Below are 72,089 nucleotides of genomic sequence, written 5' to 3'. Positions count from 1 at the left end.
ACTTTCACTCATTTACAACACCCAAAATATGCAAAAAATGTAATTTGAGTAAAAGTGAATATTCTCACCCATGGGCCAAATGATATTTTTAAATCGCTCTAAATTATCAGAATTAAGTCACAATAAGCTAATTTTCGTGTCACGACACTAATAAACATACTTACATTTATGTACAAACTGCAAAACATGGGAAAAAATATGTATATTCAGTGAAAGTAAATATTCTCGTCCATGGGCCAATATGTTTTTCACCCATGGGCAAGATTTTAAAAAATCGCTGTCAGTTAGCGGAGTCAAGTCAAATCGAGCTGAAATGTGAGTCATGATACTTATTAACATTTTTTCATTCATTTACAACCTCCAAAACATTTATTCTGGACGAAATTAAACACTCCCGCCCATGGGCCTGCCCATGGGCCTGTCTATGGGTCGCTGTTCACCCATGGGCGTGCCCATGGGCGAGCGAGTTTAAATTTTCAGTTTTCGAAAAATTTTTTTTTCAATTTTTCATCCTTAGCACATATTCATAATAGCTGCATGTTTATTTTTGCCAAATCTCTTGTGAGAGAGTGGCCACAGTGCGGAGAGTTTCTGGACTATTGTGAGTCCAGAATTAAATTGTGACGTGTTATATATATTTACCCATTGTCAGTATTTGTTGTATCAAAACCATGAACTGCCATTGGTGGTAACTACAGAGCCATAAGATAATATTCACTTGTCAAAGCATGTCCCATTTAAATTAATCTCAAATACTTTTGTCCAGACTGGACGTGACATCCAATCTTGGATTTGACCGGAGGTGGACAGCCAATCAGAGGCGTCACGTGTCACGCATGACATCGGAAACCTCCACGTGCATCTTGTGTCCAGATGTCCGCGTGATGTCCACGACTGTCATTCACACGGACATCTGACCGCTAGGGGTCAGTCTCATCTTGCAGCTTTAATTAACATACACGCGCTCACCATAGGTGTCTGATTCTATAACTGACAGAGGTAAATGAGATTAAAATGGACTGATGATAATTAGTTCAAGTAAGGGAAATTATTAGCCGAAATACAGTAAATGGTGGAAATACAATATCCTTAGATTATTCCGAGACTTAGTGCAGTATTAAATATTTGAACCAAAACTATAGCATCGTGTAAAATGCAAGTAAAATTAACACAAAAAAATCATGTACATATATACACAAAGTATTGGAACATTATTTTCACATTATTACAGCAAACCAGTTTGATTTGAAGTTCCGTTTACAAGAGATCAAATAATATTGTTCAGCTTGAGATGTTTGTTAATTAGACCGGAGTCGCAGGGGGGAATACATGTTTCATAAATCCTGTCATACTACTTTCATTCGCTTCATACTTTTACCGTTTAGCCCCTTTAAAGGCACACCCGCAACTTTCTACTCGGTCACATCCGTTAGCATGCAGTCGACTCTTTGACCAGATTTGTCTTTTAAAAAAGTCCCCAGAATAATAAATAATGCGATGTTATTTATAAAAATACATCACTAAAATGTAAAATAAATTCAGTTCAACATGGAGCTTGAACAGTGCATGGATGCAGTTTAGGTTTGCTATGCTAGACGTGAGTTACACCCTTCTTTTGTACATTTTTCTCCTTTCGGTACTGGAAAAAACAGACCAACCAGACACTGTTAAGACTAACGGTTAGTCTGTGAATATATGTAATTCTGATTGTAACAAATATACCCATTTAAACTGAAAAGGAGCCCCGGGGAGTCCAGAGATTATTGAACCTGGGGAGATCTACACTTGTTTCAATCAGGGTGATTGCAGAGAGGACTAAGTTCAGAAGATGGCAAGGGACTGAAACAAACTGGACACTGGAGTACAAAGTAATATCCTAGACAATAACAATAATAACCAAGCCTGCTATACTGACCAACTTCCTACGGCCATTTGGTCGCCTCTAAGCATCGGTTCCTGGGAACCTAATATTCTAACACAGAAACCTGTGTCCCAGAACCACCGAGCCTCAACTACCAGTCTTCAAAACCGGCAGATTTCTCGACCGTTATCCTCCGATTACTCGTAAATAATATATGTTTAGTTTTGAGAAACATGTTTGACAAAATTAATTGAACTGTTTACAGAACAGATGAAACATGAGCGGGTGTGACCAGTTGTTGATACGCAGTTCCATGTGCTAACTTTGAGAACATCTATCCATCTCTTGTTCTCTGTAGGCATTCCAAAGATCGTGTTTCCATATAATACACCATTATTAATGTCATGGCCAGGTAGAGTGTCATGCTTCAAACGCATGACATTTGATGTGTGATATTCGATATATGTCACATTACTGTAGTAGTCTATATTGCTGACGTATTGGCGCCGCGAGCATACAATGGATGCTAATTGCGACAACTAAAATCAAGTCCTTCTTTCATATTTAGAAATCTTGCACCTGATGTCTCACTGAAACCAGATTCCTGTGGAACAAGTCTTTACAAATCCTGCATACTGCCCCGTCTAATTGGACACCCTATTGCGATCTGTCAGACAGCCATGTAGAGGTGTAGCGCCACCAGCTCTCACTTCCGGTACCAAGGGACTCCTGGGAAGGAACGTTTTAGCCTCTTCCTGGATCAGTCTCTCCCGGATTGCAGAACTTCCGGTGAAAGTGGCGGCCACTGCAATACAGCTGTCACGCGACGGCTTAGACGGTGCAGCCCGGTGCACGCTAATATAAGCAGATTGGACTAAATGAAGTCACTTTGATCAGGAAGACTTTCTTTTTATAATGACAAATTAAGAAAATTACTCTTTTGACTTTCAGGTTAATATGCTTTGATGAGATTGGGAGTGGAAACAAAGTCCATTAGACACGCATTGCTTTACAGTGATAAACGAGGGTTAGGTCGTTTACGATGTAGGTAACGGAGTTCAACTGTTTTACCAACATATACCGGTATACAGTCTCTGACCGCCAGCTTTCGATTGTTTAATAAAAAGCTGTCTTTACGTGTAAATGCCCTTTCTGGACGTCAAAGCTTGTCTTAACATCGTTCTGGAAAATACGATCATTATACCGTTTTCTGACACATATATCGCTGTGTGGAACAAAAGCAAACGGCACAAAGGGCCCACGTTTGAAGGGAAAATAAATATTTTATATTTTAGCAGGCATGAAGAGGTTTTTCTATTTCATCTGGAAACGTGTGTAAAAGTGTTGTTGATTGAGTGAACACAAAGCGATGTTTTCGGCACCACACCTTTCAACCCTGCATCAGTAGCTCCAGAACTTGTGTGATCATTTGTATTTTAAAAAGGCGGATTTGTTCGCGCGCGCACGTGTGTGTGCGATGGAGCAAGTGCTTTTTCGTTTGAAAGATAAAATGTTATATTCTGTTTGTTGCTGTTACAGTGTTTGTCTTGGATGGATCAGAAATGGCATTGTGTGTCTACTACATCTTCTGGTCGTGTCCGCCGGCAAGTCTAACTGCTGCAGATGATTGATCTCAATAGAAGCGCGATCGTCAGGCCCATCATACCTTCTCGAAGCTGTAAATCTAATTACTGACAACTGAAAATAACCACTACTTCTAATACCACCTTCAAACCCAGGTTGTTAACACGTCCCAGAGTAAACATTACTAGAAGTATCATGTTTTGATAAAGATATTTGGAGTAATGGCTGGCTAAGACTTTCTTTAGCCTGAAAGCGAGACCAGTAGTAATTGCAGCCTTTTATCACTTTCAGGTGAAACCAGGGGATCAATCTCGACTTTATCTTGTCTCACCTTAATCTATCTCACATTTTCTCTCAATTATCCGCCCCTGAAATAGCAGCGATCCGCTCAGATTGATGAAACTAGCCGGCTTACTGCTTCTTTGCGTCACTAGAGTGCCCGAGAAATCAACCAGCCGCCATTTTGGATACCGGTGATGTATCGTCCGCGATATTTAGTACTTGATTGCGTCTTGTTAGATATCACTTGATGGATATATCATGATGGTGATGAATGCGGGTGGTATGTGGTACATCTGACGCGAATGGTTTCACTAGTGTATCCGCGCCTATTGTGTCGCTTGTCCAACTGCCACACTCATGGTCTCTTAGATAATTAACTTGGTATCAATTCCCGTTTTCTGTATAGATAGATCTTTTGGGATCACATCAACTTAGAAGTCTTGAGAATGTAAACTCTTTAGTGTAGCGGAATCGTTGACGTGAGGCGAGGACGTGCGTGCGCGGGTGCGCATGCGTCGTGGTAGTCTGTGTCACAGTTTCTGGTGGGTGGTGATATATTCTTCCGAAGTTGCCTGCCTTATGTGCTACGGGATCAGTCGTCATACTTACGCATACTCGTCCCTATATGGTTGGAATACAGTCGATATGACGTGAGGCCCAACACAGTTCAAGTTACGAATCTCCGCTTTCTCTGATCGTCATACTTGGTTGGTACCGTTTAGGCAAATCTCATCGCACTCCCTCTCAGTTCTATATGGAAACAATACCGTCTCTCCATTCTTCTTCTTCTTCATAAAAGACTTGTATACACTTGAAAATAGGATTTGACCAAAATCATATATATGTTATGAATAATTATGCAATTCCATTTAGAAAACGGTTAGTTGTAACATCTTAATATTTACTGAGAAAGTATAATCGAAATGTAACGTGTGTTTTATTACATAATTATGTCCCTCGGCTAAAACGAACAAAAATTTCTTTCCGTACCATTTTTAAAAAACCAGAAATGTGTTCATTCTTCAGTTTGCTTCATTTCGGCGATTAAGAAGGTATTCCATCTAAATGAATGAGTTTTTCTACGCTTCTTTTGTGGATCGGTAGCTGTGTGTTGTGGTCAAATGGGCAGAAACTCAAGAGTCACTTTCTCGCCGCTTTTAGCACTATTCCAGCAATATCACGTTGGGGGAGAACAGAAATGGGCTTCACACATTGTACTTATGTGGGGAATCGAACCCGAGTCTTCAGCGTGACGAGCCAACACTTTAACCACTAGCTGTTCCACCGCCCACAGAAACTAAAGCAACACAGAACTGGAGTTGTTCGGAGCGAGCATGCAGCCATAAGTACAACACCACAGAATGTGTTTTTATATCAAGTGTCTTGCAGCAGGATGTTCCAGTGGAGACAGAGCTGCATCAGTATACGTCATCCAGCACTCATCTCCCCCACCCTCACAGTCAACCCTCAGTCCCTCTCCCCACCCCTTCTACATTTCAGTAATACAACTACTTCAGCCTTTTCGAGGCAGTTTCTCACAGTTGTTCAACACTCAGTCACAAACCCTCCAAATCTCAGTTCAGCGCGGCTGATTCTACTTGACAGCAAGAGGCTTCTTCAACCATCCCTTTTATAAGAAAAACAGTCGAATCCATTTATCACAATCTAAGAAAAGGAAAATATTTTGTTAAGAACGGGAGCTGGCGGTTAAGCATGGTCCAGCGGCCTTGGACAACGGTCAGCCTGGGGTGATACAATTTTGTAGACATCTCATGGTGTTAATAAATTGTCATTGTCCGCAAATGGTGGACACATGTGAGCGTGATCGTTTGTTTGTGCATGTTAAGTACCTTCATTACAGCTTCGTATAGATGAGGTTAGCACTCAGAGGGGAGTCGGCCTTTCCTCAATGGAACACAGATCACGCCCCATGTTGCACAACAATACCAGATTCATGAGCCCGACGTGATGATACTGTGTTACATAATGCAGCTGAAGTCCCATCATCGCGTCTGATTTACACATGGAAGCGTGAAGTTCATCTCCAACGTCAGACGTGACGTATAGGTGGCGCTGATTACGATGAAGATGGCGTGAAGTGCCGTTGAAGCGACAGCTTAATTGCAGGCAATTTTCATATTGTTTTAATGACTGATCGGGGACGTGGAGACGGTAAACACGTCGAGAACTATTTTGACAGGGGCGTGCTCACAACATATTTTGCTCCACTTGAAACGCTACTTCTCAACGTCGAGTTATTCGACGAGTAATGATCCGTCTAACTCTCACTGACGCAGGGTAGATTCTAGTTTGATAGTGTTCCCTGATCGCATTTCGTCCGACATTTATAAGTTAATGTGTGCACGGCAATTTGTTTTCCCTGGTATATTCCACCAGTAATGTCAATGTGTTGAGATTCAACACAGACATTTCAATGGCGTAATTGATATGCAATCAGTCTTTCAGTCCCACAATTCTTGCGTTTAATCAGGCACCATAAATCTATGGCTTTTTGGTTTAATGCTGCGGTTTCACAGCAGTATCGCTATTTGAAATTCCATATCCTCATGAAATCTGCGTTTACAAACGTCAAAAAGTCGTCACATAAAGTAATGTTTAGATCCAACAAAAACAACTTTGATAAAAACGCTTCAAATGCGGTTTTGAAAAGTGGATATAAAAGAACACAATTCTTTAACCCAACACAATACCAGGCCTTGAAGCGCTAACACAGCACAATGGTCAACACTACAGTGGACCAGCTTCCATGGCGGGATTCGTTCCCCAAACACCCCATCTGCTGTGTTTGGCAACGAGGCAGAACGCTCCCCTCCGAGTTTTCCACTGACCCCTAGCAGATACCCCCTCACTCCCCCCAGCCTCCGTTGTTACCCGGTCCCCAGTCGGACGATCAAAGCTGTTAACCGACATTGAGGCCAATTATAGGTGGAGCGCCATCATCATAAATGTCAGAAGAGACTATTTGTTTGCCTACCGTGTCGGTTAAATACTATTGTAGATTTTACTCCATTGAATTTGGATGTTTGCCTGTATGTCTGATTAATGAATTGATGGAATAAAACATGTAGTTTACAGACTATTTATGGCTTATCTAGTTTGTACAGTAAATGGACAATGAATACATTAAAAATAATAGTATAATCATGTCTAAGGATGGTCGGACCGGGCTATTATTGCTGACAAACAAACCAGTAAACACGTAAGGGATCACTGGGCGAACAGTCGGTGCGTTCTCAGATACAACACAGTGAATCTTTGGAAAGAGATTTACATGGACAAACTATGTATAGTCATGTCCACAAGCCTGAGAATTCTGTTATCTTTTAAATGTACTATGAAATGCATCTTTTGAATTAACCAAAAATGAAAAGCCTCATTTCGAATTTCATAAATATAGTGATTATAACAATAATTATACATTATTTTGTAAGTCGGCTACAACACGTGATTTGTTGGAGGGGAGGAGATTGAGGAGGAGGGCTAACAGTGGAGGGGGTGAGCCGCCTTCACGACGATCTTGAGGTCACTGTTCATGCTATTCATTTTATAGTGATTCGTGTTTGCCTTTGCTAGAATTAACTTCAGTATATAAGGCAGTCCTTGTCGATCAGTCAATCGTAAATAACTCGAATTTCTCCGTTAAGTCAAACGAATGCAAACAGACTCGCGATAAAATTTATCCTTGTGGCATTTATGAACTGGGTACCTGAGATGAACCATGAACGTCTAGTGCATTTAACATATACAGCAGCGCTGAGGAGACATATAGTTGCACTCTATATCCGTAGCGGAAACACTGAGACCAGCTGAACAAGATTGGATCTACTGAGATCAAGTCAGTGGAAACACTGAGGACAAATAACTTTAGTGGAAACATTGAGGACAACGCATTTTAGTGGAAACACTGAGGACAACTTACATAGGTGGAAACACTGAGGACAACTTGCATTAGTGGAAACACTGAGGACAACTTACATTAGTGGAAACACTGAGGACAACTTACATTAGTGGAAACACTGAGGACGGCTTACATTTTTGGTGGAAACATTGAGGACAACTTACATCAGTGGAAACACTCAGGACAACTTACATCAGTGGAAACACTGAGGACAACTTACATCAGTGGAAACACTGAGGACAACTCACATCAGTGGAAACACTGAGGACAACTTGCATTAGTGGAAACACTGAGGACAACTTACATTAGTGGAAACACTGAGGACGGCTTACATTTTTGGTGGAAACATTGAGGACAACTTACATTAGTGGAAACACTGAGGACAACTTACATTAGTGGAAACACTGAGGACAACTTACATTAGTGGAAACACTGAGGACAACTTACATTAGTGGAAACACTGAGGACGGCTTACATGTTTGGTGGAAACATTGAGGATAGCTTGCATTAGTGGAAACACTGAGGATAGCTTGCATTAGTGGAAACACTGAGGACAACTTACATTAGTGGAAACACTGAGGACAACTTGCATTAGTGGAAACACAGAGGACAACTTACATTAGTGGAAACACTGAGGACGGCTTACATTTTTGGTGGAAACATTGAGGACAACTTACATTAGTGGAAACACTGAGGACAACTTACATTAGTGGAAACACTGAGGACAACTTACATTAGTGGAAACACTGAGGACAACTTACATTAGTGGAAACACTGAGGACAACTTACATTAGTGGAAACACTGAGGACAACTTGCATTAGTGGAAACACTGAGGACGGCTTACATTTTTGGTGGAAACATTGAGGATAGCTTGTATTAGTGGGAACACTGAGGACAGCTTACATAAGTTGAAACATTGAGACTAACTTCGCCAAAACAACTTTCATTAGTGGAAACACAGAGTGGAACGAATGAGAACAACGAGACTTTATCTGTGACAAGTAGCCGCGGAAATACTGCAATATTCCTGACGTTGCTTCAAACGTCATTCACTCACTCACTTGTCACGCGGGTTTGGTAATATACAAAGCAAGCAGCAAAGATAACACGTTTTTCTGTTTCACTGCCGTGGCAGAATTATTTGTCTTCAATTTCTCTCGGAGGTTACGCCAGTTAGTTCATTCATTTTCATCTATTTATCGTGTTGTTAATACAGATAAAAGAATGAAGATTTTTATGGATATTAACTCCGAAACGCTGTGTTCTCATAATAAAGAAGTTGATATCCATAAAAATCTTCATTCTTATGTATTTCACTTCTAAATGCCCTTCAAAGACTTAATCACCAAGTCTTACGAACTCTGAAATCAGATAAAAACCATCAACCATTTTATGTGGATGCAATATATACTGGTATTAACGGCAAATTCCTCTCCAAGACTTTCATCACAAGTCAAGACGTACGTTGTTTACATCAAATAAAAGGTCACGAACACCTGGCAGTACCAAAGTCTGTGGGCGATTATGGTAATTTCGGAACCAAATCACGACCTCTATTTTAGCATAGCTTACTTGTGGATATGGAAACGGATTTAGGGCATGTATTCATGTACTATGGATATAATAAGGTTTGCTGTTTCATGTCCTCTGTTGTGCGTTACATACTGTCTTACCCCTTTTAGCATTCGCATTATAATGGAACGTATAACGAGTAATTACAAACACTGAAATCGTTTCCTCCCTCGTCTTGTCACCTGCAGAGAAAATTACAGCTTTGTTTCATGTCAATTTCGGCCTACTCAAGATGGCGCCCGGTGGCTAAACCGGAAGTCAGGTAACGACACGATGTTCCCCACCAAGATAAATAATAAAAGCTAATTATTGTCTATTGTTCTTGCCAGGGTCTTAATTCGCATGGGCCCATCCAGGGCCGGGAAATTCTCTCATTAGAGACACTATCCAAGTGAATAATTAATAACACAATAACACACACATGATGGACTGTTCGATCTCTGATCGACTAGAGGTCACCGTGGAGGCAGTGGTCGATCGGAGGTCAGTTCGGTGTCATTCACGTCATTGTTATGCATATGAGTACACAGGTGTTATCTCTGGTTGGGGAGAAGACAACCATAAACTCATCTGATGAGAACTTCATCATATGCTGGAGGAAAATACAGTTGTGTTACCGTAAGAAGAATACATGTACCCGCCTCAGCGTTGTGGGTGTGACAAGAGACTATATATGGTCTCTTGTTTGACACAGTCACCAGTAGTAATATTAATAGGTTACAGAAATATATCTGTATTAATGGGTTACAGAAATATATCTGAGACCAACTAAAACAAAAGATCACCGGGTGCTGCGGTACCAAAGAAGCTTAGCGATAAGACTATCTTGAGTCTGTGTTAAGATATGGGAGTAGTCTAACAATTATTCTCTGAACTGAACATATTTTACAGAAAAAAACATAGTAAAAAGATATACTACAATGAAAAGGGTCCCCTAGACTATCTTGATTTACAGAATCTAGACTGCCACATTTTCTAGACTTGTGTGGGTTTCCTTGGATATATTTGCTTCAGGGTCTGCATGAGAGACTTGTGTGTGAGATACGATCGCCTTAACGCTAAGATCGCTTAGTACAACGGCTCTCAGTCCAGTATCCCCCACTAATAATACCCGTCAGGACACAAGGAAATATTTTTCCAATTTCTGATAAGAACATCCTCAGCTATTTCATACAAAATGACCCTGCAATTCCTACTTAAACCAGATTTAAAGACGACCATCGGTGTTTAGAACCAATTTTAATCAACAGTCCCTAAGGTTTTCAAGTGACAAAGGAGTAAATATATTCCAAACCATTAAGCCGACCCAGAGTGAAACTCTTTCGTGTGTAATCCTCAGTTCTAAAGTATATCACTTAATCCCCCAAAACCCATCTCCTAGAATCCCAGTTATTGCCCTAACGGGAGTAATGCCCCGGTTTATGCTAAAATCGGACGTATATATGACGATGACATAAGCGTTGGGAGCCGTGTATTCACTAAGACTGTTGAAAGTTGAAGTATGGGAGCACCTCAGCGCTAATACCGCCCCTTTGTACACCCTGGCTTTTAAGGAAAATTTTTTCCAAATTCAGTTATCGTTCCTCAACTTCTGACTCATTTCTGGACATATGTTTTGAAACATTTCAAATTTAACATATCGTTTCAGACCTGGGTTTATTTGATCAGCAAACTGGCTATTGTGTCGCTTGATTGTCTCATTCTGTTATTTACAGATAGCTGTCACAATGATTTATAGGTAATAGATCAATATGTAGACAAATGAATCAGAGACAGTGTCTGTACATCGATATTGACAGAAATTAGATATTACAGCTTCAATACATGAAGGTGATCATTGACTACTAAACAACAATATATTTAAATGAACTTCATTCCTAACTTGTTAAACAAATTACCAGTACATAAATATATGAGTAGCTATCTGTTAACAAGATCTATTTACAGGACACTAAAGTATAGGCAGATAAAAATGTTGTACAGATAGCTTGTAGATGTGCAGGGACAGTGTTTAGTCATACGTACATTTTCAGTGAGGGTTATTAGGCTGCCATCTTAGAAACGTGTTAATGAATATGCAAGGCGTTATGCACAGGGTATTGCCTTTTTTTAAAAAAAAAATGATAACACAAGCAAGTAAGGACAAACTTCAGAAGCAGTACGTCCACTGAAATGCCTACTAGTTAGGTTTAGCGGGTAAAAATAGTGAAAGGAAAGCCAATTATTTCAAGGCATCGGTCCAGTATACTACTACAACGAACAGAGTAGAAATATTCTTGAAGCATGTCCGCACGGTTAAGGGGTTTTACGTAGATTATCTGCGGACATGGTTAAATCTATTGACTACTGACTTAGGAGGGACCTGTAAACTCACGACTTTGAATTATCAACTGAGATGCATCTTCTATTCTCCCTGTTTGAAGCGACTGTTTGTGATGACTAACACTGTTAATCTCGGGTAGATTCTGCGTTCACCCCGAAACTCCACGTGTGTGGGTGTTTGTTTAGGATACTGCAATCCCTAAAATCCTTTTTTTTTTCTCCTCGTCGGATCCATCCATATCATTTTATACACAACTTCAAACCATTACAGCCAGTGGAATGTGTTTCGGTATGGAATCAGCGTACGAAATTCTATCAACCAAGAATCAAGACTTCAAAAAAGAAAACTATTGGAAGCCATCGAAATCCGCCGCCACAAACCTTTGATCAACAGACCAAGGATACTACATATCATCAGCCTATGAAGAATTAATCAAACAATAGACTCAATGAAAGCATCCAATCAACTTGTTATTACAACTTAATACCCTTGTTTACTGCCTTCAATACCAGTTTCATTTGTTGTTCCTAGTTTCCCAGTGTATTAGTTGTTACTCGATTAATATTGTTGTTAATGTTAATCTGCTATTTGTCAAACCATACTATGCATATATACCTTTCATCATCTCGTTGTATTCACTTTTAGGCTGATAACAATGTAGGAACCTGCATTGAAACGTCGCTCCATGCAATGAATAAGACGTTCTCATCCATGAAGTTGTATGTTTCATTTTTAAGTATTGCATACACTGTACGGAATCGAATCTGGTTTAACGTCCTTGAGAGGCATTTTAGAAGTTATAAAAATGAAAAATTTCATCACTTGCTTGAAAACGTTGTTAGAATCCACACCGAAACTTCGCACTCACTGCAATACACATGTTGACTATACTTTGGAGACCATACACAGGCTGATGCAGATACAGGTTGTATATCATCCCTGACTATACATAGAACCTGGTGTCCTGAATCTGGTTTAGTTTGTCAACAGTCCTGGATTAACAACACTCTTCTTTCCGACCAACCCTTTCTGTTGTGCCCAAGCTCACTTGAAGCAAATTTAGATTTCCCCTGGTTCTCAATCTCTGAGCTCACTGGGACTCTTGGTCAATTTAAAAGAAGTTATTTGGTGCAATAAAAGTATAATATCTCTTATCTAATTACATCCTTTCAGAAGCAAAGCATGATTAGTCTTGAGACTGGCAATTCATGGAAACGGATGTTCTGTATTTGACTACCTACAGACGTGTCTTTTAGGGCATGTAAGCACAAACAATAAGCATGACACGACGTTAAATCATTTCAAATTTCTTATCGTGATGTTTTGAAGTCGGCATTAATGGGCAATAAATATAATACAGTAAACGTTCATAATGAACACGCTGATGACAAATTTGTACATTTTGGCGAAATGCATGTAACAAACAACGCTTAAAACATAGTAAAATTAGTTTGTCGCTTTGAGTTTTAACTATATATAAGGAATATTTGCGCGGAGAATACACGTTCCATATGATATTAAAAAGCGTCTTTCTATTTTAAATCTGTACATATTTATGGCAGCACTGAATTACACTTGAAAATGTACAGCTGATCTGTCGACAGGTCGAGCTATATACCGCTGTCTGTGTGTACTTCCTGGGAACCTAACGGAAGATCTGCCGTAAACCGATACTCTAACCATTAAAACTATGTCGTAACATCAAACACGTTTAGGGATATGGGACATAATGAATGCAATACCATCCTTGATATGTTCCGACTCATGGAGAATTATTACTTGTAAACTGCGAGAATAACTGTAAAATAGAACGATTTTCAGCACTCGCTTGATTTTTTATTCACTTAGTGATAACTCTGGATAAAGAACGCACGTAATTAACTCGCCATTTTCATGATTTATGACATGTCAAGTGCAGCTAATTACATAAAAAATGTTAATTAGCAAAAAATATTGGTTGCGCGTGAAAATGAGGAGAATAAACATCCGGTGAAAATTTGACTTTCTTTGCTCGAAGGGATCAGGGTTGGACACTCGCTACAGCCATCACAGGAAATCGGGAATTGCCCCGGTACGGTGTAGAAGGGTTAGAGTCTTAGGCATGTATATTTCAAATGCGTTCTGTCAATCAACTATGAAATTGATGCCAAAAGGCAAAGCTAAGACGAGCGAATTTAGCTTTGAAGTGAAACGCCCCATTACTCCGATGATTACTGGTGCTTCCTGATTGTACACATACGTCCCTGTAATGAAATAGACTTAATTACGACTCTCTTGGTATCTAGACTGAAAATAGATGACTAAATATCTCTGGCTTCGTTACACTACTGCGTGAGACACTGATGTCGAGATTATTAGGCTTGTAAGTGTTGGAGAACTCTGTTGTGTTGTGTGTAAGATGAGAATACATTCACCTGGTTCAATACTTCAGAGTTTCACAAAGGTTGGGTGAAAGTATTATCTATATACAGATACCACTCTGTTCCGGAAATCGGAATTATTCTTCACTCCCATATCCACAACTGACTGTTCACTCAAGTGTCTGAAGTGCCCCCACAGATGAAATGCGCCCTCTCCCCCCTCCCTCCCCCCTACCTCCCCACAGATATCTCTGTCTTCGTTTTATCTTCATCACCCTATTCTTGTAAATGCCGGCTAAATGTGTCGGGTGGTCTCTCCAACGGTTAATGCATGTCATCAAGTCCCACATGCGAAGATTGATGTTCACGATATCAGTCACTGGATTGTTTTGTCCAGTATCGAATCCGGATTCATTTCAGACTGAATGCGATATGGAAACTAAATACTGTTTTTTACTGCTTTCTCAGATGAAACATGGTACGAACTACTCATGAGAGAGCTAAACAAAGAAAACAAAACAAACCCCTGCAACAAAACGGAAACAATTCTGATCTGCTTAATATTTGTAACAGTAACAGGCATCAAGAAAAATACCGGACATAATTATTCATCGATTAAAAATGAAGTAAAGATTTGTGAGAATTAAACCTATATATGCAGTGTTGAGATGTTGGGGTCCAAGGGCTGCATACACCGGCCTGATGCATGAAGCAAACGCTTAACTGCAAGTTCCCTCCTCCAAAACGTCACTGTAAACAGTATATTAGGACCAATTTGTGTGAATTAAATAGTCAAAGTTTTGACTGTTACCGAAACAGGATTCGAGAAGCGCATTCAAAGTTGCATATTCTCCATGTGAACGCAATTGGCATGAGAGCGTGACATGAGTAATGAAAGAATGAGTCTCAAGCCAAATGCTTGAGAGTCTGCAAGTATAGTTCTATCATATTATTAGTAATAATTAGATAAATAGAAAGTGTACTGCAACACCGTTCAAAGCGGCACTCAGCTGTAAAGTATGTGTATCAATGCACTTATTTCCTTACAAACGTTGCTAATATTCGTTTGTGTTGACTGTCCTCTGCAGCTGCTTTCAGTTGCGATAATGAACCGCAAGCTTGTTTCACGGAGAGCTTTTGTATTGCACATTCTGCTTCATGCACTAATATTCTAATATTCAGCAGCGGTGATTGTCTGTCTAATGAATGTTGTCACCGATTGAACTGTGTCATCACTGCTGTCGTTATCATGAGGTCATCGTCGATGGACTAGCTCATCTTCGGATATAGCAACAGCCATCAACTTTTGTAAGCTCTAACTTCGGCAACTGGCTGATTGTCGTCGTAGGAGTCAGTCTCTGTGGAGACATCGATGCTGGGTTCCTTGATGTAATCTGAATGTCCTCGGATTCGGCTGATCTCGGCCACCGTAAATCACTTAATGTCAAACCTCCATGTTTAAAACTCCATGATCAACCTGACCTTGAACTTGTCGTCGGCGCCATGGATTTCTCGGGGTAGTTTTCAGCATGCGCTCTGACAGATTCTCCAGTGGTACGCCTTCGCGTCTGGTTTGTGTGAACCACGTAGAACGTGCTGCGCCCGAAACCGTGTCAGTTGCCCTATGTCAAGTCCCTTGAGTACTCCTCCAATCTTCTGGATCTCAACTGCAAAGAAATTTCTTTTCCCCAACAATCCACCCACACAAGGTCCCGCCAGGCATCCTATCTGCCAACACTCGCTTGCAATCCGCCTTCTTTGACCTGCTTTACTAACTCCATCTTGTCTTGATTGTATACGCATGTCGCTTTTATTGAATCACAGAGGCTGCCATGATTGATATGGTAAAAACTAACCAACCAAGAGTTGTTTAAAACCTTTTGTTATCAAGCTGTTCAAACAATGAAGCTTCAATGCTTAGGTCGATCACGATCACTCAAGTTTAGATTCGACACCGACAGTCATTGTTTTTGCTGTAAACTGCATTAGACGCGGTCAATTCGAAGTTCGAAGACATTCCACGAGCCCAGTTACCAATCACGACAAGATGGGATGGTAATTAAATCGTTCAATGCAGTTTAATTGTCTGGTGGCTACAACTTTGTTTTGTGTGACTAAAATACTTACCTTTTTTATATTCCCGAACGACTACACAGACCCGTAGCTGTGTTCCACGAACGTAACTGAGGTTTTTGGTTATTTTTTAATACTGAAATTAGAAATAAAATGTCACTGTTTCCGCACTTTTTACAGAATTATTGCGCTTTTTTATGGAATTCCTTGAGGAAAGGTTAGTAACAAAGGCGTACAGAGTGATACATCCCGAGTAGCGGTATATCGAGGATTCCCCATACACATACAAATTTTCTGGAATCGTGTAGATATAAAAGCAATTGTATACTACTTTGAATTAAATCGAACCACACATTAACAATGCGATTAAATTGTTTTTCCAAGCTTCTAATGTCATAATTTCAAAGCAGCAATGATTAAGGAAGATTTACCTTTCCACAAATCGTCACTTTTGATGTGATTTAGTAACTGTTTCGAGCATAGGTGGTACTTTTGTTTGAAATTTCCGATTGTCCAGCAGAGTATATACCTTATTGATGGTAGAATTGTGTCTTTTCTGTTAGAAATCATCTGTTGTGCTGTGATATAACTGCCGGAACACCTACTCACTCACTCACTCACTCACTCACTCCATAAACTCATGTAGGACATTGGTATAAGACATAACATAACATAGGTTGGTCACGCTTACATACACGCTCCATCACTTGGTGGCGTTGTCAACGTCATTCCGTCAGGCGACTGTTATGCACCAGACTGTACATCAGAGGTGAATACCTCTTGGAGGGCTAATACATCTTCACACAGATCTGTCTTCATTGTAATGTGCCACTTGTCACTTTAAAATTTGTCACCGACACCGTTCTGCGAGACGCCACGGGAACAAGGGACATTCACGGAGACACATTTGTCATTCTTTCGTCACACTTCCCTTCTTGACTTCAGTCTCTGAATCGGATTCTAGATACTATCGTCAAATTTAAAATCTCCATTATTTTTCAATAATTTCTAAGTTTACACAGACCAAGCTGATGATATCAGTGACATTCGAAAGTAATTTCGATTTTGAAAACTCGAGTCACGTAACCGCACGGACGTGTTAAGTCGTAAGTCATCAGTGATGACGTCACATGTACGTGTGGGAGGTATCCTGATGCAGGCAGCGATGCAACAGTGTGAACAAATTCACGTGGGCTGCTCGTATAATTATAACATGTATAGAGCGTAAAAGTAGTATAAACTGTACTCAGCTAAGATCACTACACTGCAACGGACAAGTATCCATCCATCCGTTCATCCGTCCATCATCCACCCATCCATCTACCCACGCGCACGCACGCACGTACTCTCTCACACACAGAGGCGAACTAGGGCTGGGAAGGTTAGCCCGGACACCCGAAACGGGTGAATAATGAGTTAGACCCAGGTACCCGTCTCTATATCCGGACCCGTTATGATCATGTGAATGATATATAATTTAAAATATAATAGATTAAACTATGTAATATGTTATTCTTTCACGATTAAAAGGTTATTTTGTCTTTGAAGATCTGGATATTATATACAGTCACCAGTTTTGAATATATTACATGAATCAGAATAAGATATTTAAAAAATCGAACATTTTTATCCTCTGGAGTGAAGGATATATTGCCATTTCGTACAAATTTGATATCAGGAATTAGCATGTGGAGTATCCGGGTAGGGCAATAGGGGTGGGGTACCAGTGTAGAAAATTTGGATCCGTACCAGGCCTATTACGAAACACTTACATAAATTTATACATACATTTGTACATATACGCACAGACACAAATATAACCACGCATGTACGCACGCACGCCAGTCTTGTGCAGACTTAACAATAGTAATGGTAGAGGATGTATGGACTGTCCCCATTCTGTTGGAACACAACAGTAAATGGTGTATATAGACTGTTATAACTGTATTGGGGGCCAACAGTAAAGGGCGTAAAACGATTTAGGGTACAGAGGTAAATCACGTGTTAACATTGCCGAGCTTATTGGAGGTACAACTGTAAAGGGTGTAGTAACGTTCCCCAGCTTATTGGAGGTACAGATCAAAAGGGTGTAGTAACGTTCCCCAGCTTATTAGAGGTACAAATCTAAAGGGTGTAGTAGCGTTCCCCAGCTTATTGGAGGTACAACTGTAAAGGGTGTAGTAACGTTCCCCAGCTTATTGGAGGTACAGATCTAAAGGGTGTAGTAACGTTCCCCAGCTTATTAGAGGTGCAAATCTAAAGGGTGTAGTAACGTTCCCCAGCTTATTAGAGGTGCAAATCTAAAGGGTGTAGTAACGTTCCCCAGCTTATTAGTGGTACAAATCTGAAGGGTGTAGTAACGTTCCCCAGCTTATTGGAGGTGTAACTATTCTCAGTCCGGGAATGTAAACGACAGTTGCATGTATAGGACATCCTCTGAAAGCCTGACGCTGATGTCGCACGCCTGCGCGGAGATGTTGTTCCGTCCTGTAAGTGACCCTCCCTTCCAGTCTCCTACAGCACGCTGGTAAAGTAATCATAAGACGCCATGCATATCCTGAACCGTGAAATCAGCTGTCTCCCTCCCCTCCCCTCCCATACCCCCTCACCCCACTGCCGCTCCCCGTTCGCGCCACTCACCAACACATGTACAGTTAGTGCACGCCTCTACAGGATGTGGTAGTGAAATAATCCACTTTTTCACTTGTTCTACGCCATTTCGGCTTACGTCAAGGCAACTCTCAGTAAAACAAGCCATTTAAATTCGTTCCATTACTTCTGATGATGAATAACTTTTATTTACAGTCCTTTTCAATTTTTTCACAGATCCTGCATATTCTCAAGACTCCCTCACACGGTGCCCCGCCAGTTCTGCACGAGGAATGTGTCATCAGAATACGTTAAGTCACAGCTGCGGAACTAATAACTCCAGAATCAAAGACATCGTACTCCAACCTCATCTAAAACCTTGCTTATTTCTTATCAATAACCTAGCGTGTTCTACTTAGCCCCCCGCTGGTGGACTACTTGGAGACGATCGTCTTTACACCATAACACAACTGGCTTCTCGCATACAGAATACAGCACTTGTGGCGGTGGAAGATGTGCAGCATCACCGCTCCACATCTCCCTGCATGGTTTCTGTAACGTGTATTCGCCTTTACATTACATATTCTTCACTGGCAATGGGCGGAGTAGACCCCTGTCTGTGTATTCAGTCGTTAAATTTGATGAGCTGAAGTTATTTTGTCATTATAGCAGGTTTCAAGCAATGCAACAAAACGTAAAGAAGACTTCTAATGTACACATGTTCGGAATCAGACCTACATGTTTTAGAGATTAGCAAAGGTTTCTTCATGTAGAACCTATGTTTGTATTAAGAGCTGACTGAATCGGATACCAGGGACAGTCCTGAAACATGACAGGACACACGAAATCGGTTTGATTCATGCCATTATATTCGGCTAGTGTGACACAGCCGGAATATAATGTAGCGTTAATAAGCGTTTACCCTAAAAACATCACCAGTCGGTGTTGTCCCAGAGCCTCCAGTGAGCCTAAAAAGGCAAGGCTGTGTAGGAAATTGTTTGCATGGATCTCTATTACCGATGATGATACAATGCTTTCGCCAAAAACATCAACATGTCTTCCCTTACTACCACTCATACGATCTGCATGAAACAGTAAGTATGTTGCCTGACACAGCAAACCAGTATAGTAAAGCCATGCTGCGGCCAATACACAGACCAGACAATCAAGTGATCAGTGAACCCGAACATACAATATTAACAACCCTTTTTCATTTATTCTTTTAATGATATAAATGATAGGAATACTCATATTTAGCCGAACACCTGGTCTATTCCAGTCTAGTAGGCACTGACGTCAACTGGTGCTCCATTAGTGTGCGTCCATATTATACATACTGTCCTTTTGCCATCACTTGGATGACGGATGATAGACGGGTCACAGGATAACCTTCATTCTAATCTCAGTCTCCCCGACCGTGCACAGGGTCACATGAACACCCACTGTCTATTGAGAGAAAGTTTGAGGAAAGAAAGGACGTCTTTTCCATGCATCACACGGAGGGTTTAATCTCACTCTTTGTTCTTGAACAACAGAAACGTATACAGTGTATGTAAGGGGAGCGTTGCTGGGTATTAGGTGATGGAGAGCCTGAGGCAGCAGATGCAATGGGACATTTCAGTCTCCCGGTCCTGATCCAGGAGATGAAGACGATAGCAGCGTCCATGTATTGTATGCGGTAGTTCATGATTTGTGAATGTCGCCTAGCACCATAGTGGCCAAGTTTGTCTCCAGTTGGCCACAAAACCTAACAATAAGTCATGCCATATGCACATGTTACCAACAGATCTCAAAAGAATTCTAAACTTGCCCTTGGTATATACGGGTGCTGATGTTGTTGATCCATAATGCCACATATAACTTAAGGAAGGACTAGATTCACTGTGTCAGATGACGTCTTCAGCCAGGGACCACGTGTCACAAGGAAACGCCTAAATTCAAACCATCAACTAGTCTTGATTATCTGCACAAACTCCACGGGATTTTAAGATAGAAATAGTGTCACTGATAATAATTAAGAGGTCCCTGAACATCAGTGATAACACCAAGTGTTCGAGAAAAGGTTAAACATGTCCTGCAGCTTTTAGCAATATTCCAGCAATATCACGGTGGAGATTCCGGAAAATGGCTTCGCACATTGTACCCATGTCGATCGAACGCTCTAACCATTGGGCTACCCCACCGGCCCTGATTACATATCAGGCTGGGGCGTATATTGCTATTTGATTCCGAGCCATTAGCCACAATCTACTTCAGAAAAACGCATCAACACATCAGTTCGGAAGACTTTCTTTTCCCGCAGATATTTATCGTTCAACTAATGACCCTATTCACCTCCAACATATTGTTAACCTGTTACCTGTTTTCCGCGTATAGCTAAAATTCCCGGTGCTACTCGCGTGTAACGACATGGGGGCCATGTTACATACATCGCGCTTCTAATCTTCTAATCTAGCCTCGTTAGCAACACGCACCATCTTTGTTTCACAACCGACGAGTCAGTAAGTGTGGTATATAAATGCTGAAATACGCCCTGCGTTACAGCGAGAACAGGGAGCGTCAATACCAACAGAATTAGAACCTTGAGATTTGTTTCAGCCGAGATTATCCCCTTGATTATGAAAATATTCATATATTCATATTTTGTATATTAACAAGACCTGTCTGGTATTGACAAAGGCAGTAATTAGTCAGTCTCTACATGTACAAGGGTCACCGAGTGTAGTGTGGGCATAGTCAATACATACACACGACAGTCAATACCTACCTGTCTCTCCTGTATATTTATACATATTTACGTATGTAACGGTATATTCGGCATTGTCTAACAGGTTATTCGGTTCGGTCAACTGTGTCATTTGAAGCTGACTTGTTTTCAATAGACGTTCTTCAACAACGAGTTACGTCATAATTATAGGTAAAACGAACTCGCCGACGTGGACATCCTTGACAACCTCTCACAAAAGAAATTAGAAAAGCCAATATTGTAGAAGTCAAGGCTGGTATTTGCACATGTGTTGTTTCAAGCTGTAATGGGATGTAGTTGTTATGTGAGGACACCGTATCTGCAAGTATCAAAATCATTCATATGCTGCAAATGACATGCACATCCCTCTGTTTGGCTGTTGTTTAACGTCAGACTCAGTAGTATTCCAACTATATGGAAACACTGCGGACTGTAAATAATCAAGTCTACACCACAGAATCCTGTGATCAATATCATGAACATCGATCTATGCAGTTTGAGATACGATGGTGCGTGTCAACCAAATCAGCGAGCCTGACCACCCAATACAGTCATGAACTGCTGAGGACCAATTCTAACCTGGATCTTCATGGGTCAAATGGCAATTACAAATGAAATAGTTTCCGATATCCCATGCTTTTAAATATTCAAGCTACAAATATATCCAGAATGTAAGTCTCAATGTCAGTTTCATCTCAATCATGTTATAAGCTTATTAAAAAAATTCAGTCAACGATATCGTGTACCTTTGCTCGTAATATCAAACATTTGTTTGTGTTTGTGTTGCCATGACACGATTATTTACAGACATTGGGCACATACAGCAATGTTGCAGAGTATACCATTTAACAGCAAACCACGTACATATTACACAATTTTCCCTGCAACCCCATGAAGAATATACAGGTCTGGAACGTGCCAGCTAATTAACGCTGTCGGGGGAATTGATCTCAGCACCTTTACAGGGCCAGCTGTACTATGCCCACTGTGCCACCTGGAACATGTCGCCAGTATTGTAAACGCACCTGCTGCGTTCTTTATTGATAAAGTCCGTCTGTATATCAGCCTGTCTACTTAACCTATTATCGATCCTCATGTGACAAGCCCATCACACACACAAGTCCAATGACATATATATAATGATCTTGGTCCCACCTCATACAATATTCATCCTCACATATCAAGCATGATGGGTTTTTGCACCGACATAAGTGTCAAAGTCAGGGTTCCGGTGCTAATCTTTGTTAGAAAGTGGACGAGAGGCAACTTGCAAGCCAATCTGGTTTACGTTATTTCCCGAAATGACGACTTTGCGTTGTGCAAAGCTTTTATGCATCACATCTCTTGCAGCAATATACGCATGCTCAACGTAGGCGTCCCCAGAAAAACGTTCTTACATCGCAGTCAACTTTTATCTGATGAAGTCGAAGGGACGACATTTAACGCCAGTTAATTCTGCTTCAGTTACTAACGAATTCAAGGGACACAAGGAAACGGAGAAAAGGGATGTTAATTGTCTCGACACGACAACACGTGTCAGCAACTGGTACGCATGTCAGATGTACATAGATTCACAGACTGACGTAAATGAAATCGCTAGGCGTCTAGTATTGAATTCACCAGTCTTTGTTGCAGTCTATCACAAGTCCTGAGTGGAAGTTTACGAAACAGACTGCTCGCTCTACGAGGGCTCTGCACAAAGTAACGGATCCGGAGAGACGATATTCCACCAGTTTGGAGACTGACTTCTTTCCACCGTCGGAAGGTTGAATTCAATGAAACCTGTAAATTAAATTTCAATCCAATTTTAAAATGAGTGTCGTTTCAATTGCTTTAGTTCCTGCGACTTCATACGAGTTTGATTACGTGCCCGTCGATGGGTTGTTTGATAGCCATGATCTCCAATTGGGCCATGCTTGTTATGCGTGTATAACGGAATTGGTATGTTAATTTCGTTTAGAAATTGATTGTGGCGTTCTCGAACTATGGTATACATACACCCACGTACTCTAAACGTTTAAGAGAACGTAACTCGAGTGTTAAAGATGTAACAAATGATAAATGTGTGATAGCAATAGTCTAGTATCTAGTCTCTGAAAGGAAACTATTTATAAAAAAATGTAAAAAAAATTACTGTCTTTTAAAAGAAGCCTGCAGATTACTTTAAATTACCAACTGCTATGGTCTAATGTAATATATGCTATATTTGGAACTACACATTCTTAGGAAAGTTGCGGTGGCTGAGCGGGTGACTTTGTATGCTGGGGATTAGATGCCTGACTCTCAGTGTGTGTGTTCGAATCCCGCCCCCCCACTCAGTTCAACAAAAGCACTAGAATCTGTACTTTACTTTGAAAGTGTAATCCCAAATATAACATACGTTACATTGAATCACTTTCTCAATGACATTGTGTATTCCTGCCATGGTCTCTACTCCGGCTACATTACAGATTAGATAATACTGAATAGATTTGCTTCAATGTCTGCATGACGAACTGTGTAATGGCGAAATGATGTCCAAATAGAAACTTAAAGAAAAACACACGATGTGACAATGAAGACTGCTACAAACACAATGTAAGTGATAGGCCGGTTTCTGTTATTTAAGCCGGGTGGAGTTAAGCGCTCAATTCCCGAAAGACTATTAAGTCAGTTTTAGTTTTGATACACGCAATTAAAAACAAATACATTTTGACAGTACAAAGAGACATTGTCATGTTACACACGATCAAGTCGTTTCGAAAAAGGTAATCGCTGTAATTGTCTTGGGTAAATATTAGCAATGTAAACTAACAGCGGGAGTTTAACGCTTGCACGGGAACCACCTGGCTTGCGAGTGAGCGTCCAAATACTTCCATTGAATTATGTCGTAACAGCTCTTAATTCAATATCGTGGAACATAGATACAGAACTTACCAAACCACAGCTTCACAGCTTATCGTAACAATCTCCATCTGGACGTTATTTAATCAACAGTAGTGGGTGCAGTATTACGTTTGATTGGGCAACATTCCCTTAAGCCATATGTCGACACTTTGGAACAACTGTGACCCTAGGTCAAACATGAGGTGTCATAACTATGTGCAAAAGTATATTAGGTGCGTTAACGTGAGACAAATTCTACCTGAGGCGGATGTTACTAGTTATCTTCATCATTGGCGAGTGTATTTTGAGATCCTCTGAGAACAAGACTCTTGACCGCGCGGCTCTTTGAAGCTCTGATGCACTGCGTGTAACGCTTCCTCGCTGCAGGCGATCTCGCCTTGAGTGATGTAATATGTAACTGATAGAGCTATTTTGGTCAGTTCCAGGGGCCTGAAGGTCCGATGTTGACTTTGTTACGAACATCGAGGTATTAGCGTTAATCAGGCTGCTGTAACTGTAGATACATGTAGCAGATGCGCATACTTAGATGTAGTATCGCTCGTCCACCGTTGATGCTGTAATACGGTTGCTGAAAATGTGAAACACTGCATCCATGCTTTTGATCCTTGGATTAAGTTTAGAGCTCCGCACACAGACGTATCGCACTTCAAACGTCATCACCGTACCTGCAAGCTAGCCTAGCTTCCTGGTGTTGCCATTATCTAATTAAGATGCTGCCTGATTGAGGGTCTTACTAAACACATGTCTGTATGCACGTGTTGGAATCCCCCTTAAGGTTCACGTTGTATATAGATCGTAAGAACAACGCTTATTTGTTCTCTTTGTGTGTTTTTTTTTTAAGTTGGTAAATTGGTCCGTTAACACGCATCTGTGTAATTGAAGTGTTTTGGTGTTTAACACCACAATCTGCTATATTCCAACTTTAGGACAGCGGCCAGTGGAAAATTGAATCTTAACAAACACGTGGTTGATATGACGATCAACACTGCCAGGACACTTTTATTGCACATATCACTTTCGGCATTCGTGAGGACCCGGGTCAGAAGTGGTCTTGAGTAGCTCATGCTTGTCTCCACCCTGGACGATTAATATGAATATTTGTCTTCAGGAACTCATGCTTGCCGTAAAAGGTGACTAACGGGATCGGACGGTCAGACTCACTGACTTGGTAGACACGTCATTGTACCCCAGTTGCGTTGATTGAAGCTGATGCTGTTGATCACTTGAGTGTCTGGTCTGAAATAGCTAGAATATTGCTGAGTGCGGGGTAAAACTAAACTCACTCACTCACAAGTACGACAAGAGTATCGTGACATGCGTAACCTCTTCTCTAACAACTGGTGTCGTCACTGATTTTAGGGAGCCATTTTCTTACTTATCATCACTGCTTTGTCTCTAAAATCCCTTGGAATGAGTTTGAGAAGGGAAGCGATACTGCTTATTCTGACATTGACGGTTTGAAGTTAGAGTATAGTTTTCGCAGGAGACACATTAAACTTGTCTGTTTAACGCGATATGTTGTCATAACTCCCAGCTTCCTTCAGTTCTATATGTAACAGGATGGTTCAGCTCTGGTAAAAGAATTATTTTATGATCTACCATAAAAATATGCACAAAACTGTTGTGACTGACTGTAAGGTTTGTGCGGTCCATTGCAGACATGTGACTAAGGTGTTGGACCTTCCCACTTCATGAACTACTCCACGTCACGTGTAAGTAGAGCTGTCATCTTCGTTCCCTGGGCACTGCAAGGGAGTGATGGGTCAGAGTTGATCACCATGTGTGGTGGGAGCTCGTTGCACTGGGCGAATCGGTGAATTGGGTGAACAGGCTTGGCGGCTTTGTTGATTGCATGTCCGCCAACCATGGTTCTTTCTGATTATCTTCTCAATACGATTTTGCACAGCCCGCTGTTAAACACACGTAGTTATAAAAACAAAATGTGAAAAATCGAATTTTAGCGTTATTTTAGCTGATTATTATAGCAGTGATAGATAGAGCTGGGATGTTGGTAACTGTGACAAACGAGTTCCAACCTAGTAGCCATAATGGCTGGCGTCACCAATCAAGGATATAAACCTTAAAATCATCATGAGAATCAAACCCGGTCTTGAACACGAACAGTCAATTCTTTACAACAACAGTACACAGCGCCCCAGGAGAACGTATAGACCGCTAGACAGCCTTTATATGTACTGTTGTAGTGATGCAGACTTTCATTACTTAATTAAGACTTGACTTTTCTAACGATGACATAACCAAACTCCTCATTTTCTAACGATGACATAACCAAATTCCTCATTTCCATCTCGTCAATATTTTCATTTGTGGGAGATTATAGAGGCCCCTGTGTTCCCCAATTAGACCGACACTCGCGGAGAAGCACCACTCCCTGCACTCAGAAAGGTTTGTTTGGATCAGGAAAGGAAGTACTCCCCCGGTTCAAACTCGACGCCGTCATTAAGAGTATTGTATCGCACGAAGACTTTTGTGGGGGGACGCGAAGCAAAACACTCCAGGTCCTTGTATTGCCATTGCGTAATAATCCACAATTTGCAAGTGGGGAGATATCGACAGACAGCCCCACACTGAAGAGAGTTGGTACACTTGTGTCATCGACGGCGACGTTATTAATGAGATTTTGATGACCCTCGATGTCAGTACGGGTTCCAGGAGCCTAACTCTGATCAGCCTATAGTGACAGAGTCATCACCTGGACAAATACAGCCCAGCCGTAATCTACATGCATGTCAGCAGAGATGGCTTATATAGAACAAAATAACCCTAAAAGCAATTTAGTTGATTCCAGTGGTATTTGCACAGAATTTGTTTGCGGAGTACAATGAATGCTAAAAGGTCAACTGCCGTAAACCGTCTAGGGTGATAACCAAGCCATTTCTGGTATGTCGTGATAGTATTGCCGTATTTTGTTGATGTGTTGAAGGGTCCGGATTGAAGTATCCTGTCAGCCGGAACGATGTGCCGACACTCTCCTTAATGATACCAATCAGCTAAAAGATGGAGGAATGTATGTATTTCATTTTTTCTTTGCCCATGCTGCTGAAAGTCTTGACGCGAGCTATTTAAGAGCGTGGTTTTAAATCGCCGTAAAACTTGGCACCACGTCTTTCTTGGCAGTATAAGGTTATACCTTAAGACAGATGAGGAAGTATATAACTCTGAAAGTTTACACGTTTACCAATCATATTGGTAATTTCTTTAGTGGTCAGGGTGTAAAACGCGATCTCGCGGGACACGTTGCTGTTGGTTACATGTCGCTGTTCAGTAATCCTCATTTATCAATTTGATTTTTAACCTTTAGAAAGATCGATATCCAGTTTGGTGCTTGCGACGCCTGCAGTTAGTGGAAGACGTCCGTCTACGTCGTCGTTCGTGTCCTATCACTGAAGCACCGTTCCGCTTGTGAGCAATTACATGACGTCACTAAAGCTATTCGTAGGACCCGTGATTGTTCTGATTGGCTGTTTCCAGAGCGCCAAGGTAACCACGTCTACTCGAGGATCCGTCTATATGATATACTATGTATACGTTCTCACGCCAATGCGCATATATGGTGTCACATTATTTCTGAGCTGGAAATGTACACCGCCATTTTTTAAACGTGCCATTTAGAATGCATATGTCTGTTTATAACCAGAAACACGACCGCTCAGCAACCGTTCTGCGAGTCAGTGTCTGATGTGTAATGATATTCACTAAATCTCAAGTGGACTTAATGATGGTGTACGTTTAGTTCTGGATCAAACTGCTTTGGACTTCTTGTTATCTACATTATCTGTGTATTAAAACTAAACATCTCTCATGACTAATAAGAGGTATCTGAATGTCAACTGTCATGTAATATTTCCCTGCTATATATCATGTTTTGTTGTTCTGTCACCATAATAAATATATTATTTTGCTGCCAAACGATCAGTCGAAATGTCAGGTAAATGTTTCAGGTAATTTAACTGACAAAGACTACATACTCCGGGGCATTCCATGTCAGGCTGATATTTTGTACGATATAAAAAGACAAGGTTTATCTTAAAATATGTTTATTTGCACTGTTTCAACAACAACATCTCCATGCAAATGGTCCAAGGATCCATAGAGGATCATACATCATTCATACATTCAGAAGTCAATGTAGACATCACTCGGATCTGGGCACATGTCCGGGTATAACTTCGGGATAACAGTATCTGTAACATTACATCCCAATATCATATGTGATTCACTTGACCATAAAGGTGAGTTACCCAAGCCACAAGATTTACATTGGGTTTGGTATAGTCGATGTTCGATTTACTGTAAAATATCAGTACAGTTTTCTCTCCCGGTTCTAACACTGTATAAAATTTCCAGACAGTGTTTGTAACTATCGACTTACACTTTTATTAACCAGCTTATTGCCCTTTCTCCGAGAGAATCTGCATTCGACTTCCGGTTCTACGTGATCTCGCGAGAGACTGTGATATGTACAGGATGATAACAGTACTATAAGTGGACTTTCCTGCGGTTTAAAAAATCTAATATTCACAGTTTTACATGGATTTCATATACTACATGCGTATCAGATCCTTAGATTCATATTTGGCAAAACAACGTAGCCCCTCTGGCAACATCGCCTGAGTATAACGGTTAGCATTAGTTATTGGGGTGAATAGATACGAATAGCGCGTGAATAGAATATTGACCCTGTTTTCATGGACAAAGAGGAAATGGATTCCATAAGTACTTGAACATAATTGGTAACGTGAGGTATACTTGCGCAACCGAGGGCGGCCTTGTTGACATCAGTGTCCATTGAACAACGTTTCCGGACACATTGATACATACTGTCGATGGCGTTTCAAGAGACGATGATTCATCATTAGTGGTATTATGTTATATATCAGAAAGCAATCGATCGTTGTAGCCAACAAAAAGTAGAAATGAAACCGCACTGTTTACAAAATAATACAGAAGTCTAATAACGTATCACATTACAAGCGCAATATTTGAGATGCATTGCTGAATTGAGTCCGGAGTTCTACCTGTGGTCAAGGACATACACATTCCTGACCTTGACCCCGACACTGTTTTAAACAGGAATAATTTACGATATACAGTGTCCGAGGACACAGTAGCACTTAATGCATTGTAAGAAATGTACAACAAATATGCGAATTGCTCAAAGCGTTCACATAACTAACAACAGTCCTCGTTGCAATGAACATAACAATACCTTAGAACAATCTCACGACTAAAATCCATTATTTTTTTCGCAACGACAAACAGCAATATTGTAAACGGTAATTTCATTTAACAATAATTTGATTTGATCGCTTAATACTTTTTTTTTAATATCATAGAGATTTAATGCAATTCAAATATGGATCAATTTCATTTTAAGAAAGAGTGAAGAAATCCCACAATCTGTAACTAAAAGGCGTATACTGATATTTTTTATGATAATAGTCACGTGACATTACATAGTAATGCCAATCTATAGAATACAATCTATACACGCACTCATTCATACAAGACATTATCACACGCGTGTCAGTGTACATATCTATGTGCATTTATCAATATCATCTTGCCTTTGCATACGTCCAAACCTGTGGCAGCCAATCATATTTATTGCAGATGCCCATGCCCTGAATAAGATTGAAATTTTGATTAAGACCATTAAAAGACAAAGATTTCAGGTAACGACGAATCATCCCTAACACATGGGAGCATGAGGGTAGTCTGGCAGTTCCGACCGACAGTCATGCCCAGTCAATCAAATCTGAATTCTTATTCTCGTGGCAAAGTGTTTCCGTTTCCCGCCATTTCATCCTTAGCTTCCAAAGCGTAAGGATTCAACATGGCTAATGCCGAGTAAAGGTTAAGGTTAACTTCCAACTGGAACCTGTAACAGGCCGACAGTAAGAACAGACGCATGCGCAGTGGCAACGGGTCCCATCATCTGTAGCCGCTCTGTCAAGAGTATATGCCAGGGGTGGTTTGTAACTCATTCAAATCCTATCACATTAGAGTGTCCCACAAACAACTACACAGTGGCGGACAGACTCGTGTACAAAAATAAGCACATTCTGGTACTGGCAATTGAAAAACCTGTCAGGCTCGAAAATAATACAGGACGAGATTTATAAAAATAAGACTTCTCGTCTGGCAAGAAACCATGGCAGACATATTCCTGCAGACATTGTTTGACCAACGACAGCAAGGGGACATCACAATGGCTATACAAACTATACACAGAGATCGTGTGCAACATACTACAATACCTCTGTAAACTTTGTGTCAGGTTCGTAAAATTTGCAAAACCTTTTTATAGCTTTGTTTTCAACATAATATTAACTGGGTGTATAAAAGCGCTTGAAATCAACAAATACTTTACAAAACCCGTTAATCCAGATCCCCACTTAAATCGTCCAGATTAACAAATGTCCGGAATAATGAATCATTTGTTTGTTTCAATTCTTTGAATGTCATTTAGAAGTGAAAATACATAAGAATGAAGATTTTTATGGATATCAACTTCTTTATGTGAGAACACAAAGAAGAAGTTGATATCCATAAAAATCTGCATTTGTTTGTTCCTTTGAATCTGTTTAGATGACCAACAGCACTTAGTGAATGCTGAACGTCTGGATTAACTGGGTTTGCGGGATTAACAGTTTTCTGGACAAAAGAGGTTTCAATGAGTGTAGCTGTTGAGGACGCCAGGCACCTTCTATAACAATACAAAGGGTTTAAATAAACGTTACCAATTAAATTAATATTAAGGTCCTGAAGCCCGGTTATCCAGTCCGAAGACCAGCCCTTTTGAAACACACTTGAGCCATGGTTGGTTACCATGGGAACTATACTTGCTTTTACATGGATCTGATGAACAGGTGTCTTCAGTGCAAGGATGTCGTATCATCGACGACGAAGGTTCTTCTTCCGTCCCGGGCTTGGGCCAGCAATCTGTGAGTTAGCGCCATGAGGTAGAACAGTGGGACCCAGAAGAAAGGCAAGAATCTTGTAACACACATATAATAAATTATTTCAATCTCATTTTTATCAAAACGTGACTTTGAGCACCGATATCATGTAGGCCACCTGAAGTTCTGACCAACCATTTGGTAAAACTTTAAGTTGAAAGGTTTATAAAAGTCTCGTAGTCTTTGTAACACGTGAGGGTCCACTGAAGGGTGCTGACGCCCCTTTGTTTTTCCCAAGCAATGAGGCTTGCCACTACCTCCTGGTTTTTTAAGACAGGGAAATCCACGAGTCTGATTCAGGTAAAAGTGTTTGTCTGTTATAACCCGTTCTAGACCAAGAAAGTCCTGTACTTTGGCCATTTCTCCAGCTGGGTCCACTATTAGTCTCTCCCCGCTCACGAAGTGGAACTGACGGAGTGGGAAATGTTTGAGCCACCTGTCAAGGTGTTTGGGGTACACACCAATCCTCACTGCACCCCAAGACGAGTTCACAAGGCCGGTTCTGTTGTCCAGAAGAGCCATTTGTTCAAAGGGTTTCATGCCCGGTCTTTTACTGGCTGCTTGGGTGTAGTCCGAGATTGCCCTGACCACCGGATCTCTGACCACGACGATGAGTTTCACGTTTCTGGACATATTGTAGACCTTCTTGGGGACATCGCGAGTGACGAAGTAGCTCGGGGTCTTCTCGACGGTGAGCTGCCCAGGAGTCGTCAACGGCATCTGTTCCCTGCAACAACGAATACACAGATGTCAGCAATATTGTTTAGATGTTAATGTATAACTCCCATCCCATTACCTCATCCTTGATGGAATGTGGGTATACACCGGTTTTAGCAAATTCCGGCAATATCACAGCAGGGAGCACCAGATATGGGGTTCTCACATTATAAATGTGGTGAATGGAACCCGGGTCTTTCTTACGCAGTGGACCACCCACCTCCCTCCATTAATAATTTCTAACTCACAAATCCCACAGAAATTCAAATTTCGTTCAAGGTTTGTTCATTTCACAGCTCTCTTTATTCATACTAATCGGAATAATACACATTATTGTAATAGAAATCAGTTGTGTTTGACAAAATACTGCAATACATGTATAAATTTACATTCATGAGGTACCACGCACTTCCCTAGCGTTAAATGGAAGTAAATACGTCAGTGAATTCCGCTCAATTGCTTCCGTGTATATTTCCCTTGTTCTTGTGATGGTGTTTTTGTTGTGAAATGGTCACGGCAGTCAAAATATTATCGAAGGAAATGACCAGTAACTGATCATAAACATAGCAGGTTACCATACGCCGACAGCGTATATGCTGTTGACAGGCTGGTCCGGGCCGTGGTTGATATTAGCTCGATTACTTCATGGGTCAACGATTGGTCCATATGGTCTTCAATACCCCATTAAGCGGCTGGACGTGTCATTTTCCCGTCCTTACCATAGACATTAATATCCGTTTATTATGGGACTGTTTAGAATAATATTCAGATCTACAATACACTCTTCCCCCGATGAACATACTGCATATTAATGCACCTATGATAATTCTGATAATAAATATAATGTTCACAACCATAAATTCATATTTGGAACTCGCACATAAATATCACAATGGCCATTTAGCAGGAAGACTAAGGAGGTGTCGAGAAGAGACCTGCATAGACAAACGCATTGTAAGCCTGTATTGGGAGGGCAGAAAACAAAACGCAGTCGGGTAGCCAGACTCGTTAACTTTTATAAATATTCTCTAGTAGCCGTCACGTTAGTTCTACATGACTGGTAGTGGCGAGTAGAGATGAAAATATATCAAATCAATTTACGATCTTCATGTCTACTTGTCTACATGACCAGCAACCCTTCTCCCCTGAGTGCAATGGCGGATCCTCGAAACACATGCTAACCCGACAAGTGACAAACGGACACCGGAGGAGAAAAGATCAGAATCGATCAAAACAAAGGAAGCCTTCATCTCCAACACAAATATATCCAGCCCCCTACTTAGGCAGAGAAAACCGGGCGGTGGAAGTCAATTTCCAGCCTCCTCAACGTCGACTATACGCCGGAGAGCCGCTGGGAGCTTGGTGATTTTGACACTACTTGTTCCGCAACACAATACAAGGCCAACGCGTCGTTTCCGATGACACGTCTGTCATAGTGTATCGTTCCTACCCACGGCCGTGTACACATTGTTTTTGATAAAATATAAAGTGGAAATGAAAATATGCAGATAAAAGCATAAAAAACGTGAAAACAAGCTTTTACAGAACTCCACTAAACAACCCTTTACAAACAGTGACACATCTCCAGTTGAAAACCTCCATTGTCTTTGTTACAATGATGTCAAGTTCAAGAGCAGTGTGAATTTGTAATGACTGTTATTGTTAATCCAAACTAAAACAAAGTTCTAATTGCTTTCAATTCTTTGACAGAATCCTACAAACATCCTATTTTATTGTGTTCTTTGTGCATACTTTCAATGCCTAATGTTTCAATTTTTCAATTTCAGTTGTGACGGGTCCAAGAGATTGAGTGTTGTTCTATAATGGAGAGCTTCTAATTGTTCACAGTAATGCTGACAATGTCGAGATGTAACCTCTCTTCCGTCACCCCATCCCCAGGTCAAGTCACGGGGGAGACACAGAACTAAATTCTCCAGGAGTCTGAACATACATATTTGATGAGAGAGTATTAAACTGGTCCCCGGCCCAGAGACAGGACAACACTTCAATCAATACTCCAATACTGCCCCGTTCTACGCCGGACATTAGCAGGTTGCGACTGCCGTTCCTGAAACATTCGTTACCCTTAATGGAGGTAATGATGTTAGTTCAGGATCATGTCGTTGCGCAATACATGCGATATGTAGCACGCACGTTAGCATACTGGGAACACAGAAACAGATTTGAAATTCAATAACCCAATAATGTAAGACTAAGTTAAGCGATGTGTATTTTCAGGGGAAAAAATAACCATAAAAAAAATAACGAGAAGACATAACAATCAAGAAAAAAGTTAAGTTATGCAAATTTTGACAGATGTGAGAACTTGATATTCGAAAAATCAAATGTGCGTAACGTGTCGAGGAAATTTTTCCAAGGTGCCACACTGATTTCAAAACAGATATAGAATGTTGTGTATTTCCTGCAGAATCCAGCTATCGCATTTTTTCAGAGAAAGCCAATGCTGTTTCAGAACCCGGGTTGTAAAGAACATCCTACATGTTTTACCTAAACAATTCAAAGACATAGTTAACTAAAGGGCTCTTCAACTGGATGCTTTCTCGTTCACATGAACGTCTGAATTGCGGAAGTTCTCGATGGTGCTACACGGTTACACTATGGTTCTTCAAAGACAGCTGGAGTCGACATTGTGATTTTTTCATTACGTTTTGTTCCCAAGTAGCGTGTTTCTCTCATTGCTAGGGTTTCAAGTCTTTGAAGGTGTTTTACCCAGCCTTCACGGGCAACCTGAGACCAACAATGAGCTCAGTATTTTTCCTGAAGAGTTCCAGCCATGTCGCTGCCTTTTCCTCACAATAATCTCCGGTCCGTTGTTTTCATCCTCTCTCATTCGGAACGCTCTCACGCCGGCAGGATGTAACTCAGATTTATACATAACACATCAACTAATCAGTAAACAGATGTAAGAACGGTACATATTGCCTTTACAAAACGACTCCATATGGCTACGTATCGTCGTGTTTCAATCGGAGCACTTCGGGAGCAACATTGTGGAAGCACGCCTCGGATAAAACCAGGTACACTGTTGGAACGCTGGGGAACGTAATGACGTAACTGTTGGTAGCACGTGTGTGATATCAACACCGCTGTGTGATATCCTGCTCTGTCGTATAATTTCCGATGAAACTGTATCATGTCGAAACAGAGTTGTGCTTTTGGGCAAGAAAGTTTTTTTAACTGCAGCAGTATTTTAGTGGGTTCAGGGAATGTTAAACGTGGTCTTCACACTGGAAATATGAACACTCACATTAAATCATGGGATGCGGAAAAGGTGCCATAAAATAGACATGTTAGAAATCGAACGTCGGTCCTCGGAGTGTCGAACTCTCCGGACACTCTAGTCATTGCCCAAATACCACCCTCTGACGTTGTCTCATTAAGATAAAAATGAGACACAATGGCAACACGGTCGGTGAGATCGAAATAACACGACTGTTCCACCATACGAACCTTCAAGGTCGTCCGATTGTATCTGAATGCCACGGTTTAGTAAAACTAAAGACCAACATCCATCAACTTTGACAAAACCAACCCTGGTTTCTGTAAAAGTCATCAATATTGTTACATACGACTGTTATAAGTCACCGCGAACATCAGACTCTCATTAAGGCCTGCTTCAGCGCAAGGGACAATATGGTTTAGCTTGGGTTTCATTACACCCTTAGAACGTTACTGTCCCGAACGTGAAATATTGCCCCGAATAATGCCACAGTCGTGTGGGAATGTGAAGACACTCCGTTGTTTTAGCTGACAATCAATACACACAGTGAAACCATCCATTTCATTCACGCCATCTTGTGATCATATAAATTACCCTGTCTGTAATAGGTTGCGGGTGATCCCTGATTGCACCCGAACAGATATAATTAACAGGGAGGAACATGTGTGGGTTTTGGCACTGTAATTGTATAAGGCTGTCTCAGATAGGTGTTGGTCGATGATGGATATGCGCTGAAATGATGTTGTACTTTCCTACACGCCAGTCTGGCTTCATAAAAGTTAATCACCTAAATCGGGGTCCGATAATGCACCTATATTACGTCTCGGGCAACGCGCTGTACGCTGTATGCAGTACCGGTGAATAGTTAATGCGGCTCTAGTTTCGGGAATAATCGTAGTTTGATATATCTACCATGATTCCATCGACTCATTTCACTGACAAAGTGTCAAGCTAAACCTAAAGTGTACCAATTATGGACCATGGGCCATCACAAACGCGTTATAACGGAATAACTAATTATATCCAAATCAACTGCAAAACATCGAGTTATCAGCTGGTCGAGCTAAGCGTAGTATGTATCAATGTACAACTATACTGGATAAAATATGTTAGGGATATTTGCACTTTTATGACTGATATTTTATCAGCTTGTCAATGAATAAACAGATCATGATCCAAAATTTCAAAATTGCATATATCCCTAATTATTTTTGTTTAGTATATATAGTTATCATATAGATATGTTGTGGCAATGAAATTAATTGTTCTGATGTAGCTACATGTAGTTGATAGAGTCGCAATACTGTTCAAAGGGTAACGATACACCAATAGTTGCTTACAACCAACCGATGTCTGTCAAGGAGTCCTGAATTCGATACAAGCGAAGTGTCTCGAACTCTGTCAAGATTCCGTTCCATATAGAGACGTAGATACGACCGTCTTAACGCTAGGATAGCTTTAAGCAAAGGGAATCAGTGTCGACTTGCATTAGTACTTTAAGTGTCTGTTTACGTGTGGGAGTAATGACAATTCTAGAGCTGAAACCCTTTTCTGGAAAACATGAGGTCGGAATCATTATGTTACGTTGTCGAAAGGACAGTAATACTCCAGAGCCGTTAAAGCACACTCGATGCTTCACCATTAACCTGTCACGCTTTTGGGGGGTTGTACATAGGGACATAATGACATTCCAGTTCCCAGGAATTAAACATTGTAATGTATGAAAATGGATATCCGCGTAGTTCTGACTGCATGTGACGAGGTTCTAAATGCTCGCCAGAAGCAAAGAACACAAGTATTAACATACTGCCTCTCACAAAACAGGAAATAACACCCGAGTAGCTCTTAACGCCATGTTGGTATCCGATCCATTGCAGCCACGCCAACCTAACTAGCAGCTGTTGTTTACAAAACAACCACAACAAAGCGGTTGTTTGCACACAAAAACAACTCCATATTCACAACATCTCACTATATCTTATATTGCTTAACAGGAAAACAAGCAGTGGAGTTTCAGAGGATTTGTATGCTTTTCTTCTCTTAATGACCTTCTTCAGAGAATGTTCCCCGAAGTCAAGTATTCACATCAGGAGGCTTTCATAGAGTCTGATGGAGTCGCCCTGGGTAGCAGTTCACAACATTATTGAATCATTCAGTTGGTAATGATGTAACATTAAACCAACGCCCTGGAAGTAAACATGGCGCACCCCGATCCTGAACACAGGAAAAAGACTACGTGGAGACGGCAAGGTTTCACAGAGAGTCACACAAAGGGGTCTATAACAAGGTGAGGGTGTTGGCTTTGGCATTCAAAGGTCTTAGAACAACTCTGGACTTATTGGTTGGCACCGCGCTTGTAATGAACGTGGGACAAGCCACTCCGGCGTCGGGGCTCGCTAAGCTTCAACCGTCAGGCTAGTCAGGAATACTATCACCTGGGGCTGTATGGTGTAGCCAAGTACTAATTAAACGTCTGGGGGAAGTACAGTTTGCTACTTAGAGACGAAAGCTGAAGACCTAGAATAATGTTTGTAAATTTCTAAAGGTTGTGCAAAAGCTTGAAAAGAGTGCTATGTAAAATAATAAAAGTGTGTGTGTGTGAAAGAGAGAGAGAGAGAGGGGGGGGGGGGGGGGGGGGGGGAGGAGGCAGTCATAAAGCCAGTGTTGTTATGGTGAAAACTCAGTCTCATTGTAACTCTTCTCTTGAAATGATAATTAAATAAATTATCACTTATCTAAAGGCTTGTGTGCAAGTCTGATTTAAAGACAGAGAGAGATCGAAAGAGAGGTAGACCGTGAGACGGATAGACAAAGACGCGCAGACAAACATGGAGACAAAGATAAAAGCATCTAAACCTGAACCAGACCCCTGCATTAACGCATGTCAACATTCTATTTCATTACTCTCATCACGAGATCAATTACTCCCCCAAAGATCAAACGGCACTTGAAGCCTAACCAAGCATACAGACGGCACGAGCTCAATGCAGCGTCCCTCTCCAAACTCGTAACACTGTGTCATTCCGGAGCCTATATGTGCGTACCTGTCCACTCCGCCATCACAAGAACTTCTATACATATAATGTCCGTGTTGGAGTGGCTGTTTTGGGGAGGCTAAGGGGATATCATGGTGTCAAGAGCCTCCTTCGGTCCCTTGTAACACTAATTTAACGTTCTTTGTCATTTTACTAGAGGGGACTATTAATTACGAAATGATCCGGAGACGCCCGAGGTGTTGTGTTAGCAGATCAGGTCGATGCAGGTAGAGGAGAACTAGGGTGGCAAATGGCGGGCTTTGCACTTTCTTTCAAAGTTATTGTGAGTCTTTGAGGCCCAGCTACAGTGTTTTCTGTCTAGCCGGCGAAGCAAACAATCTACTCTTGTTTTCATGCTTCATTACGGCTTTTCACCAAGCCCTGACACTAAAAGCCTGTCATTTCAGAATTCAGAAATTCTGACGCGCCCATCCGGAAAAGATAACCCGAAACCAGAGCGGGGTTAACACATTTCGCCCCAGGGTAGTGCGACGACTGTGTTCAAAAGAGATAGGGTGGGGAGATGACAACGTTCAAGTCGGGAGATGGTGGTGTCGATGGGTGGGAGAGGGGGTGACAGCGTTCAAACATGAAGTGGGGTGGGGAGACGTGCTGACAGGAACATGACGCAGTAACCACACAAGGTAGATGGAAGAGGAGGTTTCGAGGCTACGACTCAACAATCAGAACTCTACCTTTCAAACCTCACCTCGCTCCATTTAGATAAGCAGAGGGAGAGAGAACATCCGCAATAAATGATGTCAATATTTAACATCAACTTTGAAGAAGATGGCCGTTACTATCAGAGATGATGAGTTTCTAACAATTTGAGAAAACGACATTCAGAAACATTTAAACAAGAGGATCTTTCAGAGCTTTTTCAGCCGTCAAACACATGTAAGGTACATGTCCTTAGTTTACCTGTTTCTCCTATTAACTAGTAAGTGAGTTTAGTTTTACGCCGCGTTCGGCAATATTCCAGCTATATGGTGGCGGTCTGTAAATAATCGAGTCTGGACCAGACAATCCAGTGATCAACAACATGAGCATCGATCTGCGCAATTGGGAACCGATGACATGTGTCAGCCAAGTCAGCAAGCCTGACCACCCGATACCGTTAGTCGCTTCTTACGACAAGCATAGTCGCCTTTCATAGCAAGCATGGGTTGCTGAAGGCCTATTCTGCCCCGGACCTTCACGGGTCCTACCATTAAATAAAGAATTCCCGATCGATGTATCAGTTCCTGTGTGGAGTTCAGGTAAGAACGATAACCACAACAACATGCTGATCCAAGGATGCGACTATGTGTATAGGATGGTCAGTATGGGGCATTCGTTATTTAATGGCGTCTAGTGTTCACAATATCAACCACTGATTTGTCTTGTTCAGCCAGATATTACCAAGCTGCCGTCATACAGATTGAGCATAGCTAGAGCAGCTTTTAACAAACACTCACCTTTTAACGACATTATTCCTCATCACCGTGGACGAAAAAAGGAGACACAGAAATATTATATCCCTATTTGTCATGCTAAGACTTGGGGCGTTAATAGCAGCTCCTGCAGATCATCTACACTGGTAGAAATTAACACTGTCCAAGACAACAAAGGGTATTGACATCAGTGAGACAAGCCAGGTGATGATTGCCCAGATCCTCATCAGTGCTGTGTCCGGTCGGACGTTTGACAGCGATGATAGATCACACCAGCGAGTAGCTATTGACTGAAGGAACGCGCCGAGTCCTGAACCTGTTCCCCTTCCCTAAGGTTCACGTGAAGACCAGCGTAGACCGATGATGGATGGAGTATTACTTTCACCCCTGGTCATACAACTTCCGCTACGAAGGGAATGATTTTTCTCCTGGCGTTTGAAAAAAAATCCAGTTATTTTCTGATGATAATCTTCCTAGCAATTTCTCTCAATCACAAACCCTGAAGAAACAATCAACTTTGGCATTCCTTCCGGGGTTGTTTTATTATCTCCCCTTGGATTCACGGCCCGGTTTCTAAGACGAAATACCGCCTCGAGTTCAAACCGATCTGAATATATCTCCCTTTGTTTCCCTATTCATTGGCCTTTAACGTAATAGAACCGCTAGACTTCACACTAAGATGGCGCCCGGGACTACTCCTTTGTTGTAAATGTGTCATATCAAAGGAAACAAATACTATATGATATCGTGATTACATCACATCACAGGGAAGACTCAGTGCTGACTGTATTAGCTCTAGCTTCTCGCTGCGAACCCAGGGAAAATCGACAAAGATTATTTTCATAACATTTGGAATCAAACACTTTATTCATCTTTAAAATGCATATTTTCATACTGTAAATGCAAATTCATCAACATTTTATATCCTTGTAAATATGTGTTTTAAAAGGTAAAATAATTGCATTCGGGAACAAACTGATTTCGTCTGAAATCAAAAATGTGGGCGAACTTGGACTTGAACACTTCTGTGAAGCAATACATAAGAATAGTAATACAGAGACTGGCGTGTTCTGGCTAAATGGCCAGATTGAAATGATTCCTTCGCGTTTCACGTACAACTCTAAATGGACTGATGTCGAAATCAATAGCTGTGCACGTTGTACATTACTCTGAAATATGAGAGAATATCTTGGATTACGAGGTCAGTTCTATATTTAGAATATTTTTGATTACTGAATTCGGAACATTGGACATTAAACTTAACTGTCAGAAGGTACTGAATGGCAACTAATTGCCATGTAATTCAAATGTTAGGATTTCAGAGATTTGAACAATAAATAGCAAATTATGATAATTATAATGTTGCAAATGTGGAATATCACATTTGTTTTCATCAAGTTGTCTGGTTCTAGTCAAGAAGGTCAACACGAGATGTAGGGTCCGGCGGAAACACCTCGAGTCAAGGAAGCTTATACTGAAGATGTTACGAGGGTGAAGTGGTAGGGAAATGACAAGGGCTGGGGTTCAGACCTCGAGAGATGGAAGTACATACTGAAGATGTTACGAGGGTGAGGTGGTAGAGAAATGACAAGGGTATAGGGTTCAGACCTCGAGAGATGGAAGTACATACTGAAGATGGTACGAGGGTGAGGTGGTAGAGAAATGACAAGGGTATAGGGTTCAGACCTCGAGAGATGGAAGTACATGCTGAAGATGGTACGAGGGTGAGGTGGTAGAGAAATGACAAGGGTTTAGGGTTCAGACGGGACTTACAGGAAAGGAATGATGGAGGGACGGGCGAGTCAAGAGTGGATTTGAGTGTGATGGGGCGGGATGGCAGAGTAAATGGTGGTAGTGATAAAAGTGTAAACGGTGGGTGAGATGGGGGTGCTCAGAATGGCTGAGTACGGGGAATTTGGGTAGTGGTGGAAATGTAAATGTGAGTCAAAATGGGTGACCCTGCAGACGGGTTGACAGTGCAGATAGTAGGCGTGATGTGTTGACAGTGTAGAAAGTAGGATGAACGGGGTGATCAACATTTGCGTAAAGTGACATTCATTACAAACATACATGAGTATGCAAATAAAAATATCATTACCAGACCGAAAGGGAAATTAACAAAAACACTAACAACAGGTTTGTGGAACGAAACCATTTCCCCGGGTCAGCCATATTGTCGTCCTCATCACCAAATGGGCAAACGTCACCAGATGTTTGCTGAACCCTTTCCCCCGACAATTACCCCCTTCTCAAGATATGCGACATCTCACGCCAAAGAGATGATTCCAATTACTCCCAAATTCCACATATTTAATGAAGCAAGCGATTCAGAAATGCGCATCACCAAGAAGCCGTATTAAGCCTATAGCCAGCATGTGTTCCACACAGCTCCTCACGACTCGTGCCGTGGGTTTGCTCCCTACCCACAACAGCCACAGTGCAAACACTTCAATTTGTAAGACGGGGGGAAAAGAACGGAAAACACACTGCAGAGACGCTAAGCGATTATTACCCCATGTTTGTCAGTTCTCAATACGAACAAGGAGCGAGAGCATTCCTCTATCACAACGTTTTTTATGCCAGCCACAACTGGCAAATCGTCAATGTTTGGTATACCGAGAGAGTAAATATAGCACGTGTGTTAAACATGCTATTATTTGGCTGGCACAAATGCAAACATAATGAGGTTTGTGCTTCACTCTGTTGGTATTGCTTAATGTGAGAAAGGATGTGTTTCGTGAATAAGTGTAGCTATTGTAAGCCAGATGGACTTTTCAATGTACGCCCCTGGATGGACAAGGTAGATAACACGTGTCACTTAATTTTGACATTTATGACATGTGAAATGTCCACAACACTCACACATGGAGCCGTGTCAACACTGGAATAACTAGCCAAACATACCCACACCCCGACAGACAGTTCCTCTGTTGCACATGATTTGGTAACATTTGTTCAGTTAGTTCTGCCAGGAATTATTTGATGTAGCACATATACGACAGATCAAATTAATTGCTAATTAACTCAGATAGAAAAAAACGGGTAGAATAGATCTCATCTGATGATCAAGGTCATTGACTGACTTGGCTGAAACATATCATCGCATTCCAGTAGCGTAAATCAATGCTCGTGATATCAGTCACTAGATTTGTTTATCTGAGACACAGTTAAGGCCAAATTCAAATTCCGGACCACACCCATCGTATCATTCCGGAAGAATTTTCTTCCGTAACAGAAAGGGTCGAGTACTCACGAATGATATTGGTTTGGTAAGAACGTTCCGTCCAAGTGGAACCTCGTTCGAGAACCCCTTTAAACAGAATACAAATGAATCTAATCTCTTACTCTGTGAAAACGTCAGGGTAACAGGTACGAGTTTTAATATTTTCAAACAAATATATACAAAGACTTATGTCCACCGTCCTTGTATTGGGGACTACAGCACTGTGCCACGTCTCCAGAACAACAGCAGCAACCAGACGATTATTACGTCTGTTTTACAAAGCAAATGAAATTACCGGACAAAAATAAAATTGCTGACATGTACATTGCAATTACAATATACAAAAACAACTTCATGCTATTAACCTTTTTCCTTCGAATAATGTAATTTCCTAGTGCGAAATGCCTTAATGACTTAACACTCCCAAGAATTACATGCAAACGTGAATCCTGTAAACGCTAATAGGTCCCCACGGACTACACCGACAGCATGCTTTGGAAGCTGTGTTTATTTTGCCTGGAAACTGTTCGTCCTGTTTCAATAGGAAGTGATTATTTTATGGGGGAAACACCGCTTGCAATGACCAGATAGAATACATACCCAGCGCAGCGCGTCAAATTTCTGTTCAGAAATCATGTAATCACAGTCGACAGGTAATCACTTTATAACAAAGCTAAATCCCCGTCCACAAACAGATTCGATAAATGATCAAATTATCGGCACTATTGAGGAGAACAACTCCAAAAGGCTTGCTCTAAAAGATTGGATGCAAGTCATTAACTTGATCAGGTTCTCAAAAGGCCTCGACCAACACAAGTTACTACAAGTGACGGCAGAGAATCAATGAAACGTTTATACATCAGATAAATGGAACTTCTTTCTCTGGGAAATAACAAACAGGAAAAATCAATCCAGTTAACTGATTTATCTGTAAATTACCTTGACAATTCATCCATTTAATAGCCTGGACTCAAATCAGTGGGCCAATTTTCTGAACGAGCACAGTTGGTCGTCTGGTGTGTCGTCTGCTATACGTCGTCTGCGATCGTCTGGTGTCAACACATCCATATTTTCCGACTAGAATATGTTTTATCAATTACCACATTCCGTGTAACCGAACGGAGACGCTACACAGTCGGTTGAGATTTAAATCCAAACCTAAATGGAACGTTGCGTTGTGTTTTGTAACACGTAACGCCGTACTGGGTATCTATAGAGAGCCTTTCAAGGACTGTAGTAACAGTATCGAGAAGGGACGTACTGGAACAGCTGAGGGAATGGATTGTAATAGCACAGATGGGTCTGTAGGGTCTGGGTTACGGATTTTTGTCTAACACACACACACACACACACACACACACACACACACACACACATACACACGAACAAACAATGTCTACCTTAGAGCGGGAGTCATTTCCGTTTCCGACAATATTATGTCCGGGAGTAACTACTATCAACTGGCGATACCAGGTCTTCACGAAACGGTTAGCGCATGGTAACTTATCCGTGCCACTTATTACAAACACACGCACAGAAAATGTAATGGCGCTTCTGAAAAGACCCGGAAACTATATGGTTAAAGCCACCGGTTACTATTTGGCTGCTGGTAAATTTGGAAATGCTCTTCACATATGTACCATAAACCTTCTAAAATGAATTACTGGGGAACTAGAATGGCATTTATATACACAGTCTACCTATTTTAAATGAACGATGGAGTAAGTGAAGGTAGATGCTTATAATACAGAAGAAGTGTACTGAAACGTATTCTAGAATACCCGTGCTCGGTATATACCCAGGACAACACAATCAACGTGCATTGCAAACATCCATGCATCAAAAATCATGTATGAAATAATTTCCTACCGAATGACCCCAAACATCTTCAGTTCAAGATGCTATCCCGACATGCTATCAGTGCTATCAATACCATCAGCACCTGTCGTCGATGCTGAGTATGCCAAAGATACACTCCCAAAGTGACCAAGATCAGCGCAAACCTCGCACAGCCTCTGGTTCTCCCTACACTACTCTTAACTAATCTGGTGACGAGAGGAGCGTAATCCTTCCTGATGACATGGAGTCTGATGATCTCCTGCCTTCGCACAGAACACTCGAGTTATCTCCCATTCCGTCAGTTATCCTCTTCCATACTATCTCCCAGTGGCCCGCTGGCTTTGACATCATTACAACATCGCCGTCATCACTTTGTTGTCAAAGTTGCAAAGCTCTCGACACGACTCTCGGGGTTGGTGATAACCCAAACCCATGCTGGTAGGCTAGCTGAGCCGCTTCACAGTACGAGGATACTGACGAAGGTTTGTTGTAATGTGAAGACATGGTGTGAGAACTGCCTTACTTAGCGGCTACAAGATAATACAGCATGACATGATGATGAAGTACAGGCGAGTGAGTTGGTTAAACGTACTTGTAAGCAGTATTCACGACAGAGAACACCAGACATTGGCTTCATACACTGAAACCACGAGGGGGTTCGAACCCGGCCTTTGGAGTGATGAGCGAATGATTTAACCACTGGGCTCAACCACCCTTAACCCGGTGATGATTCAGTAAGATGATGTGTCGATTATGCTTTTGAATGAAAACGTTTGCATTCCTGTATCTAACACAAGAGCGAGTGAGTGTTGTTTTACGCCGCCTTCAGCAACATTCAAGAAGTGTCATGGCGGAGGACATAAGAATTGGGCTTCACACCTCATGCCGATTTGGGGAATCGAACTCGGAACTCGGGTATGACTGTCACAAAAAGAGAATGACTGAAAAACTGGTAGAGCCATTTTGCGGAGATCTTTGTTCATTAAAAGCATAAAGTGACGAATCTGGTAGACGAATGCTTAGTTTCTAAATATATATAATTTTGTTGGTAACTAAACTAACCCATATAAATTGAAAAGGAGTTCAAGCGAGTCCCGAGATTCAGAACTTGACAAATCTAGACTTGCTGCATTAAGGGCTTCAGCACTGCAGGGAGGGCTAGGCAGAAGGCAAAATTATGTGGTTCGGGGACTGTGATACAGATTACGACTCTGGGTTTCAGGACGGATCTCTGTCCAATCTGTATCAGCCGAGCATGTGGAACATCACCATACTGTGAACCACAGCTTAACAGATACTGGAGCAAGTCTAGCCTGGATCTCAAACACCATTATCAATGACCAGTAAATTATGTTGGTTATTGACACAGGCACTCGGTGACAGACGCTGAGGAGCTGGTGCAAACATAACTCTTGACGAACCCCTTAAACTTGTAATATTCATAGTTCGCATTCTCTCATACACCCCAGAATCACGCAACTCTTTCACAACATTGTTAGAAAATCTGATCCTAATATACACTAGTCCTGACGTAATTTGCTCCAGGGTCACAGGGTATAATGTCAAGCTCCTGTTTGTGTGACACCTGCTCTTTACAATCCCCCGACCTGGCGAAGGAACTCTTTAACCCAAGGACAGAACATCGTGTTCTCAAACATGATAAAATCAAGAAAAAATCATTAATGGAGGAACGACCTTATCAGAAGAGGTTATCAGTTCCTGGAATCGGCAATAAATATATCCTTGCAAGTCTATGAAACGGCGGTTACTCCGAAAGGAATTAATAGACACTGACAATGCTTTTTCATATGCTGGATGATTATATTGATTATGATTATATAGCAAAGCCGGAAAATCTAAACAGCATTGATGTGAAACATCTCAAACAGTTGTCGCAGTAACCTTTAACGTATCAGATGAACGCTTGTGTCGGGGAGATTGCAGTCAGTTGGAGTCGCCGAGCGACGATTTCAGCCAGTTGCAGTTGTCGCTCAAGCTCCTCACACCACCTGATTCCCGTCAAATGGAGTGGAGTGCGGAGCTGGTATGTGTGGACAGGCGTGAATTCTTCATTCGGCGCCCGAAGCGTGCGATAGCGTCACCGATCAGATACCTATGTCAATAACCGTGTGTAATCTAGAATTAAACATTTCAACAAAATAACACGTGCATGAAGAGATGCTAGTTTGATAGCACTGCAGGCACACACAGTAGTGTTTCAAAATAAACGTGAGTTTCTCTACACGCGCGTTAACAATACCCCTAGCAAGCAAAATAGCCTTCAACACACCTGTCCACAATAAAAAAAATGTTTTTTCTGGTAAACATATCCGTCTAATACTTGAACGAAGGTCTCCTACTATGACGGTGGCGTTGCCCCGACACTGGCCGAGATGAAGGGGGAGATAACCCCGTTCATGACCCACGTGTGATGAGTTGTGTTTATCTTGTGAGGCGGTGCGTAGGGGTGGGGCGCGGAATGCTCTATCCAAAGTGGGGTCGGTATAAAAACGAGTACTACACTTCTTTTTTAATGTAGGAAGACGTTACCCAAGTCGGTAAATTAGGAAGTTGGGTTTTACATAAATGTAGCATTTTGGGGTAAACTGATACCTCTGAAACAGGGAATTCAAATTAGTTCTTACTCTGAAATATTTCTCCTCAAATCGAGACCAACAAAGCCACATCACATTGAACAATAACCACCTGCAGAAGCTAATAGCCTCGGGTCTGTAATCTGCATGTCACTGTAATGTTCACGGTGAGTCAAATAGCCTGGAACTAAACTCTCCATAGCTTGCGACCTCACAACTTCCACGTAATATACAAGGTCGATGTAAGGAGCTTGCCCCAGTATCATGCTGAATAGATTCCCCATTGCCCAGTAACCTTAGCGCGGAGATGTTGTCCAATTGACATTATCATGTCCATCTGTCAGTCGAGTGTCCACTGGTCATCAAAATCATCCTGGAACACGTGCAGTTCATCCTCAACATCCTACCCACCACACCATGCACTACTGCGGGGTCACTGATGAGACTTTTCAAGAGTGTTGACGTCCTCCATTACTGGACAATAGAACCACTGTGCAGGGACACTGTAGACAAGGCTAAATAAGGCATCGCTGTGTTAATGACTAATCTGAGCACAGTCTTCGTATTACTGATATTTGAATGCTGGTAGATTGTCACAAGATGGCTTCACATCCGGAGACATGGTTCTTGACAACTGGTCATTAACTCCTAACCCGATACTCACGTCTCTCCTTCACTTTAGCTCCATACTCTGACAAATAACACATTGATACCGTGAATGGCTATTGTTAATTAATGTTATAACTAACCATTTCCTTTCAACTTTGTTCAAGCTTCTAACATCTGTAACTGTTGACAAAAACTGATTTCAACGTTGAAACTGGATCATTAATCAAGAAAGCTGTACGACGAGACAAATGATGTGATTTCACAAACCGAACCTACTGTCGTTCAGTCAAGCAGCCATTCCCGGTCCTTGGTTCCTTCATTTTCCTAAACATTTACATAAAGTCAAACTGCAACTCGACACGATCTTCTTGAGGTCAAACCGACTTTCGATGACGCTATTCTATTCTACATTATCCTGTAGCTTTAACTCTCCAATTCCTGGCTAAAAGTAAGTACTGGGGGCTGAAAGGTAAGTAACAACCGCTCGGTGCCCGGGACAAGACAGTTTTCATTTCGGACAATCAAATAATGGTATCTTACTTGTCCGTGGGCAACTACATAATGCCCACTTATGGTTTCAAACTGCAATTACACCTGGATTTCATTTCGTGTCTGCTGAAAACGTAGCCATTCAATTTCGCAATGATAATAAAGTAGAGTTACTTTCTTTCCTATTTATTACTTTTCGATAAATAGTCCAGTAAACGTTAATATCAAATGTCATGTTGATTTACTCTTTCATATGTACATCATCATGAGGAATTATGTCATAAAATCAGGGCAGGTGGAAGTACCTTTTTAAAGTACCTTTTTAAAAAAAATATGAATCCCTATTAATGCAACTGTTTTGCAACCTGACGACGTTAAGCTGACATACAGCCTTATTGCTGTATTGGTAATAGTTGGTTTGAAAAACACATTATTTTATAATTCACATATCTAGTGACGAACGTAATATGTATGCCTTGTATCTACCACCCTTGACAACGTTATCATACATATAAAACACTGACTAGGAGCAGGCGAAGAGAGATATATATGATTTTGTCCTATTTTCTTTGATCATTTATATGTTTTTAAACACAAAACATCCAAAACACACACCGTCAGAAGTGTGTGCTTTTACTGAATTGAAAGTTTTCTATGAATACACCATATCAGTATTACACGTCAACGACTGAGAATGGCCAGTCTTATTTATCCATCGAAGCACATTACCTTTGGGTGAAAGGTAATTTTAAAAGGTGATATTACGTGAATAGACGACTGAAAATTATAATATCATCAGTACGTTAATTTCACCTGCATAACCTTTTGGTTGATATATGAGAGTCTCAACAAAATATCATCACTAAACATCAATAGGACCACAGCGACAGTTTCATCTAGAAACTCGGCGTCACCGTTTTTGTCATTGTCAACGACTACAATGTGTTTCGTACTGGGATTTAACACAAGGGGGTTTAGTCGGTGTGTTGCACCTATGTCTGAATATCCCTTAACGAGGTTTAACCTGTTTTCACCCCCATCATGTGTATCTCATTACTACGCTGGGAAGCTGCAGATCCCTGCCTCCACCTCCTCCCTCATCTACTGCAACCCCTCCCCTCCGCCCCTCCCTCCTCTGAATCAACAACCATACACTTCTATATGTGTGCAGTGACCGGAATTAAATTACCAGTGATGAACAGCTGAATAATTCAGAATTCCTCCGCTATACAAAGGCAGAAGATAATACCATCCACGTTGCCTGGCCTAAAGAGTAAACATATTCCTTATGAACATGTATATTGTATATGATTGATAGGTTCGTGTGCAGGATATTAAAGCATGGTTTCCTTGAGGTTGTACTTGGTGTTTAGTCAAGGTTGGCCGGCAGTGTTGGTTATGATTAAATTTCATTTTTCTCGGAGTTCTCGCTGCAGTTACCTTGTACCGCGTGGCCCCAAACTGCGTTATAGAGAGACGACAAAAGAATGCTTATGTCGTCAGATACACACTCATATGATCCTCTTTGTCGATCCCGTGGCAGCAGTCTCCCTAACAAGGCATATTTTATAAGCGCAGACATTATCAGAGCATAGAGCATAAAGAGAGCAATTACAGCTCACAGATCGTTCATACCAATATAAAGAGGGTGTGTACCTGAACGGTATAGACTCTCTCACACATCACCAATTCTGCATCCTTGAACGTTACATACGTATCATTATTCGTCTATACCGATAAGCCACACGCAACTTTCACAGAATGTATTGTTCAAATATACAACGCATTGAATTCCATCGAACTGAAGAGTGTGGTAATAATTTTCTAAATATAAGCACAATACCCTTCCAGGAGAACAATAAGGTCCACCAATCTCGGCGTATTTAACATCAATTACAGGGATGTTACGAACCGTGGTTGGTGGTTTATTGCCCTGCTAGTCTAATATCACCCTTTGACAACCGTAGCGTATGTGCTGGTCAGATCACACAATTATCAGTGTGTAATATTACTAGTGACAAAGGACCGTTTTTAATTTACATCTAAATGACCGCTGCTCCCTCGTCCAGTGCCGGCCTGTCCACTGAAGTTACCGGCTTGATCAACAAAGTGATCGCTAATGGCGATATCTCTTCTAATCACGATCTCCCATTTTTCAGCCACGTGGAGCGATCACATTCATTGTGTTCCCTGTGCCTGTAGCTTGGATGCTTAACAATATGTACTTTGACATTGACAATAACATCAAAAGAGATAATTACAGTATTACTAACACATGTTGATTGAGTATGATCATGGAACTTAACAGATGATAAATAAACATCCGTAACGACACGCCAGTTAGTGTAACAGCTATTCGTCATAAATTAATATATTTATTAAAGAACGTAAATATCGTAGGAATCCATCACTTTACTTGATATATGAACTTGTCCGGGAAATCTAAGCCCAGAAGCCTCAGGGTACACAAGATTGTATGAACAGGTTTCACTTTAGCTGTGTTGTTTCCTGTTCGTCAATAACAGTTCCTGTTACAATAGGTGCCGGCCTTCTCCTAGCAACAGGCTATAACTGCTGGAGATGAAACACTGTTTCTTATACTTTGTACTTAATGTTTGTGATTAGTAAACGTGTTAATCAAGCCCGGTCACATTAGACAGGCAACCACTCAATACTAACTAGTCCATTCGGCTAACATGGAAACACTGCCCATTATTCTAACTTCAGTCACATCGCACTTCCCTTTGGTCTTTTTAAGCCCATTAAAAAACATTTGTCTCTTGCGTGTCTCATGTCGCAGGTGTTTCCCGCTATTATCTTACCTGTAATTTGTGCGTGTCAACATGAACGCACAGCCCACAACTCTTCCTAACAATTTCAACAGACGCCTTTTGTTAACTCACTTACAAAAGAAGGTTTCTTGCCTCATCTATCCGCCATTACATTTGAGGGAAGATGCGCGCGAGTGTTGTCTCGCGTGTAACAGTAGTGTCACTTTGAATGTAACACAATCCATGTTTAAAGGAACTCAACATAGCGCGGATTCACACCTGTACCCCAAATGGAATAAATGAACACAGGTAACATACAGCCTGCTAAACCAAACTAGTCCCTCATCCCACCGCCTCTGCAGTAGTCTGTAAACATGTCTAATAATCACGTCTATGCATAATACATGCAAACGATTTGATCAACAGACCTTTTCATATTTCAGACAAATGTCGATCAGTAAAAGCCAACGTCTCAATACGCCACCCTGTGGAAGACACACTTCGTAAAGATAAAGTTTCTTTCCTACTTACAACTGAAACGGATAAATAATTTACACTACATATCGTAACATCTCCATGAAGACTGGCATGTTGACGCTGTCAGAAGTGACCTATAACTTGTATGGTCTCAGGAATACTGTTCAATTGCTTTTATCAGCTTCATTTCACTTGGCGATAAAATTTAAATTCTCAGCGGACCATTAGCTGATCAGGCATTAAAAGTACCGGAGATCGTTATGCAGTAGCACAAAATGTCACGATCGTTCTAGTGTCAGGAAAGACAGACGAAATGTGATGTGATATTTCGTGTAGTTCAAAGCTGGTTATATTTACGTGTTTGTGCTGTTGTGGTAGATCTCTCATACACCTGTTCACGACTAACAGCCTTTCAAAATGGCTTTTTCTCAGGGGCATATCACGAGGACACAATGATTGTGCATGGACGTTGATTGTAGGCACCAAAACATATTTCGATACACCAAGGCAACTGTCGTTTGTGTGGCACTCACTCAAATCGGCTCTCTAAATTTCAGAGTTGAAACACCTTTAACATGTCAAATTATCATCATTATTATTAAATAATACTTGCGAATTTAGCACAATAAACTAATTATTTATAGCAACTTTCTGTCTGGACACGAATGGTTCTGAAATATATTTACAACTATATAACCATATTTTTTATAACATCTGACATTGGTCTTGCCCATCACTGGCAACTTTTAAGTCCAACTAGTGGAGCAGTATTACCACATAAGCAACAGTTTCGTGAATAAACTTCTTGTCATCAACGAGTTCTCATGTTTTAAATCTGAGGTATTCTACTACGGCCCAGTAACGGTAAGTCACCAGCCACGCGGTACTGTACTGAGGTTAAACATGGGGTTATACAGGGAAGTTATTTGATGACCTAACATCAAACTTTATCCCTCTGCGTACTTGAGTCGACATACCTGTCATATCCATCTATCATATCCACCTACCTGTGTTATCAGCAGTGAGCTATCATGAAGATACTCCACGGGTGCACTGCTACTTTCGACAGATCACTATCTCGTTGAAGTGTTTATTACAAAACGTATAGTCAGGTACACTTGGATAAGACACCAAGTGCAGATTTGTCTGTGGATCTGTATTGTGCCTGTTTTGTGTCTGTATATCTGAGTCTGTGTACATAAATCAAAGAATGATGTATCGCTGCGGTTTTATTTCAAGGGGTTTGAAACATGCACCACCCAGTCTACACTGCCTATACCCATGATATGATACGCAAACATGTCGCTATCTGTGACAGTATCCCCCTGCAGGCGGATCTGCCAGACTCACCTGTACCAGGCCAAGCCCTCATGGTAGTTCCTATCAAAAAAGTGTGGCTCCGGCCCAGTTGCTCGAACTCGGGGGTGAATCCTGAGGAACTCCAGTAACGCCCGCGTCCCTCCTTTCTTTACTCCAATAATAATGGCATCGGGGAGCTTCCTTGTAGCGTTAGATACCAGGGTGGAGCTAGTCCTGTAACCCTCCTTGAAACTTGAACTCAGGGGGGTAACTCCGGGGGGGACACCCCCAACAGCCCCACCACCATCATCATCATCCACGTAGATGTTGCTGTCTCTTAATTCCCCCGGCTGATGCTTATTATCCACTTGGCCCCCAGCGAAATGTCCAGAGTCGGGCGATACACTAAAATCTTTATAATTCGCATCTTGAAGCATTCTGTTATGACGAATGACATTTTCCGGCGCATGGACAGTCGACAGAGAATTCCTGACCGCTATGACGTAATCGTTGCCAGTTAGAGGCACGGATCCTATCACTGCCAGATTGTACACACTTAACATCAATAAAACACACAGCATTATGCCTGCCAAAATCACTCGAGGCCTACATCGGAGACAATATTTTAGCATATCCAAAGGCACCAAGTGAATAGGCGACTGTCGTTGGGCTGAACACAACCCATGGTCCTGTCCCGCCTGCTTCTTGCGTTGCTGTCATTCCATACCTCATTACAAGTGGGCACTCGGGGTGTCTACAAGTTGTATCACGGTGGTCTGTCACTGTTTGAACACTTGTAGTCCGTAATCTCACATTTTAACATAACTACGAACTCCCCACCTCTTGCAAGGCCAGTCGGTTCCCTACACTGTTAAATGTTATCGTCGCGCGAGTAAGCTGCGGCCATGTGACTTTGCGCTGCGCATTGATTGGTCGAAATGTTCCGGAGGTAGTCCCGAGCTGGGATGTGAATGGAAGGCAGTGAGCCACACTACATGTGAACCTCAGTGATTTGAACGACATGCTCCGGCTACCACCTATCCTGAAGCTACAAACCTTCCTTAACGGAGGCACTCGCTAAATGATGTCTCACAACCGTCAAGGAAAACGCCCGAAGATTCGGAAAAAGCGTGACATCAGATAACACTAGTTAGTGTTGTATGTTTCAAAACATCATTGGCCGTGCGCATGTTCTTGAAAGTGAGGACAAAGTATTGATGTTAAATAAATTTAATACTAATAGAGATGAATTTACTGCATGAGTATGCCATTGTCATGCTATGTATTTTCTTTTCATTTCATTAAATAGAAGGCTGTAGATTTCGACCGCTAGTTTTCTTTAAGAAATCCCCAGGCCGAGATTGTATCGATTGTCAGACTTTTAATTTAAATGTTTTAAACGTTCTTCGGTGTTCCCATTACAACATACAATTTAAGATTACCGTTGACATTTACAAACAGAAAACTCATTTCCGTGGGTTAGTATCCAGGAGCCTGTAAAACCTGAAAATATTAAGTTGCCATGACAACAATAAAAGACGATAGTAAGAGTGTTGGGATTTCGTGATCATATAAAGTTAATAATGTTTCATGGTCGGGCCAAATGCAATTAGGCTATGTACGCAACCCAATGATTACCTGAATATCGCTCGCGAGATTGGACGATCAATTCTTTAAGGAAATCTCGTAGGCTATCTCCGAGTCTATTAGGCCGTTAGACAATGCGCGAGAGAGTCTCTTTACACGGGCAGTCAAAGGGAGGTAATTCCATCATTACGGCTCTTTGTCTATGCGGAGCATGCTGAAAGAAGACAATTTTGTGGTGCGGTAGAGTGCCCATCGACAGTTCGTTGTTCAAGACCGTTACCCCAGACACACTATCGGGAGTACTTGAAATGTTTCTCCAACTGCGGCTGCTTTTTAAACGCCAGAGATTCATACTTTCATAATTATGAGAACTTGACGTGACTGATGAGACAAAAATTCGGCAAACGCCAAAGTTTTGCCAGAAATTTCCGTTCAATTAACACATGAATTATCTTAGAATGTGGCGAGACAAACGTGGGAGAAAAGCGGGGCTCAGATACTTCGCCGTTTTACTGTTGGGGCCGGGGTAAGTGCATAGTGGGATCTTTTCAAAATTCCCAGCCTACGTATACATGCATCTACTGAGACCGTTGATAGTTAGCATTGAGAACACTCCACGAACTTGTTAAACGGTCAGATGATAGGTTCCAAGTTATCGTTAAAGACATGATTTGGCCTGGTTAGACATCATCAACATCTTGTGACCACTTGGTTAGTGAGTGAGTGAGTTTAGGTTTACGCCGCACTCAGCTATATTCCAAATATATATGGCGGCGGTGCGTAAATGTCGAGTTTGGACCACACAATTCAGTGATCAACAGCATGAGCATCCATGTGCGCATTTGGGAATCGATGACATGTTCAACGAAGTTAGCGAGCCTGACCACCCGATCTCGCCAGGCGCCTCTTACGACAAGCATGGGCTGCAGAAGATAATTCTAGCCCGGATCTTCACGGGTCGCATCTTGGTGAACATCTCTGGACGTGACTGAACACCCCGCAGTAGACTGGTTCGAATCCCCCTCCTGTCTGATTGTAAGCCTTCATCGTGGATTCCAAACTCGTGTAACATGGACATATATGTAACGTATATGTAAGGCGACATGGATCCACTGGTCCACTAAAAGTGCCGTTAAAAACCATTCGGTCAGAACTACTGAACCAACATTAACACAATGAATGAGTGAATCAGTTTGAATTTATGCCGCTTTTAGCAATATTCCAGCAATATCACGGTAGGGAACACCGGAAATGGTATTCGCACATTTTGCCCATATAGGGAATCGAACCCGGGTATTAGGCGTGACGAGCGAACGCATTAAGCACTAGGCTATCCGCCGCCCTCATTACCAGAACGCATAGTAGTCACCACTGTCTGCCTTACAGGACATTTTATCAATGGCTGAACCAAACGTCTGTTATTGAGGGTTCGTAGGTAAAGGGTACGTATCAAGAATATATTGGGGAATAACAAAGTATTGTGATAACAATAAACTCGCGGTAATCTGTAGTCCAAATTAAATGACCTGGATTCAAATACTACTGGCTAAACGTGACCCACATGCAATTAGTGACCACCTGCGTTCGATTCAGTTCCTTGAGGGAAAAAATGACCCAGATTCAAACCCTCGTTCCAAAACGTGACCCAAATGTGACCAGCTATCCCACTTTATTGATCTAAAAGACACCGACCCACCTCATCTAACCTTTTACCCTCAATGACAACATCGACAACGAACCGCCATCCCAGGGATCCGAGAGGTGATTGTCTCAACATCACCGTAGTTGTCTCTCACCCCATCCTGTCACCCCCACTACTGATAACCACCGTAACGCCGTCACCCCCTATCCCCAAAGATACCAATTTTCTCCGCCCCTCTCCCAGAAGCACCCCACCTTATCCGAGCTGTCACACCCCAACGCCAACCCGACTCCGATCATGATGGGACAACCATCCCATGGGCCACGGCAGTCGTGATGGCATTATTCCGTACCTTCGAGCAAACTCCACAACCATCTGCATCTTTCGGACAAAGCTCAATAACTAAAACCAGGTCAATATGGTTGTGAATGACTTCAATCAGACAATAACGGCTACATATACTTCTTCGACTACTGTGAAGTCGACACGACTCGATTACGTATCAAATTCCAGCATTCTGTCCCAAGAGACCCCCTGCGGCAAAACAGAATTTGATGCCTGCTGATTGGCCAATTCAGAGTTCACGGAAGCTTGCTAAATGTGTCGGTAGTCTTACCCTCTGCACGTGCAGACTGGCGCGTTCAGTCGAGTCGGACTCATTACCCACAGATTTCATTATTTCATTATCAGTAAAGCTAATGAATGTGTTTCCACTCGCACAGAGAAAGATGTATTTCTTTTTTTGGACATTAATTACTGGCACGATTTAGTATGGCCTTTGATAGCAGATGCCAACTGGGGCCTTTCTAATGACCTCTTTATAGCTGCAATATTGACTGCTGTCTGAGATCAGTACGGATAGGGTAGGGTGGGATGGAGACGGTGGGTTGGGATCTTGAAATCTTTAGGGAGGATTTGGAAGGGATATAAGAGAATGAGTACAGTTTTGCGCCCCCTAAGGTAACATTCCAATAATATTCAGATCTGAGGACACCAGAAATGAGCATGACATTGCACCCACATGTGGAATAGAACTCGGGTTTGCGGCGTGACGAGCGAACGCTGTAATCACTTCGCTACCAAAGAAAGGAATAGACTGGGTAGAGGGGACACCCTTTGAAGGAATGTACTCTTTGTAGATCTAAAAGGGGTGTGGGTCATCTCAACAGCACACTCATGGTCACTTTGGGAGCAAATGAGGAAGAGGTTTGAGGAGGAGGCTACCACAGTCACACCGCATAGGATTTCTGTCACAGTTAGTGGCTTTTGGTATTCTGACAATCTGGGACTTTGGATGTTCTGTCAGTCATCAGGTTTGGATCGCTGCCATATAGCTGGAATATTGCCATAAAACAACAAACCAAACAGCCAATGATCAAATTTAAGTCTTCTACCACTATCAGATAGACTTAGTACAGATGGTGTCGATCGGTCTTGCAGGGCAGAGGTCTGTTACAGTCGTGTGTCACACTATGGATCATCTCGAACAGTCCGCCAATACGTATAATCAGAATCACCACGACGTCAAGCAGGTCACCTAGTCGAACTATCCAGTGTGACAGAAAAACTTCAGAGAAACGAACAGTCTACACCAAATCTTACTCTCTTAATACATATCATTTTGGTAGAAGCAAACCAATTATTGTATTGAAATTGAAGAGGAATCCAAATGAGCTGGATGATTTAGAAGCTGAGGAAATCTAGACTTGCATCATTTTGGGCATTTCCCTTGCCGTAAGGGACTGAGAGTCTGACTGGGGTCAGTCTGGAAGTCAGGAATCTTTACTAATAGGAAATTACCTGGAGCTCAGCGGTGGCATATGGCCACCTCACAAATTCAAATGCATTCGTTTTCCAAACCTTAGATTCCCCAAACATACTCTCAATAATTAGTAAGGGATCAAGAAACCTGAATGTTTATTCCAAGTATTAGAACTAAGATAGGTTTTGACTGCAAATCACCTGTGCAGGAACGTTTATGTCTGTAACGCTTTATCCCCAAACCCCTCCATCATCAACATGTGTCGCCTGTCGAAATTCCTGGTTTTGAAACTTTCAAACTCGATTTATCTCTCTTATATTCATCTACATACAAGTCATCACCATGCTCGACGGCCATATGTTCTGCCACCCCTTCCAAAACCGCCATGTTGCCATCAAATGTCAGTGGTGAACCTAGATTCGAGGGGGTAATCGTTGCTGGCCACGCGATATATCTTCAGATTAACGGTTCACTTTGCTTTTCCCAGATAGGCGTGTCCGTCTCGGGCGACGCCAATAATAACTGTCAGGCTGAGACCTCATGACAGATGTTGATCTGCTATATGGTGTCGCAATTACTGAGAGAACCACACTCCATGTTGTGTAAGAAGAAGTTAGCGGACAGCACTGTCGTAACATACTGACACTGTTTATTGTGCTCTCTGAAAGGCGTGTAAGTCGATGTTTTGTTTTTCAAGACGACAACGCGCTTGTTCATCGAGCAGGAATCGTCAGAACCCACTTCAACCCAAACAGCACTCATAGAATACCATGATAAGCAGGGAATTAAGATGAGGGGGAGACTTTGGGTCACATTATCTCCGATCGCGCCGTAGCAAGAGACGTTGAGGTTGTAGTTGTTGTAGGTCTGGTACTCGTCATTTGATGGATAAAACAAAATGGCTGGCTTAGAGTCAGTATACTGTGTCAAAGTCCTCTTTGGAATGATATGTCAGCTGTCAAGCACTATGACGGCGTCATGGCTCAGGATTACATCAAGAAACCACACTTACACACACGCACACTCCCTCAGAATTAGACTGTCATGGAAACGAATAAAGGAACACATGCAATTAGGTCCTTTTTTCTTTTCCAGGTTTCTTGACCAGGTATGTATTGCAGTGTGGGTGAAATTCGGGAAATAAATAAAAGAACACTTTCATCTCATTTTTCCTGCCGCTGTTGAACTGCATGCATAGATGGGAAAACTGGATACATAGATGGGAAAACTGGATGCATAGATGGGATAAAAAAGTATATTCTTATAACAATAAGTTAGACATGTTATAGCGCCTTCATCCAGAGAACTGTCCAAAGGTGCTTTGTCATATGGCCTCTTGAAGAAGAAAGGTTTAGTTCAGATTAAAAGCTTGTGATATCGGAATTGTCAGGGAAGTAAGCTGGAAGTTTGTTCCACAACACAGCTCCTGCTTTGCAGAATGATCTATCTCCACGTTTGACAGGGACAGTAATGAAGAGTTTGGACATAGATCGTAATGTTCTCATTGGCTGATGAGCTCTTAGGTGTAATCTGTAACAAGGTCATTTAGCACCTTGAGGACAAACAAATTGAGTTTGAATTTAATCCTATCCCTGATAGGTAGCCATTGTAGTTCCTTCAGTACAGGTGTTACATGCTTGTACTTCGTTGTGGGTTATCACTCTGGCTATTGAGTTTTGTGTTCGCTGAAGATTGGCTAAAATGTTGCTTCCGCATTCAAACAAAATGTTGCAATAATATATCCTGGATTGCGCAAAGGCATGAAGAAGGAATTTAACATCTCTGGTTCACATATCAAAATATTTGACCAGTGTTCCTGGCGTGGCAGTAAGCTGTTTTACACACCATGTTGACGTGCTTCTCATGGGCCAGTTCTGAATCAAAGAGGACTCCGAGATTTCACACGCACTCGGCACAATCAAGTAATCACCTGCCCTGGTACTGTGATGGAAGGGTTTCTGGATTTGGGTCTGATGATGAGTAGCTCTGTCTTATCATCGTTGAATTTCAGTGATGCAGTCGATGGTGGCATCAGCATATAGGTGGAAACTTAGCTTGTGTTGCCTAGCATTTGTACCAAGAGGGGACGTATGCATTATGAAAAGGATTGGTCCAAGCACTGATCCCTGGGGTACCCCAAATGCCAGTTCATGTTTTGCTCCTTCAATTACAGTCTGGAAAGGTCCTGCCATATAGGATCATTACAGTTGTACACCCATTAAAGCCAGACCAGCTTGATCTTGCTTCATCCCAAACATTGAAAAAAAATGCTTCCGATGCAAAGTAATTCGATCTGCATAAGTTCATATAAAGACTATGAATCTTAAGATTTCAAAACTAAATTTAGTGAAAAAATAGGCTGTCATTTATTTCTCATTAGTTTATCTTTTTTTATTGTTTTGTGTTGTTTTGATTTGTTGGTTTATTTGGGTTTTGCTTCGTTATGTTTGTGTTAGGTTTTGTTTGTTCTTTTTGTGTTTTTTCCCCTTTTTTAGGTAGGGATTTGGGGCTTTCCCACTAGTTTGTTGACGTTAGAGATGAAAACCACCCAACAATTACAGTTGTCCTTATCACACAAGACCTGACTGTAAAACACACCAAGTTAGGTGACCTAAATTAATTGTCATGACACTCGTTACACACAAGTTCACATTATATCAGATGCCTTTGAAGGTGTGTGGTCGGTTGGTTTGTCCGTCAGTCACGCTGACTTCTCGTTAATTCAAAGCGTGACTTGTATTGGTTTTCCTTTTGCCGTTTGTAATGTGAGCGTTCCTAATTTAGTATCAGATGTGAAATAAGAGAATTTTTGCAGCGAAATTTCCTTCGATCATTCAGCGAATATGAGACTGAAATTCAACCGCAATCAAAGGTGTACATAATTAATTTCACTGATTGTTCATATGTATTCATATGTATTTTATGTGGAGAACAGGAGAACTATGCCGAGAAAACGTTTAGATCCCAGTATCTGTGGAATCACTACTTGGAATCAGATGTGACTCCACATGTTCCAAACACGCCGATTCTGGCATACAGTGAACAGTGAACATGACACTTTTACTACTGTATGAGTATGTGTTTACATTGATACCGACGCTTATTGTAAATGTTCGGAGACGGAACTTAGCATGAAAGATTACTATGCCCTCCACATGGGTCTCAAGATGGCCGCGGGCATGAACATCTCGCGAGGTTTATGGCGAGATCCCACAGATGAAATCATTCCGCCGGCAGAGATCGGCATTGACATGTTTACAATCAGCCCATGCATTGCTAGTGGGTTTATTCTATTTAAAATATAAATTGTGATTTTATCTTCTCTCCTCGCCCATCACGTTTAAGATCTCGTGATCCGCCTTGGTCCTGGCGAGATGTAAATAAACAAAGAATTGGCGCCAAACCGGATCCCACTGTCGGCACGCGCATGTGGAATAGGTTCCTGTGGCGCTCGTGCGGCACGCGCGGATCACGACACTGGGCAAACACACACTGGTATTGCAAGGTGGCGGTGGAAGGAATGTTGTTGTTTGGTCGGGCATGATACGGTTGACCATACCAGCTTGAAGTCGCTGTTTGGTGTGGTTTTCGGAACGTGACAACTTCAATCCACCGCGAGATTTGAACAGTGTCATATGACCTCCCACTGCACGTGCAGGATCAGCCTCCCACGTGACAGCTACCTCTGCCACAGCACCAGACATCTGTCAAAGTCCGTGACAACGAAAATACCCTCGCAAAAACAATAGAGATATGCGGCCCAGACTTTGAATTAATGCAATGCAGTTCGAAATGAGTTCATTATTTCACAGGCTAATGACTCAGAGGCGGTTGAGGCGGGCGTATTTCCATCAATTTCTCCCTCTGTGATCTGGAACTGGTGTTTAAGGTTCGCATGGTCAATTGTGTTGTCTCAGGCCGTGCGAAATCGTGCACGTCCAGTCGGTTTGGCATTAATCTCCTTAGTGACCAAGATGCTGTCCTCGAGGCGCGACAGTTTGTACTGGCTTAAGTCACAAAGGGCATATGAATCAAACCCCATTTATGATTGAAAAATGTGCCGGAGGAAATGTGCGGTGTTATTTTTAAACAGTCTCCTTTTAAAATGACAAAAGAAACGTATCAAATACGTTGTCAGAAACATTCCACATAAAAAGCTGTTGACATTGTATAAAACGAAAGGCAATTAGCATTGCTTCTTCAACAAACAATTTAAAAAGTCCTTTGCTTCCAGCTGAAACTGTCATTAGTCTTGCAGTACTATCTCTTGATAATGCGTCCACATTAGTGCATATTCACTCATTTCCTTTTCCTTTTCGTTCAGAACCAAGTCATTACGGAAACATAGAAAGGTCAAAAGTCGTGAGATACCAATGTGAAAGTTCTTTGCTAGAGCCCTTATAAACTACTCAAAAGAAGTTAAGGATCATTTCATATTACTATAGTTCATCAGGAACGATAAGTCACCATCGTCACGTGAAAGAATGTTTTCCGATATTGGTTAACACATAGCATGGCTGATTAACTTGTCTATATATTTACATAAAATATGTAACTATGTAATAACCGGATGGGTTGCACTTGTTTATTCTTCTATCAAATGCACTCGTCCGCTACATCTATTATCAAATGTCATATCATATTTTTCAAGAAGCATTTAAACGTACACATACATGAGATAGCACATAGGATAACATAAATACATGTAACTGTAGTATCTTGTTCATTGTAAACATCTTGCTTCGGAACATTTCGGCGAAAAATGTTCTATCATAGGTCTGGAGTATCTGCAGTGAGTTTGATCAAAAGCACGTCTATCTATCAAATGAAGCAATACAGAAATTGTGTAATGAACTATTTCATAGACTTTGTGTTAGTCCAGGGCAATTAGTACCTTCGCTTAATCAACACACAAAAAGACACTATCATTGTTGATAAATATCCACACCTTCGTCGTTTGTCCGTTTTCTTTCAGTTGTAAGACATAATTAAGGAGATAGGATCCCTTTAATTGTGCGTAAACATCACTAAAGGGGTTAACGTTGTTGGGTAGCCTAGTGGTTAAAGCATTCGCTCGTCACACCGAAGACCCGAGTTCGATTCCCCAAATGGGCACAATGTGTGAAGCCATTTCTGGTGTCAACCGCCTTAATACTGCTAAAACTAAACTCACTCACTCACTGATCGAGTCACGTCGATCAGAATAAACCTGGTACACACATAAGAAACGAAATGTATGTCAAATGTATTTACCGACAGTCTTTTTCACGCCTATGTTTATTGAATTACACCAGCTCGACACAATGCCCTTTTAGCCTGAAGGATATGTACAGCGACTGGAGAGAGTGATTAACGTCTTGAATGTGTTTAAGTATCCTCTGTGACGTCACTGTATAGCTACACTTACCACAAACACGGCCCTAAACCAGCATAACGAGGGACGTACTATCTACTCAGACAGTAGTTATTCATTAATTTCTATTTTGTTGCGTTTTAAACTCCAAACGACGTTACTTTCCTCTTATTAGCTTTGCAGAGACGCACGTATGTAGATATTTTTAGATTTATGTCCAATTTGGTTGTCGGTATAGATACATTCGTCAATGCAATTAACGTGCACGTGGTACAACGTATTGGATTTAGATCTACGGAATCTGATGTATGTAGATGGTTCACTCTTTAATACCGAAGCAGAGAAAATTAACGCTAAGAAACAAAACCACTTTAAATACATGTTAAGTGTATTTGTTTTTAACTCCACACACTATCCCAGCTGCAGGACGAGAGCTTCCCATTAATCATGTCTGGGAAAGGCAAACCAGTAGTTGATATTGTAAGCAAGGAATCACGTTGCCAGGTTACGATTAGGCGTTATTCGGCATATCTTAATTTCTTCCCATTCGTCTATTATACAAAGGGCAGATTGCTGTGAACTATCAGCCTGATTCACCGAGAAAGGTGAACGATCATCGTTTTATGACGCTTTTAGGGGTATCCCGGCAATATCATGGCAGGAGACACCGGATGTGGACTTCAGACATCTAACCCACATTGGGAATGAATCGAACCCGGATCCACGGCGTGACGAGCGAACGCTATAACCACAAAGCTACCACACCACCTGCTGGAGCAAATGCTTTTGAAAAGCGGAGTAAAGTTGTTATATATCGTCCCAAAGGTGAGAAGCTGCCCACTGACCCAATAATATGTGTTTAAATCATAATTTTGTTTGTTTGTCGGTTATCGCTTTGCAATGTTCCATATAAATTGTGGTTCCTGGAAGTAAACCCGGATTCCATTTATCCATTCCTATTACCAATCAGAGCCACTGTATTCCTGGCTTCCCATGTTATCTGTCCATCTGTGTTGTCCTATTACATACACATGTACAAGCTCTCTGCTTCCAAGCTACATTCACCTCAAAACTTTTCCTCATTTGTTATGATAAGCTACTATTTCGCCACATGTAACCTTTCTCTCCTTAAAGTTGCATATCGTTTGGAGTTTCATCCCTTGTGTATGACAGGATCCGATTACCTTAGTTTCGTCTTTTGAATGAATGTCTGTGAGCTCATCATTTGCTCAGCTTCTTTGCAAGATCGTGTTATCGGGTTTTGCCTTTAAACACATCACATGACATATTGCTATAACTTTTATGTCCAAATTATTATCTTCTAATCATACTAAAATAAGAGTAGAGGATACCAATGTGATTTTCTTGATATGTCGCTTGTTCATGGCCAAGGGCTGAGGAAGTCGTCTTTCTGTTCCTTCACGACAACGTCACGTCGGTACGGAGGGGGTTCGTGTTAGAATAGTGGTGTGTATCATTAAAAAAACATTATTGAAAACATGAGTCAAAGGATGGAGAAGTATCATTTTATTACAATTTCCGCTTCCTAACAATATCATGTTTGACAAACTGTAATCATGCGAATAACATTATCTGCAGAAACACTGCAGAACAGATCGATGAATATTGATTTCAATTGACACGATTTAACGCAGATGTCTTTGTCAGCATAAAGCAAACGTCTTTAATTATCCTGGGGTTTTGTACAGCTTTAATGATTGGGGAATTTGAATGAAAGCCTCACTTTTACTGTTGTCAATATTTCCAGTAATTAATTCTGTTTGTATTGTAATTCGAACATTCAAAATACCGAGTGAACTCTCATGTGGGTAACTACTGGCTGAGACTTTAATGGAATCGGTCGATGCACATGCTTCAATCCATGGTGTGATCACTTTATCGTTTGTGCTATCGTTAGTCATGTACTTTGTTGATGGTTTTCGTCAAGCATATAGGGAAGATACAGCCAAATAGAGCTGTGTTTGCTGATAACATGGAGATGTTTCTGTTGGCTGGTCATGTGACATGGATTTCATCATTTGCCAGTGTTGAATAATCACTAAGATGCGCCTTTTCGTACTGTTGTCAGACCGATTATTCCAATAAGTCACTTGCTCCATGAGCGAGTATCTTATGTTCATTTCTGATGAAGGCATGTGACAACTGTGATTGGGTGGTATTGTTTAAGATATCTCTGGTTTTTTTAAATCTACCGCCATCCTGTAAAACTGACCACAGTTTAGGTATCTATAGTGCTGCCCTTGTGACACGATCTACCCCCATCCTGTAAAACTGACCACAGTTTAGGTATCTATAGTGCTGCCCTTGTGACACGATCTACCCTCATCCTGTAAAACTGACCACAGTTTAGGTATCTATAGTGCTGCCCTTGTGACACGATCTACCCCCATCCTGTAAAACTGACCACAGTTTAGGTATCTATAGTGCTGCCCTTGTGACACGATCTACCCCCATCCTGTAAAACTGACCACAGTTTAGGTATCTATAGTGCTGCCCTTGTGACACGATCTACCCCCATCCTGTAAAACTGACCACATTTTAGGTATCTATAGTGCTGCCCTTGTGACACGATCTACCCCCATCCTGTAAAACTGACCACAGTTTAGGTATCTATAGTGCTGCCCTTGTGACACGATCTACCCTCATCCTGTAAAACTGACCACAGTTTAGGTATCTATGGTGCTGCCCTTGTGACACGATCTACCCCCATCCTGTAAAACTGACCACAGTTTAGGTATCTATAGTGCTGCCCTTGTGACACGATCTACCCCCATCCTGTAAAACTGACCACAGTTTAGGTATCTATAGTGCTGCCCTTGTGACACGATCTACCCCCATCCTGTAAAACTGACCACAGTTTAGGTATCTATAGTGCTGCCCTTGTGACACGATGACTTATGCTGAATGTGTGCACAGATATACTGAGAGAAAGAAATAAAGGATCACAGAACAATTCAAGAACAATTCAGAACAATTCCTTTATCATTTTCCAGGTTTCATCACCACAGCTCTACTCAAAACTGACCATGAAAATTGCAAAATATTAAAGGAACGCTTGAATTTCGTGTGATCCTTTATTTATTTCTTTCAGCATATTTTCAAACTGGTGACATTTGGTGCGGAACTGGGATCAGGTTTCAGCTTCCTGCATGTGGGAGAGGGAATTGGTCAAATATAAGTTTTACTGCAGTTCTAGGGCCATACTATGCATATTTCCAATTGTAATGGCTGGAAACACCCTGGTTATTTCTCAGAACAAGTGACGTTACTATGGAAGTCTGTGGGAAAACATTTGGTAGTGTGTCACCATGGTGGTTACTTGTATGTCACGGCGTGTCGATGCAGGGAAGCCCAAAGTGATATGAGTCGCACCAATTTACCGCTCCGTGAAACACACGACCAGAAAATCCAAACACGATGATCGGATTTGACTATGGGATTCGAACCCCCAAAGACAGATATTGATAGAAACTAACCCCCTGTGGTCATTTGTCCTCAAAATGTATTCAGGAAAATCTTCACGATTTGAATCATTCCTACTTTTGGACTCCTTAATCACATTGGTCAAACGATATCGATCTAGTTTCTGATGCTGACAAAGTCAATTCACAGTATTGCTGGCTTTATTTGAAACATTTCCAAAGGTGACGTAAAAATCAACTCACTCACTCAATTTTGCTGACAAGCTATCTAGGATGTGTCATCAGATTAATAACGTTACAAAGTGAGGATTCTCTTCCAATATATGTAGTTATGTAGAACCTCAGAGCCGATACTTAGACCAAGACGAGTAAAGCTAGACGGAACGAAAATCAATGAAAGTGTTCCCGTTATATGACATGCCATTCTGATCATTTGATTGTGACGTTATCGCTTCCCCGCCAAAATCTTTCAAATGCATCGTTCGACCCAACATGTAAGTAGAAAATAGATATATGTCCTAAGAGTTCTGGTCTCCTTGGAGCCAAAGATCTCTTTTGATGAGCTTTATATGACTTCAAGTCAATGTAGAGGTCAATGACTAAACGACCATTAAGTCGTCTTATCTGAGAGAAAATGGTTTTCATTTTCTGTAGGGTACAGGCTGGTCGACGGTTAGATTACCTTTCCATCAGTGTGGCGTAACGCGCAATACCTTATTTCTATGGTTACGGTTAAACATGTAATTGGTTTGATTCAGACCGATTTGATTTCGGGATTGCAATTCTAGTGTGGGAAATTGGCCTCGTAATGAAGCAAAAAGACAAAGGAATCATTTAGGGTCACGCGAGCGTGTTAGGTGAATGAATTCAACGAGATTTGAGAGTCTTAAATTTGAAAACGACAGATGACCGGGTTGGGTTCAAAGAAATAAAAATGTATTTAACGTCTCTCTGTAGTAACTACAATTGTGATGAATATGAAAACCAATAACATATACACACGTTTCAATTCCGTTATTTTAATTGGTTTACCGAATTTGACTTCTTCTTTATCGGTAAGATTTTATTTGGGTATCGCCAATAAATATGTCTGTCGGGTTGTCTGCCTTGTTGAGATCGTCCTCGCGGCCCAATTTTTGTGTTCTTAAAAAAATACTCGTTGAAATGAGAAGTCAAGGGGGTCGAAACTGGTCAATGTAAAACAATTGACATTAATTACTTGACTGTCATTCACATCCTGGTTGATTGCAGATATGCAAATTAATATGCATGAAAGGAAATAATTTAAATAATATCGTCCCGTAAAGGATATGGCAAACAATCCGGTCGCACTTTTCTATTTGATGTTGCGCCAATTCGTCATAAACATCTTGTTAACCCAAAGTACGAGAGACAGTGATTGATATTAAGTTCTCATCCGCTCTATACCACCCCTCGTTACTTCATTAAACGTTTGTCATTTACACGTGCATAACGTGCTCAACACACGAAAAAGCTCGTAAATCAATTTAGTTGTCGATCACTGCTTTTGTGACAATGTTCCACGTTTTATCGCTGTCCGTGTCTATGGTTACTGTGCACGTGCACTCGCCCGGATAGCGATAATCTGATCACGTGATCACAGTCAAAATGGCTTCGTCACCACCTGGCCTCTGACAAATCCGTTTACCATTTTGATATATAGCTGATACTGGTCCGGATAAGTCACCCCAGGAGATTAATGCCAATGGTAGAATATCGTTAGAGATCATTTTCGTGGGACTTGCTGATAAAGTGTTCGGAATACTCTCAGTTGCTTAAACAATTTATTTTTTGCGTCGTGAGTAATGTAATTACAACGGGGGAAAATTACAACTCAGTAAACATTCATGTTTTAAAATTAACACGAAAACGGATTTTACTGGTGTTTGGATGTATGAATACAACTACAGTATAAATATTTTATGTGATTTTTGTTGTGTGGCAAGAAGACATGTTTTTAAAGGCTTTGATGTTAGTTTTTAAGTCATTATGCAGATATCGATTAGTTTAATGTTCAGTTAATCGCTTTAAACGGGCACAAGAATATCTAAAAGCATTTTTTAGTTAGCCCACGCAGGAAGCTTGTAACACCGCTGATTTTGTATGCAGAATGATCTTGATTTCTCATCTAAATTAAATAATGCGGAATGCGGTATCACTTTATTAAACAATGTAAATTTGAAATATTGATAATGTAAAACAGCTCATTATAAAAGGTGCTATTTCCAGGACAGTGATTGAATTTGGAGACAGTTGTCTCTCTTTGTCCTGTCTAAGTGTGTTAATCGCCGTCCCATCTGTTTGCGCACCATCAGACGCATAATAACTCGGGTACAAAATACACTAGGAGGCCATGTAATCAAGCTGTGCCTCTGACGGAATGGAGGGGTCTGGTCGCACTTCAAAGAAACTCTTAAAAACCATTTTCTGCAACCCATAATGCGTTCCTTCGCGTGAATGTCCAAGGAGATCGTGGATTTTTCGTTTTGATGTTTTAAAATAAAAAAAACCACTGACTTGCATGAGAAAGTAAAGTAATTTACCCAACCTTTACCATGCCCAATGGAATCGCCCTAAAGACAATTCTTCTTGAATAAATAGCGTAAAATTACATGGATCTGGAATCTGATAGATGAGCACATGCCTTATTTTGCATTGTGTGTCGTTTGCTATGTGATCTGGGCAAGATCATTAGCGACTGAGGACAGTGTCGATGGAATACAAGATGGCGATCGTTCATCTCTGACCTTGCGTGAGCCCTTGGAGGAAAGACTAGCGTGAATTAAGCCCGAAAATCACTCGTTCTGCCAACTTGTAATTCATTATCAAGATCTAACAGTTACTGCATCGAAGTTTCCGTAATACTGGTCTTGACCTTTGATTTGAGGAAGAGTTACCCCCCTTTGGAGACTAATGCTCGACATTGTTCCGCCCGCCATCCGTCTTCATCACGATCATGCTACTGACAGTGTATGATTTCAAGATAAAAATTCCCAGCGTTGGGATCAATGATGGAATCCCTTTGGATTAATTAGGTGGCGTTTTAGCCAGACAGTTAGATAGGGTAGGCGATAATGAAAAAGGCTTTATAAAATCAACCTAAACAGATAAAATCATCACTCGATAGGATCATGAATTAGTGCGTCAGTATTAGTGGTGAAAACAACATTGAATATGCCTAAGCCAGTGTAATGCATTGCACTGTCCGAAATAGGCTTGGGGAACACGGGTTTTGTCCCCATGTGATTAACGAGATTATAGTTGTTCCGATAGTCCTCGTTAATTAGCCACAGACTGATTATTATTGATAAATACAGACCTTTTGATGAGCGAGGGCACTCGGTATTATTTGATGCTTGATGAAATTAGATATACAATAATGACGTACATTTCCTGGTATGCTGGGATAGAATGTCGATACTTTGTTCTGATTAGAACCCGTCCTGTTTCCAGTCTAGCGTAACAATCGGATAAATAAAATTTCAGGTTGACAGAGTTACAACCTTCTGCCAAATTCTGAATGTAGAATACACACTATTATAACACTTTGAGCCTCACGAACGGTAACGTCGCAATAGCAAAGAAACTTTTAAACTATACAACAGATCCGATGAAAACTTTTTATTCTCCTAAGATTGCCTTTCAAGTCAAAATACATCGCGTGGTGATATTACACCAAATTTACACGGACAGAACCTGTACTCAAAGAACGCCCCAGATGGAAGAGACTATTAAAAGGGTATCAAAAATATTGTATTAGATTTATTTAGCATATTAAAGCTAGTATCTTAAAACGGTAATTGACCCGTGAAGGTCCCGAGGTAGAATAGACCTTCAGCAAACCATGCTTGCCATAAAAGGCGACTACGCTTTTCGTGAGAGGCGACTAACGGGATCGGGTGGTCAGGCTCGATGACTTGGTTGACACATGTCATCGGTTCCCAATTGCGCAGATCGATGCTCATGTTGTTGATCACTGGATTGTCTGGCCCAGACTCGATTGTTTACAGACCACCGCCATGTTCCTGGAATATTGCTGAATGCGGCGTAAAACTAAACTCTCTCTCTCTCACACACACACACACACACACACACACACACACACACACACACAAGGTGTCACTAAAACGCTTTGTGTTTCATAGCTTGTATCAGTTTGTCCGCTAGGGTGGGATAGCCTAATGATTAAAGCATTCGGTCTACACGCCGAAGATCCGGGATCGAACCCCACACAGATACAATGCGTGAAGCCCATTTCTGGTGGCCACAGCAGCGATAGTGCTGGAATATTGTTAACTGCGGTGTAAAACTAAACTCATTCACTCATACACTAGTGTCCTAGTTCCTCGATGGAAAGATTCGATAGTCATGCTATCAACCGCAGGGTTATATTGATTATCCAGTCGTGCAGTAGTCTGATGGAATATTGCTGAAATTTACTCAGTATCAACGCACAGGGCTCATGTATATGTGGTAAGAAACGTTTGCTTATTAACGCCAAGTGTTCCTACAATACAGAGGGTAAGTGACTTTAACCGCAATACGTCAGGCACAACAACGATCAGTGATGAAGCAGAAAGACTATTCTGACGTTGATCGCTGACATTACCCACTTCGGTTTAAGTGAAGTGCAGTGTTTTATTGCGGCATTCAAGATTATTGCGCACATGCAGTGAAGTGCATGCACCTGTGTGCGCCTGCCTGGTCTACCACGGACTTAAAGCGCTAGCATTCATGGTCACGAAGCTGTAGTTTATCATGGATGCTCTGTCAATACACTTCCTTCTTTTATCTAGCTGACGCTAAACGCAACGAGAACAACTACTATCAACTTTTGATACACTTATGTATGTATGTATGTATGTATGTATGTATGTATGTATGTATGTATGTATGTATGTATGTATGTATGTATGTATGTATGTATGTATGTATGTGGAAGTAAATTAAGTTAAAACACGAGAAAGAAGAAAGTACACCATAATTATTAATACATTAGGATTGTTTCGCAACCCGATGACTATAATATGTACAATGGGATTACGTTACGTACGCTGTGTCGTACTGGGATATCCCTGAGAAGACATGATGCAGGTGTTGTGCCCAAACACCCTGATAGGAATAACATTACGTTCAACAGTATAAGGGCCAGTTTAGTAGCCCAGTGGGGAAAGCCGGTCCACATGCCAACCACATGGGTTTGATTCTCCATTGGGTTCATTGCGACATTGTGATTATTGCTAAAGCGGCGTAACATCATGCTCACTAAACTGACAAATCATTCATTTAAAATTGACAGATTCCAAACATTTTTTCAGAAACTGTATCATTAAACATGATCATTTTGTGTTGTTGAAGATCACATTGAAGGAAAC

The 72,089-nt window shown here is 41.3% G+C and overlaps 1 protein-coding gene across 1 annotated transcript; it reads right to left on the bottom strand.

The window, feature by feature from the left end:
• Positions 1 to 28,237: 28,237 nt before the first annotated feature.
• Positions 28,238 to 53,786, bottom strand: LOC137284295 (heparan sulfate glucosamine 3-O-sulfotransferase 6-like). The gene is made up of 2 exons (XM_067816051.1): positions 52,958 to 53,786; positions 28,238 to 31,906 (listed from the first exon to the last, which is right to left on the bottom strand). Exons 1-2 carry the CDS (start codon positions 53,536 to 53,538, stop codon positions 31,285 to 31,287), a joined length of 1,203 nt encoding a protein of 400 aa, XP_067672152.1. The 5' UTR covers positions 53,539 to 53,786; the 3' UTR covers positions 28,238 to 31,284.
• Positions 53,787 to 72,089: the final 18,303 nt, after the last annotated feature.

This window comes from Haliotis asinina, chromosome 5 (assembly GCF_037392515.1).
Source record: "Haliotis asinina isolate JCU_RB_2024 chromosome 5, JCU_Hal_asi_v2, whole genome shotgun sequence".
NCBI classification, from domain to species: Eukaryota; Metazoa; Mollusca; class Gastropoda; order Lepetellida; family Haliotidae; genus Haliotis; species Haliotis asinina.
Note: the sequence above shows the minus strand (reverse complement) of the source record. Positions and strands in the feature narration are given on the sequence as shown.

Bases quoted from the DNA above. Each gene is read 5' to 3' on its own strand.
- LOC137284295 (XM_067816051.1), bottom strand. From the start codon at position 53,538: ATGCTAAAATATTGTCTCCGATGTAGGCCTCGAGTGATTTTGGCAGGC. The intron at 31,907-52,957 runs GTGAGTCTGGCA...TCGTTGTTGCAG, and splicing joins GAGGGCTTGGCCTGGTACAG to GGAACAGATGCCGTTGACGA.